General features: G+C 40.0%; 1 protein-coding gene across 3 annotated transcripts; it reads right to left on the bottom strand.

Moving 5' to 3' along the window:
- Positions 1-10,382: 10,382 nt before the first annotated feature.
- On the bottom strand, positions 10,383-68,417 carry YES1 (YES proto-oncogene 1, Src family tyrosine kinase). 3 transcript variants are annotated; one of them, XM_080685340.1, is made up of 12 exons: positions 67,551-67,799; positions 36,521-36,793; positions 32,473-32,572; positions 29,765-29,863; positions 28,439-28,542; positions 28,192-28,341; positions 26,174-26,329; positions 25,822-26,001; positions 19,728-19,804; positions 18,507-18,660; positions 15,301-15,432; positions 10,383-13,364 (listed from the first exon to the last, which is right to left on the bottom strand). In XM_080685340.1, exons 2-12 carry the CDS (start codon positions 36,783-36,785, stop codon positions 13,156-13,158), a joined length of 1,626 nt encoding a protein of 541 aa, XP_080541466.1. In that variant the 5' UTR covers positions 36,786-36,793; positions 67,551-67,799; the 3' UTR covers positions 10,383-13,155. The 3 variants fall into 3 exon arrangements, with proteins under 3 accessions (XP_080541466.1, XP_080541467.1, XP_080541465.1); XM_080685341.1 differs by lacking the exon at positions 67,551-67,799 and adding an exon at positions 68,281-68,417 and having other exon boundaries at positions 10,809-13,364; XM_080685339.1 differs by lacking the exon at positions 67,551-67,799 and adding an exon at positions 67,901-67,989 and having other exon boundaries at positions 10,809-13,364.
- Between the last annotated feature and the right edge of the window lie 391 nt (positions 68,418-68,808).

Raw genomic sequence — 68,808 nt, 5'->3', positions numbered from 1 at the left:
AAGTGGAAGCATACACATGTTCATTGGTAGGAAGAATTAATATAATTAAAATGTTCATACAACCAAAGCAATCTATGGATTCAATGCAATTCCTATCAAGATACCAATGACACATTTCACAGAGCTACAACAAATATCCCAAAAATTTATATGAAACCACAAAAGCCGTGAATAGCTACAGTAATCTTGAGAAAGAAGAACAAAATTGGAGGAATCATGCTACCTGACAAGGACATAGTAGTCAAAACAGCATGATACTGGCATAAAACAAAAATATAGATCAATGGAACAGAATAGAGAGCCCAGGAATAAACCCACGCTTTCATGGATGTATTTGGCAAAGGAAGCAAGAACATACAATGGGGTAAAGATAATCTATGCAATAAATGGTGTTTGGAAAATTGGACAGATACATGTAAAAAAATGAAACTAGACCACCTTCTTACATCATACACAAGAATAAACTTAAAATGGATTAAAGACTTAAATGTTAGACTCAAAACCATGAAAATCCTAGAAGAAAACATCGGCAGCAAAATCTCAGACATTTCTCATAGCAATATACACAATGGAATACTGCTCAACCATAAGAAAGAATGAGCCGAAACCGGTTTGGCTCAGTGGATAGAGCGTCGGCCTGCAAACTGAAGGGTCCCGGGTTCGATTCCGGTCAAGGGCATGTACCTTGGTTGCAGGCACATCCCCAGTAGTGGGTGTGCAGGAGGCAGCTAATCGATGTTTCTCTCTCATCGATGTTTCTAACTCTCTATCCCTCTCCCTTCCTCTCTGTAAAAAATCAATAAAATATATTTAAAAAAAAAAAAAAGAATGAATGAATTAGTGCCATTTGCAACAACATGGATGGACTTTGAGAACATTCTGCTAAGTGAAGTAAGTCAGTCAGAGAAAGCTAAGAACCATATGATATCAGTCATATCCTATATAATAAAAGGCTAATATGCAAATTGTCCCCTTGACTGGGAATTTGACCAGGGGGCAGGGCTGGCCGGCCAACTGCCCACAGCCCCTCCCCCCCGTTGGCCTTGCCCCCATCATCCCCCAACCCCGATTGGGGGAGGGGCCAGCTGGCCAACTGCCTGCGGCCCCTCCCCCAGCCAGCACCCCACCCCGATTGGGGGTGGAGCCAGCCCACCAACCACCTATGGCCCCTCCCCCCGGCCGGCTGGGACCCCACCTGTGCACAAATTTGTGCACCGGGCCTCTAGTGTGGGATATGAAAATGAAACTCATGAACACAAACAGCAGTGTGATGGTTTCCAGAGAGAAAGGAGTGGGGAGATAGAGGGGTCCTAATATAAGGTGACAGGAGAAGATTTGACTTTGGGTGGTGGGCACATGGAGCAATATACAGATCTTGTGACATAGAGACACAACCCTGAAACCTATGTGTTCATTCTGACCAATGTCACCCCAATCTATATATATAAAAAACTAAGCAACCAGCCGACTGGCTGACTGGCTGGTAGGTATGACGCTCACTGACCACCAGGGGGCAGATGCTTAACACAGGAGCTGCTGAATGACAGCAACTTTGCAGAGTGCCCTCACACTCTGGGATCCCTTAAGGGATGTCGGAGAGTCGGTTTCGGCCTGATTCCCACAGGCCAGGCCAAGGGACCTCACCTGCTGGAGGGACCCCGCTCACTCCACAGATGCCCTTCGAGCTGAGGCGCCGCCCCAGGTGTGGCCGGCCAGGGAGGGACTGTGGGAGATTGGCTCCAGGGTGTGTCCCGCCTGTCTTGCCCAATCCCACCCTGCCGGCCACCTTCTAATTAATTTCCTTTCAATGTGCACAAATCCGTGCACTAGGCCTCTAGTCAATTTAATAAAAAATAAATAAATAAAAAGCACTGTGCTTTTAAAAGGCACGGGACGTAAGTGGCTATATACTGTAAGATTCCATTTATATGAAATTCTAGAAATGTAAAATTATAATGAGAAAACACTCAGGGTTTTCCAGGCTTAGGAATGAATGGAGGGGAATGACTGTAAAGAGGCATGAGGGAGCTTATTGGAATGATGAGAAAGTTCTGTTACACAAAAACCTTCGAGACCAAAAGTTGTCCTGAAAGAAAGGGTTTATTAAGCCACATGGTAGCCAGAGAAGAGACCAGGTCCTGGAGCATGCAGTCTAAAACAGCAGCAGGGTTAGATGAAGACAAGCATGTCCACCATCCTGGCTCTTTCGTACAATGAATTTTGGAGGCGAGGTGGGGGAGATGTAAGTTGTTTCAAAAGAATTTACATTGGCTATAGATAAGGGTGGGGGCTGGAGAAGGTGAATTAGGGGAAATTCTGGGATATGTCAACAGTCTGTAAGGAAGAAGTACTTGCTGCTAGAGTGGTTGTGGGCAAGTCTGGAAAGTTTATGCATAAGAATGCAGTGGCATCTGATGGTCAGCAGTTCTTGCTAGATTATTGCTGAAATAGCTGCCCGAAAATTAATTCAAAGTTTCAACGTACATTCAGAAATGTGGGCAATCTTTTGTTGGTTTTAGCCCGTGGCTACTCACTGATTAACTTCCCTTGTCTCTTCCTCCCAACCTCCCGCCTACCGGAATTTAATTTAGGACATCTCAGAATTTGTTCTCGTCAGTTGTATATCATAATTTTGGTAGTGGTTTCATGACTGTACATATCTGTCAAAACTCATCTAATTGTTCACTTGATGGTGAATTTCATTGTATGTAAATAATAAACAAAAATGTGGCTTCCCTCCTCCTCTTTGTACTTACTGAGTTTGAATTTTCTGAAATAGCACTAAAAACTTTCCAAGAATTCTCTTCTGTATTAGCTTTAGACTGGGTTTTGTCTAGGAATTTCTGTTAGACTGATGCCACCCTTTCTAATTTTCCAGCAATGGTAAGGATTATAAAACTAAATAGACAAACCAACAACCTAGATCTTTTGATCCTTTCAGGGGCACTAGAATAGGAGACATAAAAACCGCATTTAGCTTGCTAATTCCACAGTATGTTTTAGGAGACCAAGGCTTTCCTTGAAAACAGTGCAATTATAAGTGAGTAGGAATGTGATAACCTTGAAGGTGTTGTAGGCGGTAGGAACGGTAACAGGTGCTAGACCAGTGGGTTCAGAAACCTCCATACTTGGGCTCTGGCTAGGAAATAATTCGGAGCCAAGACCCAAACTATAAGAGAACATTTATTTGGTAAATTACAGAAATAGAAGTAATTCCTAGAAGAAATTGGGCTTAGGAAACAAGTTATAGAGCTAAAGGAAGGGTTCTTGGAGCTTGGGAGTGAGGAAGCTAATGGTAAGGCACATGGAGTGGGGGTGGGGGAATGGGAAAGTGTGGACGAAAGGGGCCACATGCTGACCTGACAAGCTCAGGGGAGGCCTGAATGACAGTCTTGCAAACTCAGAGACCTAAGGTAACCACAAAGGATGGTCTGAAATTAAACCTGAACTAAAAGCAGTTATGGTGGGCAGTTACGTCCTAGGTCGGTATCTTCACTGACAAGGTCAACCTTTACCTTAACTGAGCCTGTCTGTCTTTTTGCATCTATGATAACATACCCTTGAAGTGTCTGGGTAACTTGTAACTTCCCTTTTTCTGGAGCCCCTGGGGCACAAACAAATGTGGTGGGCGCCAGGACAGATACCACAAATTCCTTCATTATCATGTTAATTGTTCCTGCACCCACCTAAGTATGTGTCCATCATTTTGTTTTTTATCCAATCCCAGGGGTTTCCCTGCTTTGCTTTCTCCTGCCTCTCTAATCTATCACCAGTGGATTTCATGTAACCCACCTTCATCCCTTCCTTTGATTGCAATCCTGTATAATAAAGAGGTAATATGCAAATTGATCCTCATGCTGTAATGCCATCACAAGATGGCTGCCCTGCCCAGCCCCTTCCCCGGCCCCATCCCTGATCAGCCTCTTCCACCCCAATTGAGGGTGGGGTGGCTAGCCAAACCTCCTAACCCCCCACGGCCCCTCACCCAGGCCGGCCACGCCCCCATGCTTTCCCGGAGTTGGGGGTACCCCAGGTAGGCTGCAGGCACGGCATTGGTCAGAGGCAAAGGTCCTGGCTGTCCCTGGCCTAGAGAGTCCAGAAAACCTCAGCAGTGACCAAAGGTCCCTGCCAGCGCTTATGGATCAAAGTGCCAGGAGGAGGCAGAGCATCTTGAACCTGCAACCCTGGCATCTGCACACCACACTAGTGGTGCCTGTGGGTGAAAGGGGAAGGTCAGGGAGCTGGGGTGTGGGGCCTAGAGTCTTCAGGAGCAGCCCGCCTGCCAAGGTTGCTGTGACCTACGCTCTTGGGCTTGGTCAAAGCCCCTGGTCAGCGCTGCCGCTTGCCTTCCAGGTGCAGCTAGCCCTGAGCTGGCTGGCGTTGCGCTCAGAGAAGCAGCTGTCCCTGGGCTCAGTTAAATAAGAGAAATCAAAGAGCAGAGAGTAAATATCCTCCCAGCCAGGGGTGGGCAAACTTTTTGACTCGAGGGCCACAATGGGTTCTTAAACTGGACCGGAGGGCTGGAACAAAAGCATGGATGGAGTGTTTGTGTGAACTAATATAAATTCAAAGTAAAGGAGCGGAGGGGAGAGCAAGAGAACAGGATAGAACAGCCGGATCCGGCCTGCGGGCCGTAGTTTGCCCACGGCTGTCCCAGCCCCTTCCTACACCCCTGGGCGAGGAGGGCTGGGGATGGGGGTAATGGAAAACGGCTGCTGCTTTGCATTTTATAATGAAAAGACTCCTGCTATGTAGAGAGGAGAGCTGATTCGTTTCCAGCAACACCTGGCGTGTTCCCCGCCCCAGCCCTGAAGTCTGACAGCACCTAGTGTTGTGGAGCAAGCGTGAGTGAATGACCACTGGAGCCCAGACCAAATTAAAATTTAGGGAGCCTTTATTAGCCGGCCAGCTGGCCGGCCAGCCGGCCGGCGACTGCTCTGCCTTTCTCCATGCAGGGAGTCCAGAGAGCAGCCCCGACCCTTTGTGCGGGACCACTTTTAAGCACATTAACTACATCCTGTTTTTGCAGAGCAAGTAACCCAAGACAAAACAGTTTTTCCTAAGCAACGTCAGGATCATGCCATTGACAACTATGTTATTCACAGGGTCATCCTGTTCTTCAGAAAGCTGACCGAGTTTTATGAAAGAAGGCCTACGTGCTGGGAAGGGGCCATGAGACCGTATCTCAAGGCCTGGCCTGGTGTCAGCACTGACAACTCTATCTGGGGCATAGTCCACGGCCTCTCTGGAATGGTAGTAGTAAGCATGCTCAGAAATTCCCACTCTCTAACACTAGCAAAGGTGTGTCCACACAGCCATGTTGACCTGGCTCCTGGAACGTTGGGAGCAAGTTTGAGCTGCATGGATTTAAAAAAAAAAAAAATAAGGTAAAGATTGAAAAACACCTCTTTGTACTCAAATGGCACTATAAAATGCAGATTACAGCATCTGATTTTGCCCTCTGTTGATTTTGAGGCAGAACGCAAATAGGTTCTTGGGAAAAGCAGAAAAAAAACAAAGGGAAAGGGAGAGGATTCTGCCATCCACAGCACTGAACGTTGTTTTTTTTTTTTTTTTTTTTTTTTCCTTCTGTTCTTCAAGTCAGTATATGCCGTTTAAACCACTTTATGGTGTCAGGTAATGAGCTAATGCTTCCTCTATTAAGAGCAAGCAGCAGTGCCTTTCATGTGAGTCACATACATTTAATCCATTCAAATGGAGCATACTGAGTGGAGAGAATGGTATGTGTCATTATACCGTATAAAGAACTTGGCATTATGATACTATTTGGCTGAAGATCTTATTTATTTTGCAATTTAGAGAATATAGACAAATCAGGCACTGAAAATGAATGTGCATGCTTAAGTGCATGACTTTATTTTCATCCGTAACTACCAAACGACCAGTCACCAGGAAGTGCATTGATGAGTCTCGAGGTGCGGCAGGTCTGGGTGAGGCTATGTGGCGCCGGCCCGGGCCGGGGGACCTGAGGCTGCACCCCCCACCTCAGTGCCAAGGCTGGGGGACCTGAGGCCGTGCCCCCCGCCAGGACATGAGGCTATGTCCTCCACCTGGCGGGGCTTTACCGGGGTGGAGTCGGCTGGGTCTTGGTGTCGCCCAATGGGGTTGGGACCAGATGGACGCTTCTATTATAAAGGGCAAATAGCAATATTAAAATATTTCCTCTAATTCTCTTTTAATGTGCATAAATTTCATGTACCAGGCCATAGTGTATAAATACAGATGTTACCTGCCATTACTCCGGAGCATTATCTCAATTCATTGAGGTTCTGCTTCTCAGCATGTCAACAGTTTGGCTCAAATAAACTCACAAAAATTCTTTACAGGTTTCAATGGTTTGTTTGTTAACAAAAGGAAAGGGAAAGGCAAAAGCTGGGGCATACTCTCAGGAGGGACAATGCGCTGGGTAGTCCTAATGGTTTTACGGTTGGCGATTTTAGGGGAGATCCCAGGGGAAGATCTCAGTCAAATATTCAGCAGTTTTCCAGGTATGTCCTTTCAGGATTGTGCTCTCCACTGATTGTTCAGTGCCAGAGCAGCTAGTCCTGAGGTCAGCCATGGGGTCACTTGTCTGGTTTTACTGCTTTTTGGAGCTGAAATACAACTGAGGCCTAAATGTTACCTCTAGGTAGGAAAGGTCACCCTGGGGGCGAGGACCTACCCTACCATTGTTCCTTGAAAGGCACCTGGGGCTTTCCACCCTGGTGACCTTCTGTACTTGTCCCCATAGTCCTTGCTCATGTCTAACTGCCTACCACAAAGGGACAAACCACTTTAAATAATTCAGTTTCTATTAGGATCACTGTCAATCCTTTTGGTCAACTGCAAAGTTTTGCTTTTTATTTCACTGATCCCTATTACCCACTTAAATTGGAGACAGTTTTGTTTTTTTACCTCCGGATTCTCAAAGTCCTTCAGCTTGCTCATGCTAATTTGACCTTTAAGGTGTCAGTGAAGCTGGACTGAATTCCTATCTCTTCTAAGGGGGAATTCTGGTGTCCCTCCCAGTATCTCTGGAAGTATGCGGTAGACTTTTTTTTTTCTTCCACTTACCCAAGTCAGTTTCTGTATTTATTTCCTCATTGCATTTAAACTAAGTGTGAAAGCCAATGTTCTTTTTGTATCTTGTCAACCCTTCTGGACATTACCCTAATCCCTTTAGTGCCCTAAATGCCACAGACCCAAGCCTGTGTGTAGCAGATTTTTTTTTCTTTTATATATATCTTTATTAAGGTATTATATGTGTACATATCTTACCATTGCCCCCCCCACCCCACTCCCATACATGCCCTCACCCCCCAATGTTTTGCATCCGTTGGTTACTCTGTGTAGCAGATTTAAGGTTGATGGTAAGAGAGCTGAGCAACTACCTTACAGCTGAGTATCAGACGTTTTTTAAAGGTCTGGGCCATTCCTTGCTACTAGGGAATTTCACACAGTCTATTTAACTTAGCTGCCATTGTTTTACTGATTTTCTGGATATTTCCTTTTCTTCCATTTCCTTTTTTATTTAATTCAGCATTCTCATCATCTCATTCCTATCCTTTAAGAAAAATCCAATTGACGAATTGAGTGATTCATTAAATTTTTGAATTGGGGTGTTACAAATAATCATTTTTAATATATATATATATATATATATATATATATATATATATATATATATATTATTGATTTCAGAGAAGAAGATACAGAAACATCAATAATGAGAGAGAACCATTGATCTGGCACCGATCCGCAACCGGGGCATGTGCCCTGATCAGGAATTGAACTATGACCTCCTGGTTCATAGGTCGATGCTCAACCACCAAGCCACACCGACTGGGCACAAACAATCATTCTCTCTGAAGTTTTACCACATGTGGTTAACCAATTCTTGAAAAATAGAAATTTAATTGAAAAAGTCTTTAAAATTCGTTTTGAAATTGGGAGTTCTGACTATTCTTAAAATTTGCTGTTCTCTCCACAGTGAATAAGCTCTTATAGTAATTTTAATTTAATACAATATTGTATGTATTATACCAAAAATTTTACTGTTCTGTATAAACTGTCACCTTGATGTAATGATGTTAAGAATCCTATTTTCTACTGATACAGCTATTGGTAGGTAGTATGACAAATATCTATCAGGGTCCCAACTGGAAACAATGACACAAGCCAATTAAGAGAAATCAAAGATATTTATTTACAAAGAGGCTGCAGGAGAGGAAGCCACAAGAATTAATGCAGTAACCAGTTAGTAGAAATGTTCCTAAGGCAGATAAGGGATGAGAGCTGTTATCAGTCCTCCAAGTGAGAGAGGAAGCCATATACCTGCGGGAGAAATACCTTGATCTCTTGTTCAGATTCCTCTGTTTTTCTGCTAGGGCTCCTCACTGGCTAAAGCCAACAGGAATCCAGACAGCAAGGGGAACTCACAGACAAGTGCAGGTCTGCCTTTCAGCAGCGTGTGGATGTGGAGGGGCACAATGATAAAAGCACGTGCTGTTTATTTTCATCAGTATTCCCTTCAGTATCGACCAGTTGATTGTTAATGAGGACTCCGGTTGTGGTGACAGAAACTCAACTTGATTCCATTTAAACAACAAAAAAGCAAAAACTGGAGGAACAGTAATAGGGGAGGAGCCGATTTTAAGGAAATGCTATTTATTGGGGTACACACTCCTCATCTCTGCATGTTGGTTTCTTTTGTAACCAAGTGGGGACTCCATCTCCAGCAGCACTGGGATGGAATCCTTATAGCAATATTGTTACCATTGTAACTAGCTCGTTATTAATATTAATAACAGAAAGACAGCAAACAGAAGGCCAGGCATAAGCATGGTCATCTGGGCAGCTTCACCAGGAAGTTGTAAGCTTCATACTCTCCAGGGAACTACCAGTCCATTCCCTGCAAATCACTGGAGTAAAGGGTCCAACAAAGAGGAAGATGGATGCATGCACGGTGAAGTTGGGATGATGTTGCAAAGGTGCCTGCTATCAGTCTAACCTGGGAACAAGGATAACTGGCGAGGGGGTGGAGCCACCACAAGCACACAAAATCTTGGAGGGGTACAATCCCCCAAAGTCTCTCTCTTGCTGCTTGTGCTCCTGCTTTTCACTTGCTCTGTGACCTGTGCTAGCCCACCATGTGGCCCTAGAAGCAGTTGCTTGGCTCATGCCATGCGGACCTCACATGCAACAGACTGCAGGTGGTAACACAGCTAACCTAGCCAGATGCTGGCCTGGATTGGACCTTAATATGGTGCAGAAACACTGGGCAATGGCTTTGATTCTAGCTCTGCTGAAGATAAAAATGGGACATTTTCCATGGCAAGATGGAGGGAGATGGGACTTTGAAGGGGAGCTCCCTTAATGTTACCTCAGCAATGGCTTTTTCTACAGTAACTCATCCTCCCATGGGGACCTTAGGAAATTCTTATTCCTGCGCATCCCAAGAGCTCCATTTCCACCAGCAACAGGTGGGGACAGATAGCACCTCACCAATAACAGTATCATCAGACAAGAGATGAGGCTCATCTTCCAACTCTGTAGAGAAAAGTATTGGAGATCTTTACTAAGAGATGTAAATGAAGTTTTGCATAAATTAGATGAGGAGACTGATCTGAAAAATGTTAATTCTTACCAAATTAATTTATAAATATGATGAAATCCTAACCAAAATCTCACTTGAAATTTTTGGAAATATGAAAAATCTAAACTCATCAAGAATTTGTGGAAATACCAAGATTTTTTAAAAAAGGAATTATCAAAGGCAACTTGCTTAATTATTAAAATGCATTATCAAGTGATTAAAATTAATACAATTAATATGTAATTAAGTGTTATGTTGTTGGAAGAATGGCAAATTAATTGGACAAAATAGATGTGTGGAGATAGATGCATAAGTAAAGAACCAAAAACTATGGATGGGAATGAATTAACCAATAAGTGGTGCTGAGAAAATTATATGGGGGAGGGAATCATACTAGACCCTTAAGTCACATTTTATACCCAAATAACTTCCAAATGAATTAAAGAGAAATATAAAGAAGCATAAAATTTAATGAGATGAATATTTAATCTTGGAATGCAAAGGACTTTTTAAGCATAAAAAAGGAGGCTTGACAACATACAAATGTACAACTGAAATGTCAAAAATATTACATGCAAAATTAAAAGACAACTCGCAAAATAGGGAAATACTGAGACACTATTACTATATTGTAAAAAATATTTAATATATGTTTACTAAATTATGTTTGACTAAATGTTACTCATCTGAAATCATCAGGGAAAAACAAAGCCAATAATTTTAGATATATATAGTAAAAGGTAATACTAATACCTCATTGAAAATAACATGGTTTTGATTGTCCATTCATAATTTAGTATAATTTTATTTTCATTATACTTATAGAAGTTAAAATACACAGAAATAGGCTCATGTATTTTTTCATTTCTAGAAAATTAAGTTCCTTATGATCAAAAGTGGTTATTCTATTTTATATTCTCCAACACAGATTCTCTGTGAATAGCTTAACTCAAATCACTTAGGTTTCTCTGTTCAATACATTACCTGTAGTTGCTGATATTACTTAAAAAAAAAACAAAAAACCAAACTTGTAAAAATAATGTCATTCCCCTGAAATGGAAAGTAAACCACATAGAATGAACTTAATAAAGAATTGATTTAACTCTGCTCAAGAGATAGAACTGAAAATGTTTTTTTCTAAATACTTTGTTTTAAATACCAATTTTAAAAATCTGGTGAGAAAATATGAATAGTGGCAAAAAAAGATAAATGGGTACATTCAATGAGAATTTTTATTTCAATTATCCACAAAACAATATTATAATACTTTATAAAAATATTAAGTTTTAGGCTACCATTATTTATTTTAAAAAGTGTTTGTGCTATAAGGTTGTTTTTGTCAACTTTTTTCTGGGGGCGGGGGAGGGGTAAGGGTTTAAGTTCCACAGTAAGATATTGAAGGTGAAAAGGTGTTGGGAGAAAAATCTTCAAATGTACAAAGCTGTTTATTTTTCTTGGCAAGTTAAAAATACATAACCATTTAAACTGAATACACAGTGAGTTAGTGTTATTTCCTTACTATACAACTGATATTATAAGGAACAGCTCCATTTAGTCAAAACCAAATGAATACCATTATCTTTTCCTGGCTTATTTTTCTGAACAGAATTAGTACATAAACATATAATTTTATTACCCTTTTTTAAATGCTAGAAAAATTATACCATAGTTCACATGAGCCCTTTAAAAATCTGATGTCACAGGTTGCAGACATTAAGAGTAAAGGTGACTTGATGGCAGTCTTCACAGGAAGATCCTCTTGGAAGAGGGATTCAATGCTAAGCAGGTTACGTAAACATAAGAAACCACCACAATTTTTAGTACCAGAACTATTGCCAACTTGCATGAAGGTCATCTGTCACATTTTAAAATGGTTTGAATTTCCACATAGATACCATGGCACAGAATGTTAAATTTAATGACCAGGTAAGTGATGGTAGTTAAAAACTATATTCCTAAAATATGGGGACCTACTATATTGTTTTATTTAGAGTGTGACTATAAAAGAGTATTTTTAAAACATAAATACCAGACTTTTGTCAGATTCAGTTCCTTTGCTAGATCCTTAGGCCAATAATGCTGCTATTCAAATTCTTATTTTGGAATTTCTGAGTTATAAAAATCAGTCTTATTTTGTATATTTCGCTTCTGTACTTTAAATGAGCAAAAACTGTCCCCCCTTCTCACCACTATTATTTAAATAAGTTTTCCACTTTAAATCAACTAAATTATAAAAGGGGGAAAATTCATCACCATTAAGTATATTTTAAAAGTGAATATAGATTCAAACACGAATTTGAAAACTGGAGTTTTAAAAATGTTTTGCATAAAAGCTGTATCACTGGAATTAGTGGGAAGCCTTAACTTGTTATTTTGAGGCTATAACAGTCATTTAGTGTTTATGGTTAGATTAGTCTTACAGTCATATCTTACAACTCTTAATATCTCAAAAAATAGATGAGAAGCTTTGAGTGCCAGCAAAGCCATTTTGTCATTCCATAAATCAACATTAAACATAACATTCCATCCCTCTATCTGTAAAACTTTCACATTTTTCTTTTCTCATATTTCTTTTAAATACAATTCTTCTGTTAGTCTATATGCAACAAGGGCAAAAGTGCATTCAAGTCCCTGATCTAGTGATATTTTTACATTTGTGGCACCCATCACACCATAAGTACATACTTAGTAATATCTCATAATACCTATTTAAATTCTGGGATTTATTTTTTTCATGCTATTCTAAAAATTGGATATCTTGGATTGGATAGTACAATTTCAATTAAATATTGCCTTTAAAAAAATCAATGCAAACTTATAAAAGATTAACTTACTTTGTAGTTACATTCATTATTCCAAACTGAGCTTTTCAGAAAATGATTTAAAGTGAAAAAGTTCTACTTTCCAGTTCCACAAGTCTGAATTTTAACAGGCGCACTATACTTTCAAATCCCACTGCTGTCATCTAACACTTAACCAAGGTTTAGATGTTGCTTATATTCCTTTTTGCTTCTAAAAAACCTTGCTCATTTCCATGCAAGGGAGGCATATATTAAAACTGCATATTAACTTCAACTTACAAAAAAAGTTTGAGAATAATGAATGTGAGCACATTTAAAAAATGGAATGGAATCATTTGGTCCCATTAAGTTCCTTGATTTTTAGATCTTATGGCATAACTGTTCATATCTCCCACGTTTTATCTGTGATAAATTTCTCTTAAAAATTCTGAATGTGGGGAATAAAAGAAAGGAAGTGACTTATGAACAGTAGCTTTGTTGCTTTTCATTACCATGCTATCACTCACACTGTCATCAGTATCTTAGCTGTACTTTCTTTGGACCCTGAAATAAGTTGAAAAATTCATCACTGGTACTTTAGAGTTTAACATTTGGAACACAAAAAAATGGTTTTGTGCAACCATATCTGGAATTCCAGTTTACCGTTAAAAACATGCGGAGTGAAGAAGATTTTCTTCTTTTGATTCCTGTATGTGAGGAAGTCTACGTAAGTTTTTTTACATTCTGGCAGGTTTGTGCATATAAAATAGGCTACTTGGATTATAAATTTTCTCCTGGTTGGTACTGTGGCTCGGTAGCAGTGAAGTAATCCTCCAAGAAGGACTGGATATATTCAAATGTTGGCCTTTCATCAGGGTCCTTCTTCCAACAAAGTTTCATTAAATCATGTAGAGATTCTGGACAGCCCTGAGGGCAAGGCATCCTATATCCTCGTTCCACCTGTTCCAGAACTTCACGGTTTACCATACCTAACACACAAGATTCAAACATTAAAAACCAGTGATGCCTTAGAAGCATGAACAGACTGTTGAACCTCACAGGGAAGGCAGGGGAGGGTGGGTGGGAAGAGATCAACCAATGAACTTGTATGCATATGTGCATAACCTGTGGACACAGACAATGGAATGGTGAGGGCCTGGGGGTTGAGGAGAGGACAGAAGCAGGATGGAAGAGGTTAATGGGGGGGGGGGGGTGAGGAGAGAAAGGAGGACCTATGTAATACTTTCAACAATAAAGATTTTTTTAAAAAAAGAAAAAGACAACCAATGATGATGTATATGCATAATCCATGGACACAGACAATAGTGTGGTAAAGGTAGGGCTAGAAAGGGTCAATGGGGGAAAGAAAGGGACATCTCTAATACTTTCAACAATAAAGACAAATTAGAAAAGAAAAAGCTCTGGCCAGTTTTGCTCAGTGGATAGTGTTGGCCTGAAGACTGAAGGGTCCTGGGTTCCATTCCAATCAAGAACACATGCCCAGCCCTAGCCGGTTTGGCTCAGTGGATAGAGCGTTGGCCTGGGGACTGAAGGGTCCCGGGTTCGATTCCGGTCAAGGGCATGTACCTTGGTTGCGGGCACATCCCCAGTAGGGGGTGTGCAGGAGGCAGCTGATCGATGCTTCTCTCTCATCAATGTTTCTATCTCTCTATCCCTCTCCCTTCCTCTCTGTAAAAAAAATCAATAAAATATATATTTTTTAAAAAAAGAACACATGCCTAGGTTTTAGGCTTGATCCCCAGTAGGGGGTGTGCAGGAGGCAGCCAAGAGATGATTCTTTCTCATAATTAATGTTTCTATCTCTCCCTTCCTCTCTGAAATCAATAAAAATATATTTTAAAAAAAAAACAAACAGAAAAATAAATGACGCCAACCACCACAAACATATAATGAACCTATTGTGGTAATCATTTCATAATACATATGTAGATCAAAGCATTATGCTGTATGTCTTAAGTTTATATAGTGATGTATATCAGTCATTTCTCAATAAAACTGGGGAAGTGGGGGGGAAGAGAATAAAATAAATCCCCTAGCCACAAACTGATTCAAAGTATAGTAAGTTTACTTAGTGAAATTGTTTTAAGAAATAAATTTTCAATGTTAAAGTATATTAAAAAGACTTTAGAAAATGCTAGACTGTTTCAGAAGATCTGTTTTTTTTCATTCCACAGTAAACTTTACTTTCAATACTAAAGCCTTCAAAGCCAATCCCAATTAATTAATGAAAATTTAGGGTGGTACTTTGAGGTTCTGATATTAACAGTTATTAATTACCAAACGTGGGCTAATAAGGAACAGTGAGCAGTAGGATAGTGTTTAAAAGAACTTTCAGATAGAAATTCAGAAGAAAGCGTTTTAGTCCTGGTTTTGCCAAGTACACTTACTATGTAACTTTATATCAAGTCACTTTCCTGTACAGTTTCTTTATCTAACATCACCTGTTTAATCTTCTTCACGTTATTACACAGTTCCTTTCTTGTATTCCTTTGTAACCCCCCTATCTTCATCCACAGCTCACCCTGTGTTATCACAACTTGTAAGAGAGGGGCTGGGAGAGGGGGGTTGGGGAGGGCAAGATGAGCCAGAATATTAAAGATATGTTTATTATCTGAGAGAACAGTAGAGATAAATAGCCCTTTTGGAAAATACCCCAAGAGAGAAAGCTGAAGTCAAAGACTGTGACTCTCAAGGATTGTGACTCTCATAGGTTGCTATCCATCTCAAGGATTGTGACTCTCATAGGTTGCTATCCATCCAATGCCAAAATAAAGAGAGGAGAGAAAAATAGAGAAAGAGACAATGAGAGAAGAAAAAAAGGCCTTCACCCTTACATTCTGCTCCTAATAATCTCCAATTAATCCACTAATGGGATAAACAAGAGCTAATAAAATGAAAGCTTACCTGGATATGGCACTCTGCCCTTTGTTACCAGTTCTGTCTGTAGAATTCCAAATGACCACACATCAGACTTTATTGTAAATCGACCATATAGTGCAGCCTCAGGAGCTGTCCATTTGATTGGAAATTTTGCACCTAAAACAGTATTGACATCTTGCTTAAGTAAATTGTTTTTAAAATCTATTTGTGTAAATAATGGCATAAAGAGGGCTAACTTTCTTTCTGTCACTATCTTTAGTGTATATGTCCATCAGTTTTAAATTCTTCAAAAGTGCAAGATACACGGGAAAACATTTTTTTAAATATTTAAAATGTGGAATCATGAACAAAATAAACTGATGAACAAAATAGATCCAGAGACATTGAAGCATGCAAAAGACTAATGAATTTCGGGGGTGGGACTGGGGTTGGGAAGGATGGGGGAAGAGATAAACCAAAGAACTTATATGCATACTAGAGGCCCAGTGCACGAAATTCATGCACTCGGGGGAAGGGGGTCCCCCAGCCTGACCTGTGCCCTCTCACGGTGTGGAAGCCCCGCGATTGATCACCCCAAAAAGGTAGGCTGGAGCCAGGGGTCCTGCCTCCGCAGTGGGCACGGGGCTGCGGGAACCCCAGTGGAAGTTGTGCAGAGCAGCCGCCAGGCCCTGCCCCCCTTGTGCATGCAGCCATCTTGTGATGGTGTGAGGGCATCACGGTGTGATGGCATGAGGACCAACTAGGCTTTTATTAGTAGATATGCATAACCCATGGACAGACAATAGTGTGGGGAAGGCCTAGGGAGAGGGTGGGAGTGGGGTGGAGGGGGTCAATAGAGGAAAAAATACTTTTGAACAATTAAGACAAATTTTGAAAAACAACAACGAAACGTGTATTATAGCCCTGGTCATTGTGGCTCAGTTGGTTGGAGCATCATTCCATACCCTGGAAGGTCATGGGTTCAATTCCCAGTCAGGGCACATATCCAGGTTTCTGGTTCGATCCCCTGTCAGGGTGCATATGGGAGGCAGCCAACTGATGTTTTTCTCTCTCTATCTGGAATCAATGAAAACATATCCTTGGGTGAAGATGAAAAACAAACAAAAAATAAAAACAAACCGTGTATTTTAGGACTGGTAACTTTTACGTATGTCTATCACCTAACAGCTATAGCTCATCATTGGTTGAAGAAGGCATATTCTGTTGGGTTCTAATGTCTACTGGTTTTTGACCATAATCTCTTTTTCATTTTATGAAATATCTCTGGAAAATTTTATTGTACTATAATTTTTAAAAGTCTATATATTTATTGTATGCTTTTTATGCACAAGACTTTATGGTAATTGTCATGGGAGAGAAAAGCATAGCCTTCATGTAACTTATATACTTACTAGTGCCATGAAATTCATGCACGGGTGGGGTCCCTAGACTGGTCGGCAATCAGGGCCAATCAAGGCCTGCAGGCTGGGTGGAAGAACGGTGGGGGGCGAGGTGGGGGAGGGACAGCAGGAGGTTGGCCAGCCAGGGGAGGTTGGCTGTGGGAGCGCTCTGACCACCAGGCGGCAGCTCCTGCATTGAGTGTCTGTCCCCTGGTGGTCACTGCCTGTCATAGCAACCGGTCGTTCCAGTCACTTAGGCTTTTATATGTATAGAGGCCCGGTGCATGAAATTCATGCACGGGGGGGAGGGGTGTCCCTCAGCCCAGTCTGCTCTCTCTCACAGTTCAGGAGCCCTCAGGGGATGTCCTACTGATGGCTTAGGCTCACCCTAAGCCATAGTCTAGCCTCCCTCTGTGGGAGGCAACCGGGCTGATCAGGGGAAGGCATCACCCCCATCACCCCGCTGCTGCTTCCATTGCCGGCCGCCACAGCTGCCAAGGTGTGTTCATCAACACGGACTCCAGTCCCTTCACCATGAAAACATGACAACTTTCTTTAGGCATTTTCAAGATGTCTCTTTCATAGGATATGACATTTCTTTCTTTTTTTTTTTTTTATCCTCACCTGAGGATATTTTCCCATTGATTTTTAGAGAGCGTGGGAGAGGGAAAGACAGAGAGAAACATCAATGTGAGAGGCACACTTCGATTGGTTGCCTCTTGCATAAGCCCTGACCTGGGCCCCAGCCAGGGAGGAGCCTGCAACCTAGGTACATGCCCTTGATCAGAATCGAACCCGACCCCCCTGCGTGTTTGTGTCTACGCTCTAGCTCCAGCAGCCCAGCAACGCAGCCGCAGGGCTGGGGCTGGGGGCTGGTCCCCCTGCGTGTTGTTCTCTCAGGCTCTGGGCCCATGCCAGGCCCCTCCTCCTGAGCTGGTCATGACCGTTACGGCGTCCTGGCCTAATTTGCACATTACCTCTTTTTATATATATAGACTAGAGGCCCGGTGCACGAAATTCGTGCATGTGGGGGGGGGGGGTAGGGGGCGGGGTGTGTCCCTCAGCTCAGCCTGCACCCTCTCCAATCTGGGATCGCTCTCACAATCCAGGACTGCTGGCTCCCAACCGCTCGCTCGCCTGCCTGCTTGCCTGATTGCCCCTAACCACTTCTGCCTGCCAGCCTGATCACCCCCTAACTACTCCCCTGCCAGCCTGATCAATGCCTAACTGCTCCTCTGCCGGCTCGATTGCCCCCAACTGCCCTCCCCTGCAGGCCTGGTCCCCCTCCAACTGCCCTCTCCTGCAGGCCTGGTTGCCCCTAACTGCCCTCAATTTGCAAATTACCTCTTTATTATATAGGATAGGGTGACAATAGGTATTTTACATACTTCAGGTTATTTATATATATATATATATATATATATATATATATATATATATATATATATATATGTATGTATATATGTATGTATGTATATATGTATGTATATAGTGTTACAAAATAATTTAGATGTTCAAACAGTAGATCAATTTTCACTAGCACAGTCACAAAAGGTTTCATTAGAAAGGGGCAACTGCCCTGGCAAGTAGCTAAGTGGTTAGAGCGTCAGCCCACGGACTGAAGAGTCTCAGGCTCAATTCCTGTCAAAGGAATAGCAGCTAGACCTGCGTTGCAGGTTCAATTCCCAGCCCTGATCAGGTATCGTGTGGGAGGCAACCAATCAACGTGTCTTTCTCACATCAATGTTTCTCGCTTTCTCCCTTCCCTCCCCCTTCCACTCTCTCTAAAATAAATCAATGAAAAAAAAATCCTTAGGTGAGGATTAACAAACAAAATAATGATAATTTTACCTTGTCTTGCTGTATATTCATTGTCTTCAATTAACCTTGCTAAACCAAAATCTGCTATTTTGCACACAAGATTTTCTCCTACAAGAATATTAGCAGCCCGAAGATCTCGGTGAATATAGTTCATTCTTTCAATATATGCCATACCATCAGCAATCTTGGAAAGAGAAAAATAAAAAGACACATGATACAAAGGAAAGGAGGGATAAATCAATTTTGGTTAGTATTAAGTTAAATCACTGAAAAGTCATATATCTAGAAAGAAGATAACAGGGCATAATCTTGCAGGTAATAGAAAAAATAGAAAACACTATAATTGAGAAGAAGGAAGATAGGGAAGGAGATTGGGAGGTGGGGAGGAAAGGAGGGAAAGAGAAGGAGGAAGGGAAGGAGAAACAACAGAGATGTATGTGGCCCATAAAGCCTAAAACATTTATCTGGTCCTTTACAAAAACAGTTTGCCAACCTCTACTGTAGAATGTCCAAGAGCCTTGAACTCAGAGGTGTGGACTAGGTGTGGCATATGCTAAATTAAGACACAGTTTCTTAGTATAAAGTTTCTCTAAACTTCATCAGATACTTGAGATTTCCAAAAATACTATTTCCTTAGGAACAGCCATCATTCACTGTCTAAAAATTTATCTGTTAAAATATAAATACATATAGCCCTGGCCAAGTGGCTCATTTGGTTGGAGCATCATCCCTTACACCAAAAGGTTGTGTGTTCGACTCCTGGTCGGGGCACATACCCAGGTTGTGTGTTCAATCCCTGGTTGGGGCATGTATGGGAGGCAACTGATAGATGTTTCTCTCTCAAAACGATGTTTCTTTCTCCCCGTTTCTCTAAAATCATTAAAAACAAACAAACAAAAACACATCCTTGGGTGAGGCTTAAAAATATATACTATATAGATTTTATATTTGTAGATGATTATGTTTCTGAAAGGCCATATGATTCAGGACAGAAGTGTTATGGTAGTTACATATTTGGTTCCAATACTAATACTACCTGAATTTTAAATAGCTCTGGTCTTCAGATACAACATTGTCTGTAATTACATTATCTATAACAAGGAGATAAGACTGGATTATCTCTAATATCTCTTCCAGCTCTTATATTTCATGATTTCATTATACAAACAATAGCATTCTATTAAAATTATTTTACATGTTTAATGCACACTTTCGATTCAAATGGATGATACAGGTATAATATACAAGTACCTGAGCAGCCATATCAACCAATTGTGGGAGCTTCAAATATTTTCCATCTCCCTCCTTCAGAAAATCTAATAAGCTCCCTGTAAGAGACAGAAAGATATTCATGGAAAATAAGCAAATAAATCACATCACAATAAAAAAAAACTTCAGCTTTTCATTCTTTAATATTTTTTGTAGCTTGGAATTTCTGAATATCTATCTTTAAGACTCTAGAGGCCCTAAACTGAAATTTTACATAATTTTCTTGATAACATAAGAAAAAAGAAAAATGAGATAATCTCACCAGATTATAGGCATTCCTTCCTTGCTTTGATCAAGATCAACAGTTCCAATTTTGATTCAAAAAGTAGTATAGATACTTAGATATTTTTAAGTCAGTCAGAACTAAGAACTCAAAACAACTGGGAATATCTTGGGGTACTTAAAACTAAATCTAGGTGGCTCAGTTGATGTGGAAGTGTTAGTCCAACTAACTTCTCTCAATTTCAGCAGAAGATACAGAACAGCAAAGTATTATGAGTAACAGCAGAGAGAAAGGCTAGAAATGAAAAGTCTAGCTGCTATTCCTCTATTACTGGTTTCAAATATACCATGTACCTCAATTTAATCAGGAGAAAATCAGATAGACCTAAATTAAGACACATTTTATAAAACTAGGAGTCCAGCGTGCGATTCAAAATTGCGTGGCGGCGCCTATTCTTGAGTCGCCATTTAGGCCCTGCCTCGCTCCCCAGGCCCCGCAGCAGCTGCGGCTGCTGCCGTTCCGGCCCTGCCTCCCTCTCCGGCCCTTGAAGCAGCCGTGGCCGCTACTGATCAGGCCCTCCCCCAGTGCAAGTGCCATGGAGACCCCGCCGCCCCGCCCCCAACGCTGCGCATGCAACCTCCTCCTGTCCGGTAGACCCGTTACGGCGTCCCGATTAATTAGCAATTTCTCTATTTTATATATATAGACTAGAGGCCTGGTGCACGAAATTCGTGCACGGGGGAGGGGGGGTGTCCCTCAGCCCAGCCTGCACCCTCTTCAATCTGGGACCCCTCGATTGAAGCAATCCAGGACTGCTGGCTCCCAACTGCTCGCCTGCCTGCCTGCCTGCCTTCCTGATTGCCCCTAACCGCTTCTGCCTGCCAGCCTGATCACCCCCTAACCACTCCCCTGCCAGCCTGTTTGCCCCTAACTGCCCTCCCCTGCAGGCTTGATCGCCCCCAACTGCCCTCCCTTGCAGGCCTGGTCCCTCCCAACTGCCCTCCGTTGCTGGCCATCTTGTGTCCACATGGGGGCAGCCATCTTGTGTGTTGGAGTGATGGTCAATCTGCATATTACTCTTTTATTAGATAGGATAGAGGCCTGGTGCACGGGTGGGGGCCGGCTGGTTTGCCCTGAAGGGTGTCCCGGATCAGGGTGGGAATTCCCTTGGGGCGTGAGGCGGCCTGGGCGAGGGGCCTGTGGTGGTGTGCAGGCCGGCCACGCCCCCTGGCGACCCAAGTGGAGGCCCTGGTATCTGGGGTTTATTTATCTTCTACAATTGAAACTTTGTAGCCTGGAGCGGAGCCAAGCCTTCTGCTTGCTCCATGGCGGCAGCCATTTTTTGGGGGATTTATGTATCTTCTATAATTGAAACTTTGTAGCCTTAAGCAGAGGCCTGGGCCAGCCAGGGTGTGCTGAAAGCTTGGCTTCCTCCATCACCGGGGGCAACCCTAGCCTCCTGCTCTTTCCAGCTCTGTGGCTGCCGCCATTTCTGTTTGGGTTTATGTATCTTCTATCATTGAAACTTTGTAGCCTTGAGTGGAGGCCTAGGCCGGCAAGGGCAGGTGGAAAGCTTGGCTTCCTCCATTGCCGGGGAAACCCAAGCCTTCCTCCTGCTCTCTGTGGCTGTAGCCATCTTGGTTGGGTTTATTTGCATATTTGCTCCTGATTGGCTTGTGGGCATGGCTTGTGGGTGTAGCAGAGTGATGGTTAATTTGCATATCACTCTTTTATTGGATAGGATATAGACTAGAAGCCCGATGCATGAAGATTTGTGCAAGCATGGGCCTTCCTTCCCCTGGCTGCTAGCACCGCCTTTGCTCTGGCCAGAGCCACCGGGATGGTGCGGAACACCTGTGTCGTCACTATGGCGACGACGCAAGCGACCCTCTCTGCCCCCAGCCACTTGGCGCCTGAGTATGCAAATTAACCCACCATCTTTGTTGGGGTAATTTGCATAATCACTCCTGATTGGCCAGTGGGCGTCGCAAAGGTACAGTCAATTAGCATGTTACTCTTACTAGGTAAGTGGTACCATTCTCTTAAAAAATAACAATGTTATGAAAGACAGGATGAGGTACTCTCCAGATTAAAAACCAAAGAAAAATTACAACTAAAAGAAATTGGTGACTATGGATTAGACAATGGATCAGGGAAAAATTGCTGTAATTAAGGATATCACTTGGATGACTGGTAAAATCTTAAAATAGGCTAGTATTAGATAATAGAATTGTATCCATGTTATAGTTCCTGAACTTTATCATTATACTGTAGTTATATAAGACAATGTTCTTGTCTGTAGGAGAAAAACATTGACATATTTAGAAATAAAGGAAACATAATGTCTGCAATGTATTCTCAAATAGTTCAGAGGAAAACCCTTTATTTTATATATTGATGATATATCTAGTTAACAATTGACAAATCTGGCTGAAATATATACAGGAATTCTTTGTATTATTTCTGCAACTTTTCTATAAGTTTAAAAGTATTTCAAAAGGAAAGTAAAATAAAACAAGACAAAGAAAGCCCTTTCTATGTGACATGATTATAAAAGAAGAAAAATCATGTCTTAGTCTCATGTATAAAGTATCAAAGTCAAAGAATATCTATATTTCTTCTGGTCTGTCTACTTACTAAGGGGAACATGTTACTGTGTTTGCCCATTTATCTGCCCATTCAAATTATTTAGCAAGGGCCTACTACATGTGAGGCACTGCAAAAGGGTATAGAGCAGGGGTGGGCAAACTTTTTGACTCGAGGGCCACAATGGGTTCTTAAACTGGACCGGAGGGCCGGAACAAAAGCATGGATGGAGTGTTTGTGTGAACTAATATAAATTCAAAGTAAAGGAGCGGAGGGAAGAGCAAGAGAACCCTCCGCTCTTTCGGCTCCGCGGGCCAGATAGAACAGCCGAACGGGCCGGATCCAGCCCGCGGGCCATAGTTTGCCCACGGCTGGCATAGAGGATATAAAGATAAGTAAGTCATGGTCTCTGCCCTTGGAAAGATATTGATCTAGTATGAAAGTATAGTATATAGATCTATAAAATATATGCAAACAAATAAATATTGTACAGTAGGAGTTATACAAGTTATTGTAACTACTACAGTAGGTAGTTAATTCTACAGACAAGTTAGAAAAGGCTTCACAGAGAAGATGCATCTTAAAGGAAGAATGGGGGCAAACAGGGAATTCCAAGAGGGAATAACAAGTCTGTAATGCATAAAACAGCACAGTAGATTCAGGAAACTGAAAACAGTCCTTCCTATGCAAGAACACAGAGCCCAAAGATGAGAATGAGGCTGCAAAAGGAAAGAGTCAGAACCAAGTGTATAGAAAGAAGGCAGAAGATAGTTCTTTGATCAGTACACTAAGTAGGACATCATTCAGTGTAACAATAGATAAGTGCTAAAATATTTCATGCAAAAGCTGCAGAGCATAGAAATCTGGGATTGGAATTTGTATCATTGTGACAATTCTTTTTCTCTGATCTTTAACCAATCACAAAAATACCCAATCCCCTTAAAATGTTTCTTACATACATTTATCATAGAATGCTTTGGATCTTATTAGTGGTCCATAACTTTTTCTGCCCCATAAGTTATTTTGAGAATCTGATGAAAACTATGAACTCTTTGCAGAAAACATACGTAAGTTATGCAAAAATTGACACATAATAACTTCAGAAAAAGTTCATGGCCCCGAAAGCTCATTCACAACTCTGACAGTAAGTACTCAATAAATAATAGTGAAATCAACTGAAAGCAATTAAGCTTGTCTCATATACCCCTCTCTAGGCTTATTTCCAACTAGTTTCTTCTACTATTTCTGTACTTTTCACTAGCTATTTCTCATTTCCTCAATCTCTTAGCTATGCCCTTTACACATCCATATCCTTCATAACCATAAAGGGTAAGTCAGGACTTGTCTTTTCTACTAATTTTTCTCAATTTATTCCAGCCTGTGTAATCTCTTTCTCAATTTCTATTGTACTTACTGAAATTTATTATGCATTGGCCTGTAGCTTCAGTTTTTTATAGTAAACTGTTACTTACTTTTATGCTGAAAAATTAACTCTTCAGAAGTCTAGGTTTTTTCTCTCCAAATTTAATCTACCGTATAATAAATAGAGTGCCTTATATATTAGAAGCATTCAATACATTCTGGTTGTTAATAACTTCTAGAGTAGTTTGATTGAAAAGAATGCAGAGGGTATAATGATCATGGCACATTGGACTATTAGTGGAAGGCTCCTAAACCCAACTTAAGTACAGTCTGAAGGAAGTACAGTTGATGGACTGGTCAAGAGATAAGGAAACCAAATTCCAAGTGAACGAAATAACATGAACAAACTCATGGAAACAAGAAGCAACAAGAAGACCCTTCTGGCCAGAAAAGTGAATTTATGTGAAAGCACTTGAGGCAATGTGTTTGGATGGATTATAGAGGGCCAACTGTAAGATGGGGAATTACAGAATTTTAAAAAATAGAAGGGATATTTGTGACCTTACATTTTAAATCTCCCATCTAGAAATAATCCTAACCCAGCAACCTGACAAGACTTCTAACATGCTTCCCCCAATAAAATAATTCTTGAAATCAATATACAAAGCTAATGGGCCATTAGCTTTACCAATATTCTTAAACTATCAATATCTTGATTTAAACCCTCCTCTTTGTTGTCTCTTTTTTTCCCTTTCTAGTTCATCTAATGCACTCTGAAATGGGATATTTGGCAGTGGTTTGCAGGAGAGCTTCCTTCCAAAAAGTGCCATGTGCTTTGGGGTTTTAGGTATGTTTTGGCTATCAATTAGTAGGCGATGTCAGTTATTTTAACCTTTTGTTTCTTCTATCCCTTTTAGGGGGAAACATTTCCTATAGCAAATGTGTAGCTTGTAGTTGACCCTGTCACCACTAGATGGAACTACATTGTTGGTCAAGATGGACTACTGGAGAGGGATGACATAATAATCAGTGTTAATATGAATGAGTGATTCATTAAAGAGTTAAAAAATGTAGATAAAATTCAAGAAGGTAAAAAGGGAGTCTATCAGCATATTTTATGACTGGCTTTTCTTCTAAAGCACATTAGGCAAAGGGAAAAGGAGGGAAGAGCAACAACTTTCCCTTGTTTTTAATCCTGGCCCTAACCAACCTTGGAACTAAAGATCCCACCTTGGTGTTTGGGAAAATGGAGACATTTCAGCTGACAGTAGTGAAAAAAGAATGTTTCTAGATGCCCGAGTATGAAGATTATGCTTATATGAAAATGAAATAAAATTAATTTCTTTTAGTATCAAAGATATATCTTTCTGATTGAATTATTTTAATTCAATTTTTACTAATACTTTCTTTTTCACTTTCCTAGCTATTCCATTTCCTTTGGTCACATTAAATTAAGGACTATTTACTTTGAAAATAAATTCAGCCTGCTTATTTTCCTTTTAAACTTTGTACTATCCTTTGGAATAACAAAATGTCAGATTTTTTTTCTTTTCAAATGTCTACCTAAAAATCTCAAATTAGAAAACACTATACAATAAAAATTTGTGCCAAAACCGGTTTGGCTCAGTGGATAGAGGGTCAGCCTGCGGACTGAAAGGTCCCAGGTTTGATTCCGGTCAAGGGCACGTAACTTGGTTGCGGGCACATCCCCAACAGGAGGTGTGCAAGAGGCAGCTGATCGATGTTTCTCTCTCATCGATGTTTCTAACTCTCTATCCCTCTTCCTTCCTCTCTGTAAAAAATCAATAAAATACATTTAAAAAAAAATTTGTATGCATCAAAAATTAAAGACTTGTTTCTAAAAAATGTATTAACATGGATAATAAGAGACTTATATACACATACCTTTTGACATAAATTCAGTGACAATATAAATTGGCTCTTCAGAAACAACAGCATATAGTGGAACAAGTTTATCATGTCTTAATTTTTTCATTATTTGAGCCTCTTGAAGAAAAGCTTCTGGCATCATTGTACCTGGTTTTAGTGTTTTGATTGCTACTTTTGTGGTTCCATTCCATGTTCCTAGAGAAATAACACTTTTACTATTTTGATCTATATCTGAAAGAAATTCTAAGCAAACTTCAATGAGCAACAGTGACTTAAAATATTTCAACGTATCTTATCATAAATTGTGGCATTTTTCTCTATGGCAAAACAATTACAAAAAACACACACCAAAGTTCAGGCTTCTTACCCATCCATACTTCACCAAAACATCCTTGTCCTAGTTTAACTTCTAGTCGCAAAGATTCTCGAGGGATTTCCCAAGCATCTTTTGCTAGACCTTGAGTCTGGGGTTTCACAGTTGGACATACAGTTGTTAACTTATGGCATAAGCCATCAGCATGTTCTAGATAAATGAATAAACTATACTGTAAAATGAATTACTTACAAAAAATAAGTTACATGTAGTGTATCAATGTTTTAAAAAGTTGAAATTATAGAAAACAAAAAATATAATGTTCTATCAGTTTTTTAAATAAAAACACAAAAAAGGAATTGTATATAAAAAGCACAACACACAAGAAATGAAACATTTCATTAATTACATTTAAAAAGTTATGTATTGAATACTTATGTCCCAGCTATTGTGCTAACTCAGCAACTTACAGATATCTCATATAAATGAGTCTTGGAAAATTCATCAATACTCTCAAGGTCACCCAATTAGTAAATGATGGAGATAGGATTCAAACCCAGGGTCTGGCTGCCTCCAAAGTTCTACTTTTGACTACTCTGCTTTATTTCTTTCCAAAAAGAATGCTACCATTAACTGTTATTTCTAAAAACCACTAATATAAAAAACACATTAAGAATCAAGGGAAAGCCGAAACCGGTTTGGCTCAGTGGATACAGTGTCGGCCTGCGGACTGAAGGGTCCCGGGTTCGATTCCGGTCAGGGGCATGTGCCTTGGCTGCGGGCGCATCCCCAGTGGGGGGTGTGCAGGAGGCAGCTGATCGATGTTTCTCTCTCATCGATGTTTCTGGCTTTCTATCCTTCTCCCTTCCTCTCTGTAGAAATATCAATAAAATATATTTTTTAAAAAAAAAAAAAGAATCAAGGGAAAACTTTTAGGAAAATAATTTTTAAATAAGGGAGACACAAAAACAGGGAGTCCCAAATTCATAATGGCTTGACTTGTGAATCCTGCTTATGCAATCTTTCTTATTGTAAATAAGACATGCTCTCTCCCATTCTCAACAAGTAACCATGCAAACCGACATGCTAACAATTGCAATTACAACTGATGCCACTGTTTGGCAACATGTTTGACCAATGTCAACATTGGAGGATGACTTGATAAACTCAGTTTGCAGCTAACTGTTACTGAAGAAGAAATTGCCATAGGAACTTCCCCTCCCCTAGCATTAATCATTTAAAGACTTTCAGATGCATTCAAGTACCAAATTGACAATAAAAATTTTTGAGATAGATTAATATTAAATACTTTTCAAAGGTCCTTGAAAAACTGAAGAATGATATAGGTTAATTTTTCAGGAAAAGAAAAATGCATCTTCACTAGATTTATTTTATTTAATAAATAAATCCCACTGTGTTTATACTTTCAGGAAGTCTTATGTAGTCCATCTCATGTAAAAAAAGTAAACTAAAAGGATATCTGATACCACTTTTTATTTTAAGTTTTTAGCTTACCTTCTTTTTTTTTAAAAAAAATATGATCTTATTGGTTTTAGGGAGAGGAATAGAAAAGATGGATCCATCAACTGCCTCCCCAATGCCCCCTCTACTGGGGACGGAGCCCACAACCCAGGCATGTGCTCTGACCAGGAATCGAACCAGCGACCTCTCTGTGCATGAGACAACACTCCACCAACTGAGCCACAGCGGCCAGGGCTGCTCTACCTTCTTAATAAGTGTCCCTAAATAAAATATTTGTTTTTGCCTTTTTATTGTCAAAATCTTATCTTCGTATTTAGCTGTCATGCAATGGAACTCCAATGTAAACACTATACCAGTAAAATATAAAGACTCAAATGATGATAATCTGATATTAGCACATCATCCAAGAACCCAATTCAGGTAATAAGTATTATCTGTTCCTCATTTTAAAATTAGAAAACAAAAGACATCCAGTGAACACATATTATGTGTAAAGGAACATGCTAAACCTTAAGGACATGAAGATATGGATTCTGTTCTCATAAAATACAACATGAAGAAATAATTTTCACCTTTGAAATATTACATACCTGTGTAGTGTTTAACCAATTTCTGCAGAGTATCAAATTGTGCTCTAGTTGTGATATAGTATCCACCATTGTCAAGTTTCCTAATTTTGTAGTGTTTCACATTGTCACCCCTTACTTCATCCCAATCACGAATAGAAAGGGAATAAGCACCTGGTGGAGCAGGAAAAAATGAAACCTTTTGCTATATCTTTCTCAAATACAGCCTAAGAGGATTTTTATACTTATATCAACATAACAATATTCATACCTTTAGTAGTTTCACTTTCTCTTACTAAGAAAATACCTCGTTGATTCCCAGGATTCAGAAGTAATCTTTCAGCATCTTTTCTCCCCATTTTGCCAAAATACCATCTGGAAAAAAATAGTGTTCTGAGTTAGAAAGGTGTTAAGGGTAAGAAAAATTATATATAAGTATTAATAAGAATGGAATAAGATAGGGTGGATGACAAAAAACAGCTACAGAACGTAGCTTGAAAATATAGTAAAATACAATAAAAAAACATTTATTATTAGATAGGACTATTACAAATATTACTGTCAGAATATACTCTGTCATTGTATTTCCATGTATTGACTATTTACCATCTGAGTCACAGAAACAGTAAATGGAGAAGGAAAGACCATAATGGCAGACAGAGCCTTTCAATCAGTGACAGATGGAAATACTAAGACCATAGTAGGAAAAATAAAAGTAGTTCTCTGGTAATAATGTGATCATCTGTATTCAGTAACGTGCAAGTAAACCATATCGAAATTAGGAACGCTAAATTAGTGTAGACATTACAGTCTCTGCCATGAATGATTTCAGAATAGTGGAGAAAAAGACAAAAGAACAAAACAACTGCCAAAGCAGGACAGTTATGGAGACAAGTTACATATCATTAATAAAAGCAAACAAACACTGGCAGAATACCTACTATGTGCAACACCTACTGTGTTAAGTGTTGTGATATAAAAATGAAGTAGCATTGATGGATGCAAGATAAACTTGGTTTGACCTAAAAGTGATGTCACTGAAGGTGAACTTTTTAAAAGTAGGACACAGGACTCCCAGATATCCTCTAGCAGGCTTCCCAAATTTAACATTATGCCTTGCATATTTCTCTTTCCCTGTGTGTGCATTTCCCGCCCCCCTGAACTTATTGAGAGTAAGTGGCAAACATGCTGAATCATTACCCTAAATCCTTCAGGGCATACTTTCTAAAAGACAAGGATTCTCTCCTACATAGGAGCAAGCACCTAAGTCAATAAATTAACACTGATATAATACTACAAACTAAGGTAAATTTTTGGAGAGAATGCTCAGAATACAAAAAAGGTTAATATAATTTTTAAGTGAAAAGATAAAGGCATAATAATACAGTATTAATGCAGATTCATTTATAATCCTACTCTAAGCAAGTACTATGGCATTAATTATTAATTTTTAAGTAACATTTCCTATTAATATGTTACATTAGCTGTATTAAGACTGATATGTAATTGTGTGTGTGTAAAGTTGTGGCTAAGAAGAATGTGCATTAAAACATTTTAAAAATCAAAACAATTAATAAAATATGAAGTAGTGCCATACTCTTCTGCCTGAATGGAATCTGCAGGGGCTACATAATTGCTAGGGATATAGCCATTCTTTCCTGTAGCAATTGATCTTGCTTCCCACCAGTCTCCTTCCCTGCAACACATAAAATAACAGTTACCACAAGGTGCACTATCGCTTAAGATAGATGTACTGCAGTGTTGTCCTGTAGCTGAAGGTACGTTTTTTAAATTATGCATTCATGTGATCAAGAATCAACTCAAAGGATAATATTTAAAAATAGGTTATATGAATTAAGGGAATAAAGCTGAGCAAAAGCACAATTACATTTCTGCTTCAAACCAAAACAAAAAAAAAAATTACACTTTTAGTTAAAAGGTCACCTTTTTACATTACTCTTTCAACCTAAGACAATAAACTATACTGATAAGACAATCTGGAAGGTGAATCTTTCAAATTATTCATTTTTTATTAAATGGTCTATAAAATTTCCCCATTTGAGATGTACAATTTAGTGGTTTTAATATACTCAGAGTTGTACAACCATACCACAGTCAATCTTAGAATATTTCCATTACCCCAAAAAAGAAACCCCATTATCCATTAAGAGTCATCCTCCCATCCCTCTTCTGTCCCACCCCCACCAATGCCAACCACTAATCCACATTCTGTTTTTATGGATATACGTATTGTGGGCATTTCATATATATACAATCATACAATATGTGATCTTTTTGACTGGTTTCTTTCACGTAGCATAATCTTTACAAGGTTCACCTATGTTATGGCATGTATCAGCAGCTCATTCTTTTTTATTTCTTTTTAACAGTGCATAAAATTATGATCTTCTTTTTTAGTCATTTTAGGGGGGAAAAAATCAGGACGCTCTACAACTCCTGTAGCCAAAATCTTAATGGGCAATAACAAATAATTCTTAGAATATATACAAAAATATTATCCATAAATATGCAAGTAAGACTATAAGCAGTTCACAACACAAGAACTATATGTAATTTGGAAAACATAAGCCTTGACTTTTCCAAAATTAATGTGGAAGAAGCAAATATTATCAGCCTCTAATGAGCAAGATACAAAAATGGGTTCCACTACTAAAAATTAAATGCATGTTTTGCTTTAACGGAGAGAAATACTGAAAGTATTTTATTTAAATTGAAATATTGTAAATACTTGAGGTACATTTACTTTCTAGGAAACGAAGTGGAAAATCCTTTGGTAATTCACATACTTATAAATTCATATACTTGATTTGCAGTTTCCTACTAACCATTCACTGATTCATTCAAACATTTATTGAATACCTTCTGAAGTGACAGATTTTATGAAAGGGTATGCTGAAAACAGGAGTAAAAAGATAGTCAAGAGTAAAAAGGGTACTCAAGAAACTCAGTCAAGAGTAGAATTTCTCAACCTCAGCACTACTGACTTTTTAGGCTAGATCACTCTTTGTTGTGGGGGCATGTCCTATGCATTGTAGGATCCTAGGATGCTGAGCAATATCCCCGGCCTCTACTCACTAGATGACAGCAGTAACAAACTGACTATAACAACCAAAAATGTCTCCAGACATTGCCAAGTGTACCCTGGATGATTTTGCCACAAGTTGACAACTACTGGCCTAAAGAAATGATAAGCAAGTGATAAGTTTAATTCCAAATTGCAATGGCAGCTATGATTTAGGTTTGCATAGGATGCTCTGTAAACATTTAAGAAAGACACTTGATCCAGCAGGAGGCAGGTACTGGGCCAGGCAGGAGAGGAAGAATGTCAGAACAGGCTTCCTTGAGAAAGGACATAGGAATAAACATTTTGAAGGATGAGTTGGGTTGGCCACATAAAGAAGGGGGGCAGGGAATGGAGAAATCACATTCCAGGGGGAAAAAATCATATATGTGAAGGCCTGGAGAAGGTGAGAAACCACAGTATATTCAGATAATTGCAAGTAATTCAACATGGCTAGGCAGTGCAGTGAGAAAGGGGAAGAAGCTCAATGAATAATGCCTAATATTATTGTTATTTTTCTTTTATCCTGGTGGCAACTGGTAACTATTAAAATATTTTAAAGCAGAGAGACATGAACATATTTTATGTTCTGGAATAATAACTGGTAGCAAATGAGAATAAGGATGGAAGAAAACAAGACTGGAAGCAAAAAGACCATAAATAAATATCTTAAGAAGTTACAAAGTGGCTGCTATGCTTGCTAATGAAATTATGGAATCTATTTTCCGTAACTGGCATTGGATTTTCTATGGTGGGCCACTAAATGACAAAAAGTCTAAGAGTCACGAAAGGAAAAAGCCACTTAATTTGGTCAGTTTGGGATTGCAGGGGTTCCTTCCCTGGCCTTTTTCCTTTTTTTTTTGTAAGGAGAAACAGATAATATATTTAAATCATCTAGTACTTAGATAAGTACTAGTAGGAATATAGAATTCTCTTTATAAAGATTTTTTAAAGTAATGTACTTACTTATATATACTCCCTCACTCTTCATTCTTAAATCTCTACTGTTTATGGCAGAACCACAGCAGCACAATTTGTAGAAGTATTAACTTGTGGCTACATCAGTAGTATTCTGCCACGTGTCTGAAGAAAACAAATGCATTGTCCAACCAAATGGGCAGAGGTCCACACCCCACCACTCTCATCTCGTAATCATTAACTAGCTCAGTGGTTTCGACGTAAAGACTAGGTGACTGTCAGTATTTCTCATTCGTAACACTTACGTATTGTTAATTATTTGAAATCTTTCACCCTTCTTAAATGAAAGGTCTTCTGTAGTTCTAGCTTCATAATCATATAAGGCCACAAATATAGTAACACCACCTATTGGAGGAAAAGAAGACCAAGGTAAATTATATAGCTAAATTAACAGAAGAGAAATTAAAAATCATTGCCAGCAAAAAGGCTTAAGCATAGTTCTTTTTCCCTGGTCTCCAGAATCTATTTTTTAAAGTTGAAAATTGGGAAGCTGGCATTTTCAAATTAGTAAGATACTCTCTTAAGGCCTTCTTTGGAAGTACTATACTCTACAAATTTTAAAATTCAGACCCAGAGACACAAATTTAATTTTGATTCTCTGGCTTGAAAGACAAAGTTCAAATCACTTCTTTGGCAGAAAAAGCATCAAACTACAGGCATTGATTGTCTAAATTTCTTATAAACAATGAGTGAACATTTCAATCCTTAAAACTAATCATTAACAGTAATAACTAAGGTTTTAGTAAGATAATTTATTATATTTAACATTCAAATATAAAAATGACATGTTTTTCTTAGCAATTAAATTGTATGGCTGATATGACTTATAAATTTCAAAAATAACTGTCTTATATAGCATTGTGTGCAGATGATTAAGAGATTAGCACACTTAAACAGCCAAACTATTATCTGCAAACAAAACAAAGAATAAAACGGATTATTTCATTTATCTAGCTTCCAATCATAATACTACCCTTTTTACATGTCTACCTAATGTCTAACAAGCATTTAAAACTTATTAGTTACAAAAACAAAGGTGTTGATTTTTCTCCTCTAACCTGTTACCTGAGACTTCCCTACCTAAGCAAATGGCATTACTAACCAACCAGGTACTCAAGATAAGTGGTTCTACCTCTAAAATACCTACTTTCTTTTCCATTTCTACTGCTGCCACCCTAATCCAAGCCCTTGTTCCTTCTCACTGGGACTTCTGGGACTATTGAGAGTAGCAGCCTCCTACTCTCTGTGTATCAGCTTCCCTACAGCTTCCAGAATGAGTTTCTTTTAAAAGGCAATTCAATCATCATAATCCTTAACGGAAATATCTTCAATAGCTTCTTTTTGGCTTTGAATAAAACCCAAACTTCTTACCAGTCTACAAGGTCCTGAGTAATCCTGACGCTTTAATCCCAAATCTTACAATTCTATCCTGTTCATATGGGCCTCCTTACTACTCTTCAAAAACTGCCACGTCCATGTGTACCTCCTAAACTTTGCAGAAAGCTCTTTTCCCAGTTCTGCACAGGTTTAGATCATTCTCAATAATAAAACCTCAGCTCAAATAATTTCTTCTCAAGATGCCATTCCCGATCATCTAAAAGGCCTTCACCAATGTTCTGGTTAATTCTTTCATAGCATTTGAGAACTGTTAATCACACTGAATAGTTGTTTATATTAACTACTATCCAACCCTTTAGGGCAGAAACCTTGTTTCTCTCACTTATAACTCTCTATAACTGGCATACAGACACTCCATATTTATTAATAAATTAATATCCATGAACAAACTATTTCACATATATAAACTGCTTTAGGTCACTAAATTATGTGTTAAAGTTATCAATATTTACTTTATCATTTTGGATTACTATCTTTCCCAAACATATAATCCTGAAGATAATTAAAATTTTTGCTGATGACTGATAAATACCATCATGGCCATCTGTTACTGAAGTATTTAGAGTTAGAGGGCTGGAATTAGATTGTAATTGACTTTTTGAGGTCCATAACTCCCCACAGGTACAGTCTAATAGAATTAGTGTATGCCATCCCTCTGGTCACTATTACTGGTTCAGAAGCAAGCAGACTGAAGGGACAAATTTATAGTCCATGCTTGTAGAAGAGAGTCCTCTTTTGTCCCCATTGGTTGTTAGTAAGTACACGTTGCTCAATTTGATGCTGGCAACTGTTTTGTCATAAGTCTAAAGATAAAGTGGACAATCCAAGGACCGAAGGAGAGAGATCAAAGAAACTTGAGTTGTTGATGACATGAAGGAATACTGGAGTTTATCCTACCTTTTAAGCCAGCTATGTTTTGTTACTCAAGGGAAAAGCATCCTAATATGGGATCCTTCATAAAATAACTCTCTTTTTAAAGTTTCTTATATATTTTTTAAAATATATTTTATTGATATTTTACAGAGAGAGGAAGGGAGAGGGATAGAGAGCCAGAAACATCGATGAGAGAGAAACATCGATCAGCCGCCTCCTGCACACTCCCCACTGGGGATGTGCCCACAACCAAGGCACATGCCCTTGACCGGAATCGAACCCGGGACCCTTCAGTCCGCAGGCCGACGCTCTATCCACTGAGCCAAACCGGTTTCGGCTCTCTTTTTAAAGTTTCTGACTACTTTTTTTGGGGGCATTTCTGGCTCCATTAAAGGTGGTCAGCTCTCACTTCTTGCTGTTCTCTAAAAGGATACTATGATATAAATAATAAATGGAGTTCTAGAATAGGTCATTAAATCTGGGCTCTCTGCTTATTATCTTTGACTCTGAAAGAAATCATTTAAACTCCGAGCCTCAGAATTTTTCTCTTTTAAATCACTAGTACCTAATAGAAAAACTGCATTATCATCACCATTTTGCCATTTAATTAACATTTAAGTATAGTGGAACATCGGTTCTTGAACTTAATTTGCATACATGTTTGACAAGCGGTTTGTTCGAAGACTGAATCATTTTTTCCCATTAGAAATAATGTAAACTGAATTAATCCGTTCCAGGCCCCTAGATGATTCAATTTTATTTAACCTTTCTTATATATAATACAATGTCTAATGTACTGTTTAATCTATAAACACTTCTTAAATTTATTGAACCATCCCTACTAGCCTTAAATGAATTTTTAATATATCACTGCCTCCAAAATGCTATCACTGGCTGTTTTTCGTTTATTCAATCAATCAACAACAGTTTTTCTATCTATTCAATTGCTTGTGACTGTTTTTTTGTGAGCACTTTCACAACCTTAGCAATATAAATACTCTTGATGGTCTTCATGTTTTAAAATTGGGTTAATCATTGATTTCTCCAACAACAAAAGCATGCTCTCCTTTGTTGCCTGAGGGCCGCTTTTGTCATGCTGAGGTATGAGCATAAAAGGGTTATCAGGTCGAAAACTGAAGTTTTGGTCAACAACTGAGACATTTCTTCTGTGAACAACTTGGTGGAGAATCGCACTGTTCAAAATGGGAGATGTTGCCGAAACCGGTTTGGCTCAGTGGATAGAGCGTCGGCCTGCGGACTGAAGGGTCCCAGGTTCGATTCCGGTCAAGGGCATGTACCTTGGTTGCGGGCACATCCCCAGTGGGAGGTGTGCAGGAGGCAGCTGATCGATGTTTCTCTCTCATCGATGTTTCTAGCTCTCTATCCCTCTCCCTTCCTCTCTGTAAAATATCAATAAAATATATTAAAAAAAAACAAAAAAAAACAAAATGGGAGATGTTTTAGAAACAAGGTTTGACTGTAATTACTAATAGAGGACAGCACTTTACAATCCTGAGAAATTGCAACATTCTTGAGGGAGAGGTATGTTTTTAAAATTTATTTTTCAGTTACAGTTGACATAGTTTTAGGTGTACAACATAGTGATTAGACATTTATATATCTCATGAAGTGATCACCCCGGTTAAGTTTAGTATGCATCTGACACCATACATAATTATGACTATATTCCCTATGCTGTATTTTACATTATGTTTTAAATCTTTATATCCTCAGTTCCAGCCACACAGTAGGCACCTAATAATTACTTGAAAAATGAATTAATGAAATTCTTAATGGTGTAACCTAGTACATAATCACTATCAGTTTATTACCAGATTTCCCAAAAAGATATCCATGTATACAATAACACTTTAATTTTTATGTTAAGAGACCTTAATTTTAACAAACTTATTTAAAAAGTCAACCAGTAAGTTATTTTTCTTACAGCAGGCAAACCTTATGCATGTATTGCCCAAGGTCATATTCTCAAACTTACAACAGAATTGTCCATTTAAATCTCACCTGTTAAACCAGCAGGATATGAATTTGGCACCACTGAGAATGAGGAAGATGCTCCTCCAAAAGGTGTCACCCCTGAGGATCCTCCAAATGGTGTCATGGAAAGACTGCTAAAATTAACAGATGTTCCCTTTGCTGAAGATGATGGTGTTGCTGGAGTGTGTTCTGTTCCATAATGGCTTACACTTGTACTCACAGGTTCTGGAGTGTTTTCTGTTCTATATTTAATTGCTGGACTTTTATTCTCTTTACTTTTAATGCAGCCCATTATAAAATCTACAAAAGAAATAAGGTAAATACTTTTAGAAGCAGTTAACATAAAGGCTATATCAAAAAGATGCAATTCAAAAGTTAACTTTAAACAGAGCATTTTTTCTCCTGCAAAAAGTAACATTAAAAAAACAAATAAAAATAAAAACCAGACAGCTAAAGATGATATCTCTTCCCCTCATTATCTGCTAAGGCATCATTCCAATTGTGTCATTCTCCAACACAACCACTTTTAATGGTCCAATGAAAACATGCCACAATGAATAGGGAAAATCATGGGCTCTGAAGCCAGAGAGACCCAAGTTTGGATCCTGGCTTTCTACTTACTAGTGGAGTCATTTAGATAAGTTGCTTAACCTCTCTGGACCTCAGTTACTTGAAAAAGAAGGATGATAATATCACCTACTTCATAAGGTTTTCTGAGGAGTAACTCGTTTATTACAAGTTCTAGATAACATCTGACACATAGTAGGTACTAGCAAATACTGGTTATACTCCAACCTAAACCAGTAGTATGTAACAGAAATATAATCTGAGTCACAATATAAATTTTCTAGGAGCCACATTAAAAATAATAAAAAGAAACAGGTGAAATTTTAATAAATTTTATTTAACCCAATACATCTAAAATATAATTATTTCAACATATCAATATACAAGTTTTTAATGAGATGTTTCATGTGGGTCTGTGTGCTAAATCTTAGAATCTGGTATGTATTTTAAACTTACAGTACATCTCAATTTGGGCCAGGCACAATAGCTGTATGTAGCTAGTGGCTACCATATAGGACAGTGCAGCTCCACATCTTTCACATCTTTCCCCTTCTTTATTGATAGACACTGCCCCAATGCGTACCCAATTTGACCCCAATCTATCCTTCCAATTTCATCTCCTATGTTTTTTCAAAAAAATATTTTTATCGATTTCAGAAAAGGGAGGAGAGGGAGAGGGAGGGAGGGAGAAACATCAATTGGCTGCCTCCTGTACTCGCCCAGATGGGGGATGAACTCGAAACCTGGTATGTGCCCTGACTGGGAATCAAATCCACCACCCTTTGGTGTACGGTACAATGCTCCAACCAACAGCTACATTGGCCAGGGCTTGAGAAGATTTTTCTATAGAGCCACGTTGGCCAGGGCGTGGGAAGATTTCTGTATGAACTCTCGCCTTATTCCTTTTTTGGGGGGTGGGGGGATGGAGGGGCTTACTGGCCTATTTCCCACCCTACCTCCAAATTACTGGCAATACATTTCTTAAAAGCAAGAATTACTCATTCCTTATATATTATACAGCCTATCAATGTGATATGCATATAGTAGGTTTACTAATATTTCAAAATCTGCATTATTTTTTATTCACTTCCTGAAGAGGCAGTAATGGAGATTTCATTAATTCACTGACTTATTTTTTAATCTTCATTGTTCAGATTATTACAGATGTTCCTCTTTTCTCCCCCGCATAGCTCCCCTCCACCGGGTTCCCACCCCACCTCAGGCCCTCGCCCCTCCACTGTCCTTGTCCATAGGTGTAAGATCTTTGTCCAATCTCTTCCCCCTGAGAATTGTCAGTATGCTCTCTTTCCATGCCCCTGATTCTATTATGTTCACCAGTTTAATTCTGTTCATCAGATTTTTTATTCCTTTGATTTTTAGATTCACTTGATAAGATATGTATTTGTTGTCACTTTGTTGTTCATACTTTTTTATTTTTACCTTTTTCTTCTTCCTCTTCTTAAAGAATACCCTTCAGCATTTCATATAATACTGGTTTCGTGGTGATGAATTCCTTTAGCTTTTTCTTGTCTGTGAAGCTCTTTATCTGACCTTCAATTCTAAATGATAGCTTTGCTGGGTAGAGCAATCTTGGTTGTAGGTTCTTGCTATTCATCACTTTAAATATTTCTTGCCACTCACTCCCTTCTGGCCTGCATAGTTTCTGTTGAGAAATCAGCTCACAGTTGTATGGGTACTTCCTTGTATGTAATTAACTGTTTTTCTCTTGCTGCTTTTAAGATTCTCTCTTTGTCTTTTGCCCTTGGCATTTTAATTATGACGTGTCTTGGTGTGGTCCTCTTTGGATTCCTCTTGTTTGGGGTTCTCTGCGCTTCCTGGACTTATAAGTCTATTTCTTTCACCAGGTGGGGGAAGTTTTCTGTCATTATTTCTTCAAATAGGTTTTCAATATCTTGCTCTCTCCCTTCTTCTGGCACCTCCATAATTCAAATGTTGGTACGCTTGAAGTTGTCCCAGAGGCTCCTTACACTATCTTCATAATTTTGGTTTCTTTTTTCTTTTTGCTTTTCTGGTTGGGTGTTTTTTGCTTCTTTGTATTTCAAACCTTTGACTTGATTCTTGGGATCCTCTGGTCTACTGTTGAATTTCTGTATATTATTCTTTCTTTCAGACAGTGTATGCTTTATTTCTGACTGGTCCTTTTCCATTTTTTTGGCATTCTCATTAAGATCCTTGAAGGTCTCACTAAGTTCCTTGGAGGTTTCTAGAAGATTCTTGAATAACCTTATAACTGTGGTTTTGAACTCTATATCCAGTATTTTGCTTTCCTCCATTTCTTTCATTTGTGACATGTTTCTTTGTCTCCGCATTTTGGCTGCTTCCCTGTGTTGATAGAGTGGCCTTGTGTGGTAGGTGTCCTATAGGGCCCACTGGCTCAGCCTCCCCAATCACCTGAGATGGACACTCTTGGTGCACCCCTTTGTGGGCTGGGTGCACAGTCTTGTTGTAGTTAAGCCTTGATTGCTGTTGGTATCACTGAGAGGAAATGACCTCCAGGCCAAATGGCTATGAGAAGCCACTGTGTCTATAATGGAAGAACTGCTGTGCTGGAGACACCCTTATAGGGCTTACTTCAGTGGGGCTTTGGTGCTCACTGAGTCTGCCTCTTGAGTGTGTCACTTATGGATGTGAGGAGTTGCAATCTGGGATCGTCTCACACTGACCACTAGGTACACTGGCTCTTGGATCTCCAAGGAAGTGCAAAGTCAACCACTGCCTGAGGCCATCCAGCAGGAGCTATAGTGAGATATGCAGATTCTCCTCTTTGTTTGATGTTTGGAAGTTTTAGAGCTCTCTGACCCAGCTGCAGTTTGTTAGGTTAGGCTGTGAAAGGACAGGCCATTCATATGCAAAAGCCACCACGCACAGCTTGGGTGGGGCTGTAAATTGGGTGGGGCGGGGTCTCAGGGAGTCACCAGGGCGGAGCAAACAGCAATGGCTGCCAGTCAGCCGTCTCTGTGTCTCAGCGTCTCCGTGTCTCCGCATCCCCACGTCACGCGCCCCCACGCAGTAACAATGATCCCTGCGAGCACCTCTGCGAGAAAGCTACCCTCGCTTTCTGACACGATGCCAGACAGTCCAGTTTCTCCCTGTAGGAGTCTGGGTCCCCAGAGTCTTGCTGGAAACTGGAGTTCAGAGCACTCAGGAGCTTAAAAACAGTGCACCCAGTTGCCAGCCCGGTTTGTGCGCCTCCATACCTCTGCTTTTCCACACCTCTGCACCTCCTACCCAGTCTCAATGCGCTTTTTTCTTTCCTTCTAGTTGTACAACTTCTACTCAGCCAGCTTTCCTGTGATTCTGGATGATAGCTGTTTTGTCTTTTAGTTGTAGTTTTGGTGTGGTTGTGAGAGGCAGCACGTACAGGTGTATACCTTATGCTGCTATCTTGATTTCTCCCCTCCTACCAGTCTCAATGTGCTTTCTTCACCTCTCTGGTTGTAGTACTGCCACTCAGCCAGCTTTTCCGTGGTTCTTGATGAGAGTTGTTCTGTCTTTTAGTTGTAATTTTGATATGGTTGTGAGAGGCAGCAAGTACAGGTGTTTACGTATGCCCCCATCTTGGTTCTCTCTACTTCACTTTTAAAAGTCATTCTTATTTTACAGATTTTCCCTACTTATATGGCATTCAAAGGGAAGTGAGTGAGTGATAATATGTGTGCCTCCTAAATTCTGAAAAACAACCTAGGCTATATAACATTAATTAAAAATCTATAATAATAAAAGCATAATATGCTAATTAGACCAGACAACCTTCCATGGCTGCCGCTGCGAGAGCCGGGACAGCGGCTGAGGCAGGAGTCTCTTGCACAAATTTCATGCATCAGGCCTTTAGTGTAGCTATAAATGTTAAAATAGAATCTCAGAGTTAGAAGGTTTTTTCAGCTCATTATCTTAATGGCTATATTCTGAGGATGTGACAGCACTGAAACGATTGGGACTGGAAATCTAAATATCTACTGAAAACACCATGAGAGAATTATAGCTAAACATATGAAAGGCAACTGCTTCTAGAAGTGTTACTAGAAATTAAAGGTAAGTCATTTAATAATCTAGTGTTGGAAAACTCTATTAAAGTATAATGTAAAAGCAGAAACCTTAAAAAAAAAGATGAATAGACATATGATTATTTAACTTTCATGTGAGAAGCAGAGGTGGGGACAAACACTCTTAAGTGAAGCTAAAGATATGAGAAGTAATTATCTGTACTTTCTCATGCTCTTACTTGCTCTCTCAACACACACATGAATGTGTATACATGAACACTGGTTGACCTTCTTAACATAGACAACTCTTACCCATGAAAAAAAAAACCCTCAGAAAAATAGGAAAGCTTATCAAAAGGCAATTCACAAATGAAATACAAAAGGCCAATTAGCATCTCAAGATATGTCCAACCTTCCAAGTCTTCTAATAAATGCAAACTTTTAAAGGTACCAGATTGACAACCTCTGACTCAATACTCAAAGTTGAAGGATAAATTTTAACCAACGCCAAAACCGGTCTGGCTCAGTGGATAGAGCGTCGGCCTGCGGACTGAAGGGTCCCGGGTTCGATTCCAGTCAAGGGCATGTACCTTGGTTGCGGGCACATCTCCAGTAGGAGATGTGCAGGAGGCAGCTGATCGATGTTTCTCTCTCATCGATGTTTCTAACTCTCTATCCCTCTCCCTTCCTCTCTGTAAAATATCAATAAAATATATGGAGAAACCAAGATGGCGGCATAGGTAAGCACCTAAACTGCTGCCTCGCACAACAATTTCAACACTACAACTAAAAGACAGAACGGACACCATCCAGAACCACAGGAAACCTGGCTGAGTGAAAATTCTACAACTAGAAGGAAAGAGAAAAGCTCACAGAGAATTGGAGGTACGGCAAAGGGTCTTTGTGTGCGCAGAGGGAAGGGCGGCTGAGAGCCTGGCTGACTTTCTCTGGCGGAAGGGGGAAGGAAGCCCCCGACCGCACTGAACCCCAGTTCTGACTGCACTGAAACCCAGTCCCGGGCGAAACCCCGTGGACCCAGGCTCATACAGGAAGAGTCTGGACTGTCAGGTAGAGAGAAAGGCACCCGGAGACTCGGAGACCCGGGGGAGACCGGGTGAGCCCCGGCAGGCAGGGTTCTGGAGGCGCACGCGCCTGTGTGCACAAAGGCTGCGGAGGTTGCCACAGGCTTTCCCTAGCAGAAGGGAGTCCGAAGCTCCTGACTGCACTGAGCCCCAGTTCTGACTGCACTGAACCCCAGTTCCAGGAGAGCCCCTGGGGACCCACGCTCTTGTGAGGGGAATCTGGACTCTCGGGTGGAGACTCAGGAGCCGGGGAAGGCAAAGGTCTGCAGGCGTGAGCATGCCAGTGCGCACAAAGGCTGCAGAGGTTGCCACAGGCTTTCCCTAGTGGAAGGGAGTCAGAAGCCGGGGAAGGCAGAGGTCTGCAGGCGCGCACGCGCTCAAGAGCAAGGCTGACTGGAAGCCAAGACTGTCTGCTCCGCCCTGAGACTCCACCCCATCCAAGCTGAGCACAGAGGCTATTGCAATTTGGCAAGTCTAATCCTATAAGGCTGTCTCCAACACCGAACTTCTCCCAGCATAGACACAGCTGATCCTTACAGCCAACTGGCCTGGAGGTCAATTCCTCCCAGTGATACCAACAACAATAAAGACTTAATTACAACAAGGCTGTACACACAGTCCACAAAGGGGTGCACCAAGAGTGTCCACCTCAGGTTAACTGGGGAGGCCGACCCACTGGGCCATATAGGACACCTAGCACACAAATCTACCCTACCAACTCAGGGAAGCAGTGAAAATGCGGTGTCAAAGAAACATATCACAAACGAAAGAAATGGAGGAAAACAAACGACTGGATATAGAATTCAAAACCATGGTTATAAGGCTTTTCAAGAATATCCTAGAAAAGGCCGATAAATATAACGGGACCCTCGAAGATATGAAAAAGGACCAACTAGAAATTAAACATACACTGACTGAAATAAAAAATATTATACAGAGACCCAACAACAGACTAAAGGAACACAAGAATCAAGTCAAAGAATTGAAATACAAAGAAGCAAAAAACACTCAACTGAAAAAGCAAAAAGCAAAAAAAATCCAAAAAGTTGAAGATAGTGTAAGAAGACTCTGGGACAACTTCAAGCGTACCAACATCAGAATTATGGGGGTGCCAGAAGAAGAGAGAGAGCAAGATACTGAAAACCTATTTGAAGAAATAATGACAGAAAACTTCCCCCAACTGGTGAAAGAAATAGACTTACAAGTCCAGAAAGCGCACAGAACCCCAAACAAAAGGAATCCAAAGAGGACCACACCAAGACACATCATAATTAAAAAGCCAAGAGCAAAAGACAAAGAGAGAATATTAAAAGCAGCAAGAGAAAAACAGTTAGTTACCTACAAAGGAGTACCCATACGATTGTCAGCTGATTTCTCAACAGAAACTATGCAGGCCAGACGGGAGTGTCAAGAAATTTTCAAAGTGATGAATAGCAAGAACCTACAACCAAGATTACTCTACCCAGCAAAGCTATCATTCAGAATTGAAGGGCAGATAAAGAGCTTCACAGATGCCCTAACCGGTTTGGCTCAGTGGATAGAGCGTCGGCCTGCAGACTGAAAGGTCCCAGGTTCGATTCCGGTCAAGGGCATGTACCTTGGTTGTGGGCACATCCCCGGTAGGAGGTGTGCAAGAGGCAGCTGAGCGATGTTTCTCTCTCATTGATGTTTCTAACTCTCTTTCCCTCTCCCTTCCCCTCTGTAAAAAAATCAATAAAATATATATATATTTAAAAAAAAAAAGCTTCACAGATAAGAAAAAGCTAAAGGAGTTCATCACCACCAAACCAGTATTATATGAAATGCTGAAAGGTATTCTTAAAGAAGAGGAAGAAGAAAAAAGTAAAGATAAAAATTATGAACAACAAATACATATCTATCAACAAGTGAACCTAAAAATCAAGTGAATTAAAAACCTGAGGAACAGAATAATCTGGTGAATATAATAGAATCAGGGGCATAGAAAGGGAGAATATAATAGAATCAGGGGCATAGAAAGGGAGTGGACTGATAATTCTCAGGGGGAAAAAGGAATGGGGGGGGGCGTTCAGGAAGAGACTGGACAAAAATCATACACCCATGGATGAGGACAGTGTGGGGGAGGTAAGGGCAGAAGGTGGGGTGGGAACCGGGTTGAGGGGAGCTATGGGGGGAAAAAGGAGAAACAATTGTAATAATCTGAATAAAGATTTATTTAAAAAAATAAAAATAAAATAAAAAAATAAAATATATTAAAAAAAATTCTTTAAACCAAAAATTTTAACCAACAATCGCTATATATCTACAAAATATGTTAAATGCAAAAATATTTAAAAATCCATACAAAGTTTGCCCTGACCAGTTTGTTTCAGTGGATAGAGCGTCGGCCTGCGGACTGAAGGGTCCCAGGTTCGATTCCGGTCAAGGGCGTGTACCTGGGTTGCGGGCACATCCCCAGTGGGGGGTGTGCAGGAGGCAGCTGATCGATGTTTCTCTCTCATCGATGTTTCTGACTATCTATCCTCTCCCTTTCCTCTCTGTAAGAAATCAATAAAATATATTTAAAAAAAAATAAAATAAAATATATTTTTAAAAAAAATCCATACAAAGTACTTTCAAGATTACCTATATACAAAGTCTAAATATTAATAGAACATTGTTAACAATTACATAAAATTAGCCTTTGAAAGAATAGCAGCTGTATGGAGGAAAAGATATGAAAACCAGTATTTTAAATTTGATAACAGGCCAACTGAAATACATCAATTCATAACAGAGGTTACTATAATTATTCACTCAACCCACATTTCTATTCCTAGCTTCCATAATCCCTCCTTTTCACTTTTTTGTCCATTCAAGACCCTTGTTTAGGCCTTTCTCTCTGCAAGACATTCCTCCTAACTGCTTTTCCTTCAAAAGTCACAGTTTTTTCCCTCACCCTACCAGTTTTTCATTATTCCTCTTAACCTGTCCTCCAGCTTCTTTTTCTTTCTTTCTTTTCTTAAATTGATTTCAGAGAGTGTGCCGTGCCAGCACAGCCAAGGATTCGGCGAGCCTGAGCGGGGGCTGGCGAAGGATGAAGAAAAGACAGACAAAGAGAATAAGCTGGGTCTAGGTGGATCTTCTGTGCCTGGCTGAGGCCACAGAACAGATCCAGACTGCAAGCTGAGCCTTTATTTTATAGTCAGAGGTAAACAAAGTAATTTACAATGTTCTTGTAAGTTTCACTTGTTTTGGCAGCACTTGCTGCACCTCCCACAGCCCATTAGCTACCCAGGAAAGATCTAGGGCAGTGGTCGGCAAACTCATTAGTCAACAGAGCGGCAAACCGCGGCTTGCGAGCCGCATGTGGCTCACAAGCCGTGGTTTGCTGATCACTGATCTAGGGAGCAGTCACAAGATCAAGCTTAATTATGCTAAGAGGGCTGTGACCTCTAAGCTGGGACTTGTTTGCAGCTTTGCCAGCAAGTCAGTCCGAGGCTTAACCCCATAACCACTCCCTACAAGAGAGGGAGAGGAAGAGAGAGAGATAGAAACATCAATGATGAAAGAAAATCATTGATCGGCTGCCTCCTACACGCCCCAACTGGGGATTGAGCCGGGAACCCAGACCTATGCCCTGATCGGAAATCGAACCATGACCTCTTGGATAATAGGTCAACACTCAACTACTGAGCCACACCAGCTGGGCTATTTATTTTTTGCTGAAAGACTAAATCACTGGATTGTAACTTGATTCTAATTCTTTCTAATAACCTGCCTAATATTTCTCCCCAAAGAGCCAAGTATATAGCAAGAGTTCTAGAAATACTTGCAGATTTTCTATTTCCTAAGTTATCAATTCTGTAAGTCAAATAAGTTTTTCAACTTTCTATCAAGTGATATTATTAGAATTTCTTATATTGTTATCAGTATAGGATACTTTCTAAGAGTATATTTAGTAGGGCTGAGACAAATTTGAAGTAATTTTTTAAAAGCATCTGCCTCAATCATTAGCTGATAACATTTTATACTGTACTGGGTGTTAAAGGTATTTTGTTTTTAAAATATTTTACACTTTGACAGTGCTTTGTTTCCAAAGTACTTTAATATTTAATTTGACCCCATAATAATCTTAACTGTCAGAAGGAAAAGAATAGAGGTATTCTCTACATATTATATTTAATGAAGAACCTAAAGCCTGGGGAGGGTTCAGTCACTTGCTCAAGGAGATGAGGCTAAAAACTAAGCACAACTAGGGAGCTGGGTTTTCTGAGTTCTGTACTGCATTATCCCCAGAAAGCCTTTAGGGAAGCCTTGCATATAACATTGTCTGTTCTTTATTAAGTTATTAAATATTAACTCTTCAGAAAATGTTACAACGTGGTAACATTATTGGCAGTGAACTTCACTGCTCCACTTACAACACATATCTAACTGAAAGCATCATCCTGTCCTTCTCCACCCTGACCATTTTGCCTTATCAGTAGTAACAGTAATTAAAAATTCTCAGATGATTTAATATATTTCTGAACTCTTAAAAAACATTTAAATGTACTTTATTTCTATAAACTAACTCTAGCAAGCTAAATAATTGTGACTTTATATGCTGTATCCAGCAGTGAAGAAAAGGCTAGTTTGGCATTTTGCCCAGATGGCTCCCATCTAAATCTTTAAGAAATTCTAGAGAAATAAATTTATAGACTTAATTTCATAAGATACAAAATGATCACTCTCCACAGGTCACTGTACTCTATAGGCCATAAACACAGCCAATGATTTTTCTCTTTCATTTTTAAATCCCCTCCTTTTAGCATAAAGCACAAAGGACAGGCAGAACTATGAAATAGAAAACAGAGCAGAGAGGAGGAAACAGCAGACTACTAAAGGGCGTGCACTTTGTCTTGTAAAAGCAAACAAAGAACTTAATTTTCCAAGGATAGAAAGAACAGAAAATGTGAGCAATGGAAAACTGAGTTTGCAGGACTCACTGATAGTAATTTAGTAATTTTCTATCATCTTTTTCCTCCTCCTTTTTTTTTCTTCCCATTTTTAGATATACAAACAATTGACCCCAAAGAAAAATTAAGCCAACTCATTCTAAATTCCTGGTGGTTCCTCATAGTTTCTTCAATGAAATCTGGTATAGGATCAGCCATATGAAGGACCTAATATAAATATGTGAAAAATTCTACAAAAAGCTTAAAAATTTATAGTTAAAAAAATCACTTACAAATTACATAAAGCCCAAGATTTTAAAGAAATTATGAAATTCAACATAGAACAATTCAATCATGAAGATCCCAGGTAAAAGTTGATTACCTTTAGCCACTATAGACAATTATTAAAACAAGTTTGTTTGTAGACAGGCACTTATAAAGTATTTATTAAGCATAATTTCCTCTACAGTCAACTCTTGACAAAATTAATTGATTTTATACCTATCTTAAAATTTTTATCCTCTCAGATTTTCATACTCTACCTACTTTCCTTTATCAAGACTTGACCTGCAAATTACAGTAAACAATTTACTGTATTGCCTTGACCGGTTTGGCTCAGTGGATAGACCATCGGCCTGCAGACTCAAGGGTCCCGGGTTCGATTCCGGTCAAGGGCATGTACGTGGGTTGCAGGCACATCCCCAGTGGGAGGTGTGCAAAAGGCAGCTGATTGATGTTTCTCTTTCATCCATGTTTCTAACTATTTATCCTCTCCCTTTCCTCTCTGTAAGAAATCAATAAAATATATTAAAAAAACACAAAAAACAATTTACTGTATTACTTTCAAGTCCTTATGTCAATTACATGCTCCTTTTGACATTGTATGGGTCTTCTTTAGGTAGAGTTTTAAAACTTAAAAACATACCATGCAACTATTTCTATAATACCTTCTGTTTTTATAAAATTTCTTTAAGACTAAAGAGCAGAAGAAATTAGACACATTTTAAAAAATATCAATTTATAAAATTGACCCAACACTCTTTGATTTTTCCCAAATTTCTGTGGTGTTTACTTTATTTCCATCATACTTTTACTCATTATCTTGAGTTTCAATGTATGTTTTAGTCAATAGGTATAAACTTAATTTAACAGTTTGTTATATAAATCAAATACACAACTCTAAACATGAAATTAAATGCAGAATATCTGGGGAGAAGGAGCTTTTGGCAATAGCAACAAGCAAGGAACAATCAAGTGTGTTTCAAAAACCAAAATAAGTCACAAATGGGGAGCATGGCTGGAGATGAGTTTAGAAAAACAAGACAAGAAGTAAATCAATTTAATCTATTACAGCTTTCAGAGACTAGGAACCTTTCTGATTTTTGATACCTTTTGATACAGGTATTGTATACTGCTAATCCACTAGCCTTTTCTCAGGAATTAGCCAGAAGCTGTATCTTCATCTCTCATATTTAAGCTAATATTTCTAGTAATAGTAATAAGAAAAAAATTTTTTAAATAAGTTTTGATTGGTATCCAATAACTTAATTGTAACATATATATATTATGTATGTTTAAAACCATTATCTTTTTTCCAGTTACAAAAAGTTTAATTTTGAAAAAATTTTAGATGTACAAAAGTTATAAACATTTTCTTTTAAAACACTGTCCTTTTAAGCTTATTTTGCTATCTAATATCCTTTCTCAAGTAAGATGTTATATTACTACATGAAGTAAATAGTTGATTGTGGTTTTGTTAGTTTAATACAAAGTCTTAAAATGTTTGCTTCAAAAATGTAATTGCCAAATATGTTAAAAGGTATCTTTATTTTAATTTTTAATTTCAATTAAGAAAATTCTGTCCTGTCATTAATAATTTTAAAAGGCTTTGGTTTTGGTATACAGTAGGTACTTAAATGTTTATTATTTAACTAGAGGCCCAGTGCATGAAATTCGTGCATGGGGGAGGAGGGGTGTCCCCTCAGCCCAGCCTGCACCCTCTCCAATCTGCGACCCCTCGGGGGATGTCCGACTGCCAATTTAGGCCCGATCCCGGCAGACATCCCTCTCACAATCCGGGACCACTGGCTCCTAACTGCTCACCTGCCTGTCTGCCTGGTCGCCCCTAACTGCCCCCCTTGCCGGCCTCGTCACCCCTCACTGCCCCACCCCCGCCAGCCTGGTCACCCCCAACTGCCCCCCCTGCCAGCCTGGTCGCCCCACACAGCCTGCTGTTCAGTTGTTTGGTTGCCCTCACTAACCCCCCTTGCTGGACTAGTTACCCCTCACTGCCCCCCCCCCCCCCTGCCAGCCTGGTCGCCCCCAACTGCTCCCCCTGCCAGCCTGGTTGCCCCACACAGCCTGTTCAGTCGTTTGGTCGTCCCTCACTAACCCCCCTGCCGGCCTGGTCACCCCACACAGCCTGCTATTCGGTTGTCCATCCAGTTGTTTCGGTCATGATGGCCCTGGCTTTTTATATAGTAGGATTTTCTTAGTTTTTGTTTCATTTAAAATCAATGCTAATATAACTCCCTGGATACCTATTATGTAAAAAGATATATGAAATACCAACTTTGCCTTTAAATAAGCCTGTTTTTCTTCTAAAAATAAAAGGCTACAGAATAATGGTAATTACACAACAGAATGGCAAAGACAAGCAATACTTTCTAGCAATTTGATGGAAGAATGATTTTACTTTTCAATTTGATGAGAAGTCTCTCAGACCTTTTAAAACATCTTATTACATATCTATAGATATTCTTTTTTAGAAACATAAAGGCTGAAGATGAATCTTGTTTTTCAAAATATCCACTCACTAGAAGAGGCTCTTTTAGCTGGTACAGCTATTTCTTGGTAATCCACTGGAACATCTTCTAGGAACCTCAAATTTACCATGTCCAAAAGGGGTCATGTTATCTTTCCCATCAAAATCCACTCTTCCTTCTGCCACCCATGTCTCAATGAATGGTAAGTACAGTGTTCCCATCCACCTTGCTGCCTTACTCTGAAACCTAAGAGCCATTCTGAACTCATACCCTCTTCCATGTCCCATCTATCTAGTCCAGGGGTGGGCAAACTTTTTGACTCAAGGGCCACAATGAGTTCTTAAACTGGACCGGAGGGCTGGAACAAAAGCATAGATGGAGTGTTTGTGTGAACTAATATAAATTCAAAGTAAACATCATTACATAAAAGGGTACGGTCTTTTTTTTTATTATTTCAATAGTTTTATTCATTTCAAACATTTTAACAAGAAGAATGTAAACACTAATTATTATAATTTGAAACTTCAAAAAATGGAGGAATCATAGCACAATAACATACCTTATATTGAAGATGGCAAAGGCAAAATAAAATTGCCTAACAAAGGAAAGGTACAAAAGCCTTTCAAATTAAACTTAAATATAATAAAATAATTTAAAACTAAAACAAATAGAAAAAAACAAAATGTGTAAACAGTAAATTAAACATTTTCTTTAGTGCAACTTCCAAATTATGCCCAGGATGTAGATGTAGATGGCAATGTAGACTGGGTTGAAAGGTTTTTGGTCTTTAAAACATCAACTTCAGTGGGAACAGTGTTGTTGGTCTCCTTTTTAGCTAATGCTCTGATACTGTGCTCTCCAGGGGCGTGTCTCCCTATATCACCACGATAACGTGTCTACGCATTCCCAGGGTGATGTCGGGGGACCCGTCCGCGGGCATTACAAGGAGCCTCTGGAAGATTGAGAGGTTGTTCCTTCTACTGAATGGGCGGATATAAATCCGCCCACTCAGAAGGAGCTGCGGCCGTGTTTCCTGACGTTGCCATGTTAACACTGCTGCTGGTGAAGGAGCGGAGGGGAGAGCAAGAGAACCCTCTGCTCTTTCGGCTCCGCGGGCCGGATAGAACAGCTGAACGGGCCCGATAGAACAGCTGAACGGGCTGGATCCGGCCTGCGGGCCGTAGTTTGCCCACGGCTGATCTAGTCAGTCACCAAGACCTAATTATACTATCCTGTAATTCCAAAATTCTTCTACTTCTCTCAACTACTACTTCCCATGACTACTAATCATTTTTGTCTGGATTATTGAAAGGCTTTTTAAACTAATCTCTATGACTCTAGGGTTACAGTTTCTCCAGTCTTTTCTAAAGGCTGTGGTGTGAAGAGTGTGTTTTTAAAAAGAAAATCTGATTAGGAGCCTTCAATGTCCCAGTCCCTTCTAGCTTCCAATATAAAGTCTAAACTCTTTAATATGAAACAGAAGGCCCTGCATGATTTACTTTATTTTCCTTTCTTGGCGCCTCTCTTTCCATTCATCTTCTTGTATACTATGCTCCTTGCAAAGAGATCTTCATATGTACTACTAGTGGCCCAGTGCACGGATTCGTGCACATTGAAAGGAATCAGGCTCCCTCCTCTCTGGTTCCAGGGTGCATCATCCGAGAACCACTGCTGTCAAGTCACAGCAGCTCGGCAGCTCCTACGTTGAGCGTCTGCCCCCTGGTAGTCAGTGCGCGTCATATGTATGGGCCAGTTGGCCGGTCACTTAGCCTTTCATATATATAGATTAGAGGCCCAATGCACGAAATTCTTGCACTTGGGGCTTGGGGGGAGGGAATCCCTCAGCCCAGCCTGCACCCTCTCACAGTCCGGGAGTCCTTGGGAGATGTCCAACTGATGGCTTAGGCCCGTTCCCCATGGTGAGCAGACCTAAGCCATCAGTCGGACATACTTAGTGCTGCCACAGAGGCAAGAGAGGCTCCTGCCACCATTACTGTGCTCACCAGCCATGAGCCCAGCTCAGGGCTTCTGGCTGAGCGGCGCTCCCCCTATGGGAGTGCACTGACCACCCGGGGTCAGCTCCTGCGTTGAGCGTCTGCCCCCTGGTGGTCAGTGCGCATCATAGCGATCAGTCGTTCTGCCGTTCGGTTGATTTGCGTATTAGCCTTTTATTATATAAGATGTTTTTAAGTTAGCCCAGAAGACATTCTGCATCATTCATTATATAAGAATATCATTAAATCTTCATTATCATAATTTCGTATTTGCAAAATTAGCCTGCTTACTAAGATTTATTTGTAACACAGCCACCCCCACCACCCACAAATCAATGCTCATGGCACTTTTATGGTCATTTGCACAAAGCTATGAAAAATTTGAGTTGCTCAGATCCACACATCCCCAGCTCAGGTCAAACAAGGCTCTTATACTCTAAACAAGTGTCCTTCCCACAATCTATCTAGTACAGCTGTGGGCAAACTACGGCCCACGGGCCGGATCCGGCCTGTTCAGCTGTTCTATCTGGCCCGCGGAACCGAAAGAGCAGAGAGTTCTCTTGCTCTCCCCTCCGCTCCTTTACTTTGAATTTATATTAGTTCACACAAACACTCCATCCATGCTTTTGTTCCGGCCCTCCGGTCCAGTTTAAGAACCCATTGTGGCCCTCGAGTCAAAAAGTTTGCCCACCCCTGATCTAGTACCACTTTTTTTTCTTTTGCATTTTTATGCTTTTTGTTGGTGATGTCACTGTTTAAAACGGTCCCCAAGTGTTAGCGCTGAATTGCTGTCTTTAGTGTTCCTAAATCAAGAATGCTGTGGTATGCCTTACAGAGAATATATGTTACACTAGAGACCCAATACATGAAAATTCATTCAAGAGTAGGCCGCCCTAACCGGTTTGGCTTAGTGGATAGACCATCGGCCTGCGGACTCAAGGGTCCCGGGTTTGATTCCGGTCAGGGGCATGTGCCTTGGTTGTGGGCACATCCCCAGTGGGGGGTGTGCAGGAGGCAGCTGATGGATGTTTCTCTCTCATCGATGTTTCTAGCTCTCTCTCCCTCGCCTTTCCTGTGAAAAATCAATAAAATATATTTAAAAAAAAAAAAAAAAAAAAGAGTAGGCCTTCTTTTCCCCGGTAGCATACACTGGCTTCCCTTCGGTCCCTGGGCCCAGGGCTTCCCTCCTCCGGCCGCCGGCAGGCAGCCGACACCCGGCTGCTTCCTTCCTCCAGCCAATGGAAGGCACCCGGGACCTGGGCTGGCCTCCCTCCAGCCCCAGCTTTATCAGGAAGGACGTCCAGTCTAATTAGCATATTACCCTTTCATTATTATAGATAAGCTTCATTCAGACATGAGTTATAGTGCCCTTGTGAGTTCACTGTTATTGAATCAACAATATGTATTAAATAAGATGTCTTTAAACAGAAGCACAAATAAAACAAGATTATGTATTGGTCAACTGATGAAAATGTTATGAACAGAGGCTTGCAGGAACCTGACCTTGTATTTTCTCTAGGAGTAATGGTTCAGTATTCACTAATTCAGTGTTCAGTGATTTGCTAACATAACTATGGCAAACAATGAGAATTGACTATATATAAATATTTTGATATAAAAGATTTCTATAAGTGAAGTCAAAGTTTACTTTTTGAAAATTGTGATTTTCACTGTCAAATTTCACTCAAATAATAAATTTTTAAAGAAAAGTCTAAAATGTACTTTTTTAAATGTTTTCAAAAGTATAGCATTTTGTTCTATTTTAAAATTATACCTTTAATAAATTAATAAAGCCCCTGACAATTTCTATACCATTTTTGCATTTTTATGTGAATTAAAATTAATTCAAATGAATTATTATATATTGTTTTGTCCCAAATAGAAAACTATGAATTTGCTAACCATATATTTAGTTATTAATTACTAAAATAAAAATCAATGTGAACAATTAGAGGACAAGTAGTTATGGCATTCATGTTTCATATACCTAATATTATGTACATTCACTACATTTCAAAATTTTTGATGAATAAATAAGTAAAAGAACTAAAACTCTGTTGCTCAATGGTTAAAGCATCACCCCTTGCACCAAAGGGTCAAGAGTTTGATTCCTGGTCAAGGACACACACCTAGGTAGCAGGTTTGATTTCTGGCCCTGGTTGGTGCATGTGCGGGGAGGCAACCAATCAATGTGTCTCTCTCACACCCATATTTATCTCTCTCTCTCTCCATCCTTCCCAGTGGGAGAAAGATCAATATCACATGACCTCACTCATTTGTGGAATATAATGAACAACATAAACTGATGAACAAAAATAGTTCCAGAGACATAGAAGCATCTAACCATCAAACGTCAGAAGGAAGGCAAGGGAGGGTGTGTGTGTGTGTGGCGGGGAGGGTAAGAGATCAACCAAAGGACTTGTATCTATGCATATGAGCATGACCAATGGACACAGACAACAGGGGGTTGGGGCATGTGCTGGGGGGCAGGAGCGGGCGGGAGAGGTCAATGAGGAGAAAAGAAGATATATGTAAAACTTTCAATAATAAATAATTTTTAAAAAATCAAAGGAAAAATATCCTCAGGTGAGGATTAACAACAAAAAAGAAGTAATTAAACACAAGGTAATACACCAAGAAATAGTCTGAATAAGCATGTAGGGTAAAATAACTAATTAACTGAATTATAATCTAGTAAAAATACATTTCTTTTAATTAGATGACAATAACTACAAAAATAGCTAACACTGAACAGTTAAATGGGACAGCCACTGTTTAGCACTTAACATGGATAATTTCGCCCTGGCTGGTTTGGCTCCGTGGATAGAGCATTGGCCTGCGGACTGAAGGGTCCCAGGTTCGATTCTGGTTAAGGGCACATGCCTGGGTTGTGGGCTCGATCCCCAGTGTGGGGCGTGCAAGAGGCAGCCGATCAATGATTCTCTCTCACTGATGTTTCTATATCTCTCTCCCTCTCCCTTACTCTCTGAAATCAATAAAAATATTTTTTTAAAAATGAATAATTTTATTAAATTCTCAAAATACTCTGAAAAGCAATTACTTTTTCCTCATCTACAGAAGCAAGACCTGATACACAGAGGGTTAACTTGTCCAAGGTGAGGCAGTTAAGACTTCAGAGCTCCAGTGGTTTACCACTGTGTCAAACTGAACATCTTTAAACCTTCAAGTTATAGAAATATGTCTCTACAATAGCCTGAGATATTTATTAAAAATGAAAATACCTGGCTTTTAGTCCAAGACACACTGAATTAGAATTTCTGGAGGTAGAAGTTAAGAGGGTATATTTAGCAGACATCCCAGGTGATGAGCAGCCACAGTGAAGTTTGAGTCACCACTTTTAAGTATATATAACTGACCCCTTATTCCTATGCTCAATGCACACCTAATTAACTACACCAGAAAACATCTTGCCTTCTCTATCTTTTGTCTTTATTCACATTATCAGCTACTCTGGAATGCCCATTTTATTTATTCTTCAAACCCTACTCAAATCCCACCCCCACCAAGCTTTTCCCGAATGTGCATTTCTCTCTTCTCTTGATCTGCCACTGAACTTTAAACCTCCAATATAGTATTTCTTCAGGTTATCTAAGGAAGCAGTATACTTAATTGATAAGCAGGATAGGACAGGGTTTCCTTTTTATCTTCTAAAAAGCTTAATTAACATGGTGCCTGAGTAGATATAATTTTTTAAAGGTTGGAATTCAAGAATTGAATTATGAATCCTTTTATCCATCAATGTTTAGGATTTGACCCAAAAGATAAATATTAGTCAACAAATTAACATATGAATCTGGCTTCTTTAATACAATATACAGATGATGTATTGCAGAATTGTACCCTTGAAAACTATATACTTTTATTAACCAATATCACCCCAATAAATTCAGTAGAAAACACACACACACACACACACACACACACACACACACACACACACACACACACAGCATGTTATAACCCCTCAAACCATCTTGGAAGGAAGGTTGATGCCTCAATACTTGGAGGGGAAAAAAGGGAAAAGATCAGAAAAAATATAATAACTAATTTATACATGTTAATACTGACATGGTTATCAGAATTGGTGGTATTGTGGGTGATTTTATTTTCTTCTACAAAACTTTCCTATGTATTCCAAGTTTCCTAAAATGAATATGTAGTTCTTCCAAAATCAGGAAAATAATCTCAATAAATAGATTCATTTAAAAAAAGACTAAGTAGACCTGGCTGGTATGGCTCAGTTGGTTGGAGTAGTCCCGTACACCAGAAGGTGGGGGGTTCAATTCCCGGTCAGGGCACATACCCAGGTTATGGGTCAATCCTGGTCGGGGCACATGTGGGAGGCAACCAATTGATGTTTGTTTCTCACATCAATGTTTCTCCCTCCCTTCCTCTCTCTAAAATCAATTATAAAAAATTTTAAAAAGACTAGGTAAAATAAATTTTACCCATAGTAAATTAACATCAGATTAATTTTCTAGTTATCTACAACTTCTTAAGCTGTAAATACTTGATAATGCTTGATTTCAACATCTGCTCTAGCCTCAAAATGTCCATATAAGGTGAGTAACAAGAATACAACAGCTATATAATAAAGGCAAAATGCATGTTAACCATTTCTGACATTATCTTATCAATTCTGAAATCATCTTATCAATTTAGAATGACAACAATTGATGCTATTAGTTTTATGCATTATTTATTACTTATTAACTGCTATATTTCCATTTAGAAATATGTGGGAACCTTATAGACCAGGGGTAGAGGAACCTTTTATCTGCCAAGGGTCATATGAATATAACATCATTCTCAGGTCATACAAAATTATCAACTTAAAAATTAGCCTGCTGCCCTAGTTTGACTCAGTGGATAGAGCGTGGGCCCATGGACTGAAGGGTTCCGGGTTTGATTCCAGTCAAGGGCACATAGTTTGGTTGCAGGCTCAATCCCAGCCCTGTTCGGGTATGTGGAAGGCAACCAATCAATGTCTGTCTCTCATATCAATGTGTGTGTCTCTCTCAATCTCTCCCCCTCCCTTACACTCTCTAAAAACCAATGGAAAAATATCCTTGGGTGAAGATTAACAATAAATAAAAAATACCCTGCTATAGATGATCATTTAATTAACTCACCCCTAATTAACTCACCCCTAATGCCTTGTGGCAGGGCCAAACCAAATGATTTCATGGGCCTTATACAACTCAAGGGTCAGACGTTCCCCACCCATCATAGAGACTCAAATAAATAAAAATCTATGAAAAAGTAGATTTTGGTACATATCAAATTTTCGTAGAGTTGTGTTCCTAGGACTATCCTATCTAATGAAAGAGTAATATGAAAATTGACCATCACTCCAACACACAAGATGGCTGCCCCCATGTGGACACAAGATGGCCACCACAAGATGGCCTGCAAGGAAGGGCAGTTGGGAGGGACCAGGCCTGCAAGGGAGGGCAGTTGGGGGTGATCAAGCCTGCAGGGGAGGGCAGTTAGGAGTGACCAGGCCTGCAGGGGAGGGTGGTTAGGGGTGACCAGGTTGGCAGAGGAGGGAAGTTGGGGGCGACCAGGCCTGCAGGGGAGGGCAGTTAGGAGTGACCAGGCCTGCAGGGGAGGGTGGTTAGGGGTGACCAGGCTGGCAGAGGAGGGAAGTTGGGGGCAACCGGGCCTGCAGGGAAGGGCAGTTGGGGAGGACCCAGGCCTGCAGGGGAGGGCAGTTAGGGGCAAACAGGCTGGCAGGGGAGCAGTTAGGCATCAATCAGGCTGGCAGGGGAGCAGTCAGGTATCAATCAGGCTGGCAGGGGAGTGGTTAGGGGGTAATCAGCTGGCAGGCAGAAGCGGTTAGGGGCAATCAGGAAGGCAGGCAGGTAAGCAGTTGGGAGCCAGCAGTCCTGGATTGTGAGAGGGATGTCCGACTGGATCGGGCCTAAACGGGCAGTCAGACATCCCTCGAGGGGTCCCAGATTGGAGAGGGTGCAGGCTGGGCTGAGGGACACCCCCCCGCCATGCACGAATTTCATGCACCGGGCCTCTAGTATATCATAAAATCAAGTATGTTCTACATGATCTATGTTCTGAAAGATTTCATTCCATTTATAATGTGAATCCCCCCAAAATATGAATTTGCCTGTTTGGGTTATTTTGGAATAAAAAATTAAAGTGGCAATAGTGTGAATTTTTAGTGAATTCCTTTCTTTCATGCCCATGGTAGGTAAACACTGCCAACAGACTGTTGCACCCTCCTATATTTTAAAATATTTAAAAAGTGCCTATTATGTGTTATTCTAGATACTTGGAATATCTTTCATAACCAAAACAAAGAGCCCTGCCCTCAAGGGACTTACATTCAAGCAGTAGATATGGTCCCATCATTCAGACTTGGCACCACAGTTTTAAAGGTATTTGCTAACCCTTTTGTAGACTCAATAAACACAGTCAATGGCAGAACTGTTAGAGTGATGTGTGCAGGAGTTGTACTGTAGATATTCTATGTGGGATAATAATGCTACAAAATCAAGCTAGTATGCCCACTAGAAAACAATGCTCCAGCTTATTAGAGAGGACAAAGGGTACATTCTTAGATACAACTAAAAAAAAATCAAAGGAAGCCAAGAAGAAAAGCTTCTAAGGTGGTGAAGGAAATCACTGTCAATGGAATGTGACACAGTGACAATAGTAGCAAACAAAATTTTCATTTGGAGCTTTAGATGAGGCTCTTCATCCAGAGAGTACAAATTTCATGTAACAATAAGATTTATAGGAACACACCATTATGGAAGAATCCTACTGTTTCCTCCAGAAGGAAGTGAAGGCTGGTGAGTCTGTACCAAGGTGTAGGAAATTCCATCCTACTGACAGGGCAAATTAGCAAGGGTGCTCTCTTCCTGCAGCATGGGTCTGAAATGTGATGGAGGACCATTAGCCAATGCAGACCTTCCATTTATTTTTACTAACTCATCTAGGAATAAATGATGTAATTAGTAGAAATGAAAACAATATTGTACAGAAGTTTGAGCCAGTCTTTGAGCCAGAAAACTCAGATTTGGGCATGGGGGTTGGGGAGCTGACTATATACAAATAGACTGTATAGACATCTTACAAACCCAAACTTACAAAAGGACAGCATTTGCTACAGTTTAGTGTAATAATCCATCTTCTGCATGCTCCTTTGTTTTTAATTAAATGTGGACAAAAAAACAACTGGTAAAACATCTGAACACTGTCTCTGTCAATCTAGAATTAACATCTTGTTTTATAAAAAGATAAATAATACTTTGGAATTAGTATATCAATTTTCCATTATAGACCCAAACCTACTAAAGGAAAGTATTTGCTAGAGTTTAGGTAGTATAATAATCCATCCTTTTCAGTTCATATAATACCTGACTTTGACACCTATTAAGAAATATGCACCAGAAAGCTACTTCCACTAAAAGAAAAGTATAAGTGGTTGAAAATTCTCAGCTCCAGTACAAATGTACAGTTTAAGGGAGAAGGAAAAAGATAAGAAATGTCCCTTTCTATCATTGCTCCTTATTCCTAAGGAAGTTGTCTTATAGGGAACATTAGCCTTAGATTCAAATTCAGTTCTACCCAATCATTTAGTCATATGACATTGGCAAATTACATATACTTTCTGATCCTGTCTCTTCATGTATAATTAAATACCTACCTCATCCACAATTTTTCTGTGTATTTTGGAAAGGCATTTCAAAGATTTAAGTTAACTTGATAATGCACATGAATGCGTACCATAACACCTGCCACAGAACAGACTTTTTTCCTTAACCAATGGCTAAGAGAAGGAGTGACTTGGGTAAAAAATAGAAAGGACACAAAAGGGAAAATTACAAACTCCACATTAAGTCCTTCCCTCTTTTCCCTAAGCCCTTCTCTATTTTCCTCATTTTTGTTTCTCATTCCTAATCTTTTGAAGCTTTCCCATTCTTCACACGGTCCTATAGGGTTAGAGTAGGAAGCAGGTAGGATAAACTAGGGAAGCTCTGTACCTTAGCTTAACAGTAAGGCCTCATTGGGAGAGTCCTAGTATCCCAAAGTGGAACTCATAACAGTGATTTCTAGAGTGAGGCGCTAGGAAGGTGAGAAGGTATGGTGATTGGAAAGGCTATGGATTCACCCACTGTATAATCATAGCATCTATCTAGTAGGCCAAATATTTCATCTGTTCAAGAGCTCAGCAGGTTAAAAAAAAAAACACAAAACCTGAAAATCAGTTAGAACACATTTACCACTGAAACTGTTATACCCGTTAGTTTTTTTTTTAATGTTTTTATTGATTTCAGAAAGAGAGAGAGAAAAATATCAATGATGAGAGAGAACCATTGATCAGCTGCCTCTTGTACGCCTCCTACTGGGGATTGAGTCCACAACCCCGGCATGTGCCCTGACCAGGAAATGAACTGTGATCTGGTTCATGGGTTGACAATGCTCAACCACTGAGCCAGACCATTAGGTTTTTATAGGTAAACTCTAATAAGCTGCCTGGAAATCTAACCTAAAAGGCTAACCTTACAGAAAAGACTTTTTCTGGGAAAAGATTTTGATTTTCAAGTAAATGTCTAACAAACTTTGGGAACATAATCTGTTTGTTTTTACAAAATTATTTTGCAAACCTTAAAAAAAGCTAACTATTTTGAAGTGCCCCGTGCCTATTTTGTTCTAAATATTAACTACATGTTGAAGAAAAATATCCAGAACAATTACTTTTTGTCAATTAAAAAAATTAAATGTGTTAATGTGGCTATTTTCCTATAAATTGTGGCAAAGCTGTCATCCAAATAATCATGATTACTGTTAAGTGACATCACAACTACCTGCATTAATGAATAATTAAGTCCTTACTTTTCTAATATTACTGCAAAATTAATTGGAAATGGTTTTTAAAAGCCTTTCTTTCAAATGTGTCTTCTTATAGTAAAACTTCTAAATAGGTGTTGTGGAGCTTGTGTATGTGAGCCACAAATACCTGTAATGAACTATAATATCTAGAAAAACATCAAAGTCTTTCTGCCCTGGCCAGGTAGTTCAGTTGGTTGGAGTGTCATCCCGATACACCAACTGGTTGCAGGTTCACTCCCTGGTCAGGGCACATAGAAGAAACAATCAATGAATGCATAAATGGGGGACCAACAAATTGATGTTTCTGTCTCTCTCCCTTCCTCTCTTCTCTCTAAAAAAATCAATTCTTTCTGCCTAGAGAATTAAATCAGTTTACTTGAGGCTACACCTATATAATGCAAAAGGATTTATTAAGATTTCAGAGGAATCACCAACTAATATGAAAAACCAGAGAAGTATTGCAAGGGACTGTCATACTAAAAAGATCTCCAATATACAAAATTTGTAACAGTCTCATAACCACAGCCAGTTCTGTCCAACTGTGAATTCTAAAAGGCAACAGTTATCTGCAATAACTTTCATAACATCAAAACCAGCATAGTGTTTGTCACACCACATGTTTAATAAATGTCCAACTTAATGAATGATGTAATACTACATTTGCCTGAGAAAGTTCAATGCCAATTCTACATGTCAGGTTTTCACTATAACCTTTGCTTACCTGTTACCCAATATTGTATCAAATTCTAGATTCTAAAACATTTCCTTAATTTTTAAAAAAATATATTTTATTGATTTTAGAGAGGAAGGAAGAGGGAGAGAGTGATAGAAACATCAATGATGAGAGAGAATAATTGATTGGCTGCCTCCTGCACGCCCCCTACTGGGGGATCAAGCCTGCAACCCAGGCTCGCGCCCCTGGCCGGAATCGAACCCGGGACCCTTCAGTCCACAGGCCAACGCTCTATCCACTGAGCCAAACCAGCCAGGGCATCCTTAAATATTTTATCAATACAAAAACTTTAACTGTACTAGAACCACACATTTACATAAGGCTGAAAAGATACTAGAAACCATCTGACCTAACTACCTCCTGTTTCAAATGGTGAAACTGAGGCCTATGGAATATACTGAATTGACAAAGGCCTCACAGCTCTTCATTGTCAGAAGTGGAATTAAAATACAGATGGTCTTCTACCTTTTTTTAAAATATATTTTTATTGATTTCAGAGAAGCGGAGAGAGAAACATCAATGATGAGAGAGAATCATTGATTGGCTGCCTCCTGCACGCCCCCTACTGGGGACTGAGCCCACAACCCGAGCATGTGCCCTTGACCACAATCGAACCCAGGACTCTTCAATCCGCAGGCCGGTGCTCTATCCACTGAGCCAAACCGGCTAGGGCTACCTTTTAGTCTTTTTCTTATTACACTACAGTTGCCTTCTCTGCTCCTTTACAAATGCCTATTACTTTTAAAGTATCCTTAGCCATAAAATACGAACTGCATCAGAATAAAATTTAGAAATCTATAAATTTCCCATGGAACAATTATAAGTATTAACTTATACAGCAAAAGTCACCAACTAGTCCTGGCCAGGTAGCTTGGTTGGTTAGAGCAATGGTCGGCAAACTCATTAGTCAACAGAGCCAAATAACAGTACAACGATTGAAATTTCTTTTGAGAGCCAAATTTTTTAAACTTAAACTTCTTCTAACACCACTTCTTCAAAATAGACTCGCCCAGGCCGTGGTATTTTGTGGAAGAGCCACACTCAAGGGGCCAAAGAGCCGCATGTGGCTCGCGAGCCACAGTTTGCCGACCACTGGGTTAGAGCATTGTCCCAATCTCTGGTCAGAATAATACCCCACCATAGACACACACATACAAGAATCAACCAATGAATGCATAAATAAGTGGAACAACAAATCAATGATTCCCTCTCTCTCCCTTCCTCTCTGAAATCAATAAAAATATATTTAATATATAAATCTTATTAAAATGACCCTTAAATTCACATTTGCAAGTGTTTAAACAGTTCTAGAAAATTTTTTTCTGGAACAAAACTTTGAGGGTAAAAAAAATACATATATATATATATCAAAAGAATTTGTTTTAACATTAGCTTATAAAAAAGCACCAAGCTAGTTTTAGAAAATTTTAGTAGAGGTGTTGTGTGTGGAAGAAGTCATATAACAGAACCAGATTTCTGTATACAATTAAAAAATTAAGTATTTATTCTACTAGGGACTCTTCTTAAAGACTCATGTAAAAGAATTCCTTTCCACAGTGAGCACTAGATAAAATATATCAGTCATAGAAAGAAAAAAATAATAATGCAAGGAGAAATGCACTTTTACATCGGAGTTTTGTGGGAGCACAAGGAAGGGAATCAATACACCAATGTCATGCTAAGTATGTGCTATAATGACAATGTATACCTGTTAATATTCAACTGTGTAGTCTTCTATACCTCTTCCTTCCTCTTGGTTATACAAGTTTGAGTGCTGTTTCTCCCAATACTCTCTATCCCCAATCCAAAATTAGCCAGAACCCTGAACCACCAAGTTTCAAAGCCAGGACTAATATAACGAATTGTCTTTGTAGATTTTCCAACAGTAGTGGTAAAAGAGAAGACAAGATACTACGGCTCTTTCTTGGCATGTTTATAAACTTAGCAACATTTCAGAAGCAGCAAACATTGCCTATGGCACATTCCAGTCTGCGGCTTGCCATATTTAGATGATATTTTACCTGCATTTATTGATGTCCATCTTCTCATATCCCATAAGTAAAAGAAGAATAACAGGAAATAGAATCTAGGGTTCCTACTTGCAAAATTCAGACTGCAGGGGATATGTAGTTCTAGATCTCTTTAAGGTCTTCTACTTCCTGGGAAAAAGTGGGGAATCCAAAGAACCTGCTTTATAAACTCTCCTGCCACCCTCAAACAACAGTAACAGTTGCAGCATTTCTGAGAGCTTAAAGCAGCTTAAAGCAGCATAGAGTAAGTATATGATATATGCCTCATATATACACTCAAACAAGGGAAACTGAAGGGCAATGCTATCCCAGGCATAGAGGCTTAAACTCAGTCCTACAATACCTCACTGGTACATCATCCTGTACTCTGAAATTACTCTTTCCTGGAGTGAGCTTCAAGATCTTAAAAGTAACACCAGGTAAACCCAATCCAGACCAGGATATGTTGCCATCAAGTCGGCTAGTTCCAAAACAGTAGTAGTGCTACTGCTTCCAATGATTCCTTGGAATACAGACATGTTAAAATTACACTGGCAGCAGCATTGGCTCTTCTCTCTCACCCTCTGCTGTTACTATACCTCCTTTTGCTAAATCTGCCTCTGAGTGTAGACAGGAGCTGGATGGTTCATAATCACCCAGCAGCTGCAGCTGAGCAATACTCGGGCTAATTGTGGCGCTGAAGCAGCTGAGAGGAAGAAAAGCGGTAATACATACCCCGCCATAGAAACACACAAACTGCTGTACACACTACCAATAAGATAACAAAATACTTTAATAGGAACAGATTATTTCCTTTAAAGAAAGGCAGTTATATCTTGCTAGAGGAACTTGTATTTGTATTATAGACCTATTTAAATGTGAAGATGACCTAAGCCATGTAGGGTTAACAATGGAAGATCTTAACTAAAACTTCCTGTAAATATTCATGTAACAAAGCCAGCACCACAAACATCACCTTCATAACATTACTGAAAGTTCCTGTGATATAAGAAATTGGCACAGATGTGATCCCTTCTTTCACTCTACATTACAAAATGCCAACAACTAAAAGCTATCAACAACTAAAACAGCAAGCCTTACATAAAACAAGTAGCATAATGCAATGATTCTCAGCATTTTTGAAACTCCAATGCCATATTGTAATTTTCTTTCTTTTGAAACAAAACATACTCCTTTAGGTGTTATACGACACATCTTCATTTAACTTAAGTAAACACATATTTTATGCTCAGAATTTCATGACATCCTTACGAGTATCAAAACTAAGAATATAAAAACTGATCTAAATAAACTATTACTATGCCAGAAAACTGAATATGAATAAAAGACTTTACTTTGATGCCATAATTAATTCTGAGTTTTAACTGTTGTTATATAATTTTTTGTAAAATAAAGTGTATTTAATACTTAATGACCCAACAGTATCCATTAGTTTAATAAACATATTTTGATACCTACTAATTGTCAATATAAAAGCTGAAGAGGATTGAAAGTTAGTAAAAACCTGGTGTCTTCTCTCAAAATATTAACATGTTATTTATATGTCAAAGAAGTTGCATGCACTAGCTGGATATAATAATTATTATTTAATAAGTCTAAACCTGTTTGCAAAGGACAATTTAAGAGTATTCTAAAGTCAGTCACCAAATGTTAAGTAATTTATTTTAATACCTTATATAAAATAGATTACACACAGGCTTCTTTAAAAAAGAAAAAAAGTTTTATGTAAACTACAACACAGATACAGAAAAGCACACAGAACAAATGTATGGCTTAATGATTTATACTAAGGCCAACACCCTTGCAAACACCACCAGGTTAAAAGAACTTTGCCACCACTTATGAAGCTAGGTCTCCAATCACAACTTCCTCCCTCCTCCCATACCTTTACTTCTGTAGAAATCACTTCCTTGCAGGTTTTAAAAAATACATACAGATTTATCACCCAAGTTTGTATTCCTAGGCAAAGTTTAGTATTGCTCTTTTAAATTTTTATACTAGTATAATTAAGCTTCTTTTTAGCATAATGCTAGTAGAAACTAATGATGTCTACACTGAACATGAGATTGAGAGTTAAATATATTTATAAAGAAAAATTACTCACATTAATAAAATACGATCTAAAAAGACACAGCGTTAACCTTTGTATAAAGAAGTCTTATACCAGGGGCTGGTAACATTTATACTGGGTCATTGCTAGTCATTTAGAATATTTATTCTTCTAACACTACATACCACAAAGGAAATTTATTTGCATGGACACTGACTTTAGTTTGTTCTTTTGTTTTTGGTGATGAAACCAGGGAACAAACCAGGGATGCACAGTCATTGATTTTGTAGCTTGAGAATTTCCGGAATTTAAAAAACCAAAAACTGAAACCATGTATTAACATTATACTTCAGTCATAAGACAAATTCCACCTATCCCAGGAAGATAGGTCAAAGCTGTAATTTCACTTTCGGTTGAACAGAAAGGATTCAATTTTGTGGTTTATGAAGTCAGCAAGAACATACTGCAAAATTAAAGCTAATATAACATTATGGTGGCTACAGCAGACTACATACTTTAAGAGCTCTTTTACCTTTATTATTCTGAAAACATAGATACGAACTGTCTTGTATTCAGATTCAGATAAAAGGCAAATGGTTTTGTTTGTTTGTTTGTTTCAAATTTAGGACCCTAGGAATTGTCAACCAGCATTCAAAATCTCCACTGAGTTTTAGCTAATGTCCAAAAGTTAAAATGTAATTAAATACCCTTTTCTTCAATATCAACTATGGCAGGGGTCTCATTCAAATAAAACAAGTGTAAGGTTTAGTGATAAACAACTTTCTTACAGAACAATATATGAAAATCACATATGATGTATACAAGATCCTTGGCTTCCAATATAAGGCGCTCCTTCATTACCTGTCCATTCAAAATGTTTCCTGTCCACTGTGTGCCAAGTACTGCAGCTAGTTAAGATACTGAATTTACCACGCTTGCCTTAAATGCATAGTCAAGCGTACACATTTAGTAATATTTTCCTCAGTGTGTAATTTAACATTAGAAATTTAACTAGATGGTTTAAACACCCTTAGAATTATCAAGACACCGTTAGTACTGCAATCTTACAGTTACAATACACAAATAGACTATAATCATATATATGCATATGTGAAAGCATCTATGTGCACACACACCGGTGGGACATATATACATAATAAACCGCACGAACATAAAGTTGTGATTCCACTAGAGACTTTTCATTTCTTTAATTTATAAATTGTTAGTGTATTATTCCAAGCCTGTTTCAATTAATTACGCAGAAAATAATTCAACCAAATCCAAACTACGCTGTATCTCATTCACTACAAAACAAAATTAAAGCAGTCCCTACATCGGGCATGATTTTCGAAGAGCTTCTTAAAACAACGCTGCCCTACCCCATTAAAGCAAAAGCTGGAAGCAATTATCAAGAAGGAAAAACACACTTTAAAACAAAATTTTCTGTAACGTGTGGACAGAGGAGACGGAGTGGCATAAGACTGTCCAAGTGGATGCTGAATGGCATATTTCCCAACCCCCAACACATAACAAAGGAAAACTTTAACATGTTGTGGTTTTCAATCAAACCAAGTGAAGCGAGAGGCTCACCCACTCGCCCCACACACACCCTCGTCGGCTCGGCTCTCCCGGCACAGCTGCCGCCGGCGTAGGTCAGCACTTAGACCCCGACCTCTGGGCCGCTACCCTCGCCGCTCACTCCGGGGTACGAGCCAAAACACACCTCGCCTCACCTCGCCGGGCGGCCCACACGACCCTAAGGACGCGGGGGCTGGGGGTCCGAGCGTTCCCAGCACCTTAAGTCGGACTCGGGTGGGAACGGGACGGACTGGACCGGGCGGAGACCGAGGCTGGGGGCGAGCAGGTAGCGTCGGGAAGGAGACACGCCCGCCGGACAGGCCGGGTCGGGGGAGGGGAGAAGTTTCTCCTCAACTTCCCGACTCGGAGCCGGCGGGGGCGGGGAGCGGCGGCGCCTCCGGGCGCGGGCGGGCGCCGGGGCCTACACTGCCCGGCCGGGGTCGGCCGCCTCCGCCCGCGGGGCCTCGTCCAGTCCTTACCTGCCCTCCAGTCGTGCTCGCATGGGTCGCTGCTCCTGGGGCTCCGGTGGTGGGGAGGGGGCGGCGGGCGGAGGCGAGGCCCGCGGGGCCCTCTCCCGCCTTCCACCTCCTCGTCCCGGCGCCGGGCGGCAGCGACGACAGCACGGTCGACCCCAGACTTGTTACTTCAGGAGGAGGGAATTCCCGGGCTCCCGCCCCTCGCCCTCCCTCTCCATCTCCCCTCCGCGCGGCGCCCGCCCCGCTCCTGGCACCGCCCCTCGGCGGGGGCGGGGCGGGGGCCGCAGCCACCTGCGCGCGGCCGCCCGCGACCGGAACTCGCGCCGCGCCCACCAGGCTCCCGCGGCCCCTACCTTCCGGCGCCGGCGCGGAGCCCCGCGGGCCGCGGACCTGCCCCGCCGCGGGCCTCCCGGGTGGCGTGTCGGAGTCACTGATCCCGACCCAACATGGCGGCGGGGTCCGAGGCGGATTCCCGCGGCGGCGCGGGGGGCGTGGAGGGGAGGCTCTGTGCACGCGGAGAGCCGACCCGCCGTGCTCTCCCTACCCGCGGACCCTGCGGCCGCCGCGGAGATGGAGCCGGGGGCGCAGATTCTGTCCCCTCCGCCTCTCTCCTTTCCCTCGCCCGGGTCTCTGAGGTGCCGAGGGCTTTGGGGCTTTGTTTGTTTTGCGGGGAGGACAGAGTTCAGGGTTTCTGGTGGACAGTTTGCTCCCCGTACCATGCTCCCGCACTCACTGTGGTTGATAGTAAAATCTCGGCTCCGCCGGGCGAACGGGCGTGTCGGGTGTTACTAACACCCTCATCACCGGCCCGGTCGCCGTCCAGCAGCACTCGCGTCGGGCCTCCTTCGAGCCCGTCCCAGCCCCGGGAGCTTCCTGTTGACTGTAGGTTGAACCGAAGCGGAGTTTTGTTGGCGGCTCGCCCGGAGATGAGATCTCTGGCTTAGCTCGGGGCAGCTTATTTGTACGGGATCCTGGCAGCGTCCCAGGGAGGGAACTGGGACAGGTATTATCCTGCTTGAGAGCGATGGAAACTGAGGCTGCCACCCTGAAAGTGCGGCAGGCAGAACTGGAGTCCTGCGCATCTGAATCCAAGAACTGTTTTTTCTTTCTTTCTTGCCTTGTATCCAGTCGCTGGAGAAGGGAGAGGATCCAAGAGGAAATGGGATAAAGATGAGGGTTAGTCAAGATCGGAATGGGCTGAATATTGAGGCTTTTCTGACGAAATCACTTCTCCGTCACTCTCAGATTAAGTTCCTCTTTG

Source organism: Plecotus auritus, assembly GCF_963455305.1.
Source record: "Plecotus auritus genome assembly, chromosome: 8".
Taxonomy (NCBI): domain Eukaryota; kingdom Metazoa; phylum Chordata; class Mammalia; order Chiroptera; family Vespertilionidae; genus Plecotus; species Plecotus auritus.
This window is presented reverse-complemented; position numbering and strand designations above follow the sequence as displayed.

Bases quoted from the DNA above. Each gene is read 5' to 3' on its own strand.
- YES1 (XM_080685341.1), bottom strand. From the start codon at position 36,785: ATGGGCTGCATTAAAAGTAAAGAGAATAAAAGTCCAGCAATTAAATAT. The intron at 28,543-29,764 runs GTATGGCACTAC...ATTTTTTTCCAG, and splicing joins GATTCCATTCAGGCAGAAGA to ATGGTATTTTGGCAAAATGG. The intron at 28,342-28,438 runs GTATGAATATTG...CTGCTCCACCAG, and splicing joins AGAAAGTGAAACTACTAAAG to GTGCTTATTCCCTTTCTATT.